This window comes from Rhipicephalus sanguineus, chromosome 3 (assembly GCF_013339695.2).
Source record: "Rhipicephalus sanguineus isolate Rsan-2018 chromosome 3, BIME_Rsan_1.4, whole genome shotgun sequence".
NCBI classification, from domain to species: Eukaryota; Metazoa; Arthropoda; class Arachnida; order Ixodida; family Ixodidae; genus Rhipicephalus; species Rhipicephalus sanguineus.
Window position 1 is genome coordinate 120,277,865 of NC_051178.1, and position 72,089 is coordinate 120,349,953.

The following is a 72,089-nucleotide window of genomic DNA, read 5'->3' on the forward strand; positions in this document are numbered from 1 at the left end:
CTGTGACATCGCGTCTTTGCCTTGGACACGACCAAGAACCAAGAGCCTTGCTTTCTTGAGAATGGCCCTTTTACATACCCATTCATGTGGAACGCTTTCTGCTGCCAATTTACCACTGAAAACAAGTGAAATTACTCAAATATCTGTTATACTTAGCAGGGACACTTAGTTCGAGGAAATGCCTAAAGATTTGAGAAAGCTGGAATTGATATAACTCAGCTTGAGAACAGATACCTTTAACCTATGTAACCTCCTGAATTCTTTGTGGAGTGTTGAGTTTTGTATACTACACATTAAGAGAGTCGAGCTTGAACTCCTTGAATGCAAGAAAGCCATCAAGTGATTCAGATGGTTTGGCGCATTAAGTGAGCCATCCGGAAATTAGCCACGCTTTTGATCTTTTTGGTTTAGTGAAATGGTATAACATTAGTATCGATGAACGAAAGAGAGCTAAAAAAAGGAGCGACAGATCAGTGATTACAGGCGTGCTATAGTTTCTGTTTCTTTTGTGCGCGTTTGCGCCAGTGAAATTAAAAAAAAGACATGGCTGATCCCTCCGTACAGGAATCGGTATAACACGAAAGTGAAACGTGTCTTGACAGAAGTAGTGCTTATTGTGTAGTGATATATGAGAGCTTGTACAATGTCTATTCGTGTTTGGCCGCTATAGCACCGTTTGACGTGGATGCACCCGTGTTGACGGCATGTCTCTGTCGCGACGACTAACGCCCGTGATCATGATTAAACCGTTGAGGTAGCTGACGTTGTGAACATATATTTGGACACAGCGAATCGTGAATCCCGCGTAAGGATGATATCAACAATCTCATAATCAACACTGGTACTCGGTATGCACTTCTTCAAAACGTCGTCAATTAAGGAGAGAAACGGCACGGGGTGCGCTTTCTAGCAATGGGTGACTGACGCCTGCGCTCATGCATGCACACCACACACTGCGCTTCAGCAACACGGGAGGTAGAGGTTCGTAGCCTGAGCCGCAAACGCGTGCGTCCCGCTGGCCTCTGTCTCGCAGGCGCTAGTCTCGCTCCACCAAGACACGACATTCGCCCGTCGAAATCGCGTCCTTTCTGCAACGCGCATTGCAGCAGTTTTGTTAGTCGGTGCTCTCACAATCGAAGCAGTCGGCGGCGGAGAAATCCCGTTGGTGCATGTGGAAGCTGCACTACTCCGATGAGCCGACGCACGCTAACACGAAGCGAAAGGCAAAGAACGAACTGCGTCAAGGGTGCCTCGGCGATGCCAGCGCACCGACGCACACCGAGACGTTTTAACCATGACCTCCGATATCGCGCGCAGTCTCGGAGTAAGCGCTAGTAAATGTCGATCGTGAACCACTACTTCTTTTCACTTCTCAGAGACGGCGGCACCACCCCGCTCCGCCACGCCTACCTACATCGCCAACAGAGATCGTGCGAAAGAGAGTGTGTGAAAGACATAAGGCGCGTTCGCGCCGTGTCCTTCATCTGCCGAGTTTGCTTAGTCGGTAGGGCGTCGGGCGCTGGCCGTCGCGGCCGCAAGGTCGTGGGTTCGATTCCCAGCGAGGGATCTTATTCTTGGTTTTTTCTTTCTCACTCGTTGACGTCCATTTTATCAACGTCATATCCGTGACGGATGTAGTTGGTGGACCCCGGCATAAAACACTTTCGTGTTAAAAAAACGAGCTGGCGTAATAATGCGCGTGTGCTTTGTATGTGTGCGCGAGAGAGCTATACCGTACCAATCGCCGTACTGCCCCAGATGACCCGCTGCCTCCTTCAGTCGGAAGTTCTCTCCATCTTTATAGTTCACTGACCCCTCGACGAGACGGGCACGCAGTCGGATACATCAGCCGGCGGCGGGAACATGCTCCGCAAGTGACGCGCGCAACACCGCTCAATCCAGGCGCCTGGACTTCGTTCCTTGCTCCGCTGCTTCCTTTTCCGTCCCGCGGCGCTCTCTTTCGGACTCGCCTGCTACTTAACTACGTGCCCATTCAGCCGTCACAGGCTGCTTCGTTTGGCACGGAGAGTCGACGGCTCTGCGGCCTTGCGTACGTGTATGCGTGCCGCCAAACATGTTTCGGCTCGTGTGGCTGCGGGCGCCCGCTGTTTTGCCGGCTCAGCACCGGCCGCTCGGAGTCGCGTGCCGCTGATGGACGTCATTTGTGGTCCCCGTTCTAACGGCCGTCGTAATCGCTGTTCTGCAATCGCTGCTGCTGCCTCTGGGATTACGCGCTTAATAACGGTGCTCCCCCGGCAAGCCCTCTTCACCTTCGATTTTTCTCGCCTCTGGTATACCACAACCACCTTCTTTCTTCCTTCTTTTCTTTTCTTTCGCGCCTTCCGTTCTCGTGATTACAGCTTGCTTGGAACGGATGTTTGAGCACCTGCGCGCGGGCACATGGCTCGTAAATAAACCGAGTGTCTTTCCTGCCAACCTAAGGCATGGTAAATATCGTTTATGTGCAGGTTTCCTTCTGTCATTCTCTGAAGTTGCCTTTCGTATCCTCCGGCATTTATGTCGCTCTTGTTTTAACTCGGCTCTCAGGCGTTCCCGTGTTAGTTTTGATGCATATATATATATATATATATATATATATATATATATATATATATATATATATATATATATATATATATATATATATATATATATATATATATATATATATATATATATATATATATATATATATATATATATCGCTACTGCTTCCCAGGTGCGTGGGCACGCGGGCGGCACATCTTCATTAAAGAGCTCGTCGTGTTACGACTTCTAAATGAATAACCAATGGCAGGACAAGCCTATTCTCCCTTCATTCTTGGTATCGTGATTAGTGAGGCTGGTTGCTACAGTCATGGTCAACCTCGATGTAGCTGGTCCCCCTATGCGTCCATATCGCTGCTCGAGAACTTGTTGCCTCATGGACATGAGGTTCGAAGGAGTGAGACCCACTTCCTATACGCACTGTCTTCAGTTACTCATTGTCCGAATTAAGCAATATTCTACTTCATTATCTGCAAACGAAAGGCTTTCTGCACTGATATCTGAAACCAAAAATGTTTGCTTTATTGTAAACGCGATTGAACGTCAGGCTACCTTTAATTTTAAGCCTCACGTCGTGTCATCAGAGATTTGTCTTTTTCAGGCTCCCCTAAGGCCGCCTTTTCTCCTATTTTATCAGTCTTGTTAGATAATCATCTGGGCTGTGACATCGCTGTCTTTACGGTGTTGAAGGACAACTCCCAATCACGCTATAGTTCCTTTTGTGCTCATGTGGTACATCAATACAAGGACACACGCCGGCATTAATATATGTGTTTCATTAATGAGCTTACCACTCTTTGATACCAGGCACGAGCTACACACTTATCCCACCGTATACCGAGCTCGGCGACCTAGTTAGGCGACTCCATATTTCCTGGCCTTTGTGTTGATCGATGCTTAGTTTCGCAATGGTGCAGCGCATTTGGACTGTATGCACCAGCGTTTCCTGGTGCATCTCAAGAAATATTTCAAGAAATAATATCACTTCTGGTTAATGTAACGACGACCATTACATTGCGTGGGGTACGTAGTCCTTTCATGTTGCAAGATTTTATTTTAACAAGAAAGTGTTTTATGCCGAAGTCTACCAAGACTTCATTGACGTATTTCCGTCACGGATATGACGTTAATAAAATGGACGCTAACGGATGAGAAAGAAAAAAATAATTAGAGAATGTTCCGCCGCCGAGAATTGAACCTACGACCTCTCGGTCCGCGACGATAAGCGCCCGGCACTCTATCGACTTAGCTATCGAGGCAGATGGGCTACACTCCACAAACGCGACTTATCTCTCACACATTCTCTCTCGCACGGTGCTCTCTGTTGGCGGGGCTAGGCGGGGCGGAGAGGTGCCGCCGTCTGGGAGCGGCGAAGCGAAGTAATGCGGCATGACACTTACAAGTCCGATAGAGAACGATTCGGCGACGGCGCAGTTCACGCGTGGCCTCCGAGAGTGCGCGCCGGCAGGAAACCTGCCTGCGCGCACTCTTGGAGGCCACGGTTAAGCGTCTCGATATCAGCGAAAAACACTGGCCGCGCAAGCATCGAGGAGTCACCCTAGACGCATTTACGTTCTTTGCCTTTCGCTAGCGTGTGACGTTTCGTTGTCGTAGTGCAGCTTCCACATGCACCAACGCCGGGTGTATCTCCGCCGCCGACTTCTTCCAGTGCGAAAGCACCTTTTTCTTACACCGTTGCACCGACTGATAAAACTGCTGCATTAAGCGCTGCAGGAAGGCAGTGATGTCGACGGGCGAATGATCTGCCTTGGTGGAGCGAGACAGAGGCCAGCGCGACATGGAACGCCTGCGCGCGTCGCGGCTCAAGCTACGAACCTCTGCCTCCCGTGTTGCTGAAGCATGTGGTAGTGTATGCATGAGTACAGGCGTAGGTTACCCTATTACTTGGAAGCGCACACCATGCCGTTTCTCTCCTTAATTGACGGCGCTTTGAAGAAGCGCATATCGAGTACCAATGTTTATTACGTGCTTGTTGATGTCATCTTTGCCCGGGATTCACTATACGCTGTGTCCTGGTATATGTTAACAACTTCAGCTACTACAACGGTTAAATAATGATCATGGTTCGTTAGTTATCGGGATGGAGATGTGCCCCTAGGCGCCAACCTGGGTGCATCCACGTCAAACTGTGCTATAGAGGCCAAACACCAATAGACATTGTACAAACTGTTATATATCGCTGCAAAATAAGCACTACTTCTGTGTAGACACGTTTCACTTTCGTCTTATACAGATTCCTATGACGGAGGGATCAGCCATGTTTTCTTTTTATTATTTTCCTGTCCCTTTTATCATTCCATAAGTCCAATCCTCCACCTTCTCTCTCTGGCTCCGGTTGCCCCAGAAACGTAAGAGTATTTACCTGGTCTAAGAAAAGTTTCTTTTTATGGCTTTGTCTAACCTGTCTTGTGGCCTTGATCAAATAGAAGGAAAGATGAGCCATTAGGACCGAGATTTAAGCACGACACTCTTGCTCGCGGGCTTGGATATAAGCAGGCAAGTGAGGGGAGCTGAGCGTGACACTTTATTGCTCATAGCGCAAAGTTATTCTGATTTTTTTATGGGTAACCGATTATTACTACGTCATCACTCTTAGTTTGCCAAGATCGACGACCGTCCTCTACGGAAAAGTTTTTCTTTCATTCGACATAACTTTTTTTGCATAAGTTCCCTCCACTTAAGAGGCCTATATCGAAAGTATTAAATTGTGGTATCTGTAGTCTTCAGCTCTGTAGATTAAGATCCTACACCGCCACACAGGACTGGCAGTTACTTACTTCCTCCTTTTGAACGATTTTTCTCAGTATTATTTTTAGTACACGATGTCTCGTGATCTTAGCAGGGCTGAATGATTGATTACTTTAATATACTGAAAGGAGCACGTGGGTTATGAAGCGTGACGAAGCGGAGTGCTCCAGTTTTATTCATTTCTACTTGGCGTTTTGAAAGCCATGTAGCGTAGATGCTCACAGAGTATTTCGGAACGCCGGAGAGGCGGCCGCTCGACGGCAGAGCGAGACAGCGGAACAACAGAGCCGTTGGTCTGCGCGTGCGCGGTCTCCCTAGAAAGCAATCCTCGCTCCATATGTGACATCTTGAATTGCGTTGTTTCGCGCCAAAAGGCTTGTGTCAGGTGCATCTTAGCGTTTTGACAGATGGGGTGGGTGGCAGGGGTTTATGACAATCTGTGTGTGTGCGCACGCGCGTTAGAGCATGCGTGCACGTGCGTGCGTGTTCGAGTGCTTGGGCGTTTTTTATCTTTTGTTTCTTCCTTCGTGACCTATCTTTTCGACATCGTCAGCGTGGTTGGACAGTGTATTTATAGTGCGCTGCTGTGACTAGCGTTGACGAAGTTCGGAGTTATGCGTAGTGCAAAGAAGCACCTAACGCTATTCTAGATGCACCAGGGAAGGAGGTTTGCTTGCTAGGAATGCCGCGCACGCGCAGAACCATGACACTTATTTTTTTTTTTTCACCAGCGCGTTCAGTCTGTGAGCGGCCGCCTGTCCGTTCTTCGAAATAATTCTATGAACACCTATAGACTGTTTTACAGATGGGCTTCGGTGCCGCCATATTGGGCTGTTAACCTTGGCGTTTTGTATTTTTAACAACTAAACAGACCGTGCGGTAGACGCATGCGCATGAAAACGGTTGCGTTGGTATACATTCGACGCTTCATGACCTTAATTCACGCTGCGATATACAAAAAGAAGAAAACATTCGTTTAAACAGCGCAAGGTGGTGGCGCCCATGTGCCTTACATAAAACTGTCTATACATGAGCACGTATGTATTTCAGCTCCGTTGGAATAACACCGACAAGCCCAGACGTTCACACCTAGCGGCCGGATGTCCTTGTACGACGTCGGCATCGCAGCTCCAAAGGCAGCGCCCGTAGCGACCGATCCGTCGCGTACCTGAGAAATTCAAGTGAAGCCAAACACACTCATTGCACCATATTCATTCTGGCGCCGCTTACAGCGACAACGGCACAAACTGTAAACACTGTGAGATGCCTGAAGCCTGGCGGGAAAGGACAACGTTGCACAGCGGAACCTTGGCCTTTGTTTGTCAGAATATCACGAACGAAAGCGTTTTAAAACACGGGACTTGAATGAATGGGCGCCGCGAACAAAAAAGATACGTCCCGTCGGTCGCGTCCTGTCTCTGTGTAGCGCTGTCGTTCCCGCGCTGTTCGTGTCCAGAAGTAACTGTAGTTCCGAGGAAAAGAATTGCTTAGTTTCACTTGAATAAGCAGCGCGAGAACGATGGAGACACGCAGAAAAAAAAGAAGTACACAGGACGGGCGCTGTCTAACAAATGTGCATCGATTCCAACTAGCCCACCTTTTGTACCTTACTGTATTTAGGCGTAAGGCGTTGTCCGCTTACCCTGGCTGACGCTTCGGAGCAGGGAATTATTTTCTCTCGAGAACGAGGTTTTCGCGCGTCTTCTCTCGCAAATGCCTCCATTCTACGGTGTACACCCGCTGCGCGACGACACCCTCAGATACACTGTTTTGCCCTTCTCGTCTGATCTCGTCGCCGTCGACTTCTTACTTTCGTCGCATTCTTTGTCGGATTCGTGCTAGAGGAATGTCGTCGCGGATCGGATGGCACCGAATCTTCTCGTTTTTTTTTTTCATTCGTGTTTTCTTTCTCTAAGCCTCCTTAGTCTCGCGACTCTTACTTACCCTTTCTCTTCTCTGTTTAGAACCTTCGTCGCTGGAAGGCGTTCCTCCTCTGTCTCTCCCTCTTTTACCCTCTACTGCCTCTCGATTCGCTTCACGGCGAAGAGGAAATGAATTTTCGGGGAAAAAAAAGATTCTTCTCTACACGGCGAGCGAGCGGACGGGCGTGAAATCTGGGCTCGAAGGAGACGGCTTTCTTCCCGTTCTTCTAAAAGAATGTTTTCTCTCGTCTTTTTTTCCGCTTCGCCGGGTTTTCCCGTACGGAGAGAGTTCAACTTCAGAGCGACGTCTGAAGGGGTTTCGTCGGTGAAGCGTTGCTTCGTCCCCCCCGTCGATTCGGGCACGGAGTCGGGGATATAAGCCAACTCGGAGAACGGAAAACGGAGAGAAACGTGCCCGACGTGAGCGACGAGGAAGGAGAAGCGTCCGCTTGTGATCGTGGTAGTCTTAGTAAATAATGTGTTCCCTTTTCACTGGGTACGGCACGGCGGTAATGCGAACGTTATAACACAGATTGCGCTCTGCTACGTTGAGTATACATACGTTTGTTTGTTGCAGTAGGAGTTCTATGTACATCATTTGGGAGAGGTCGAGACAGAGAGAGAGAGATAATACAACGAGAGAAAGGCAGGGAGGTTAACCAGAATTGTAGCATCCGGTTTGCTGCCCTACACTAACGGGAGGGGGAAAGCGAAAGAAAGATGGAAAGGAAAGCGGAGAGAAGAGCAGCCGCGCGATAAAATAAATATAAACAAACGGAAGCTGTAGAGCGGGAGTACTAAAGCCTATTCAACAGGCCACTGGCACGCAAAAAGTTCAGTAAGGTCTTAATTGATTTTCGCTGTGCAGACAGTTCGCGTCGGCATTCTAGCACTAACTGTTCCGACAGGGGTCTGTCGTCAAGGCGAGCCAACACAGCAGCTAGCGACAGTTGTGCGAGCTGTAGCAGAGTTGAGAGAGTGACAGCGAGGGCGAGCGGGGGGGGGGGGGGGGGGTTGATACAGAAAAGGCAGGGAGGTAAACTATACTATGTGCAGTTTGCTACCTTACACATGGGTAGGGTAATAAGAGGGTAGAGGAAAGCTAGAGAGGGAGAAAGAGAAAGACCATAATTTCATAACACACACGGACAGTGCATGGTATCACAGGATGTCGCTCAATTCGTTGCCTTCAAGAACTGCAGGAGGGCTCTTGTGGCTTTCTACTTTGGTGAGCTGTGAGGCCACGCTCCCACAGAGAAAGTTAAAAGAACACTAGGCACCAACCTCTCGTTAAATACATTTAATAAAAAAACACTTAGGAATAAACGCACGTAGGTGGCGATGTACTAGAATATTACACTTCTACATTCTTACTCTCACAGGACCTTTGGTGAGCCGGTGTAGACTCGTAAAGATGAAAGATTTCACAGGTTTCCCGAATAGTGCCGGTGTTCTTTCTTACAAACAAGCGCGAGAGCGGGAAAACAGGAAATAAGAACTCTCAGATTGTTTCTGCAAAACGAAGCATAGCTACAACGCTCACCTCAGAGCGTAATTTGGTACAAGTACAGTGAACTCCGTCATTACAATGGGAACAAAGAGTGCTAGACACGGGACGGGGATAGAAAGAGAAACGGGGCGCTGATAAACAGACAGGATGGTGACTAGAACTACAGACATCAGCGCCCTGTCTGTCATTACTTCACCACCGCGTGTCTAGCGCTGTTCCGGTCATAAGGACGTACCAACTAGCCCTGTTAGGTGCGCTACTACAGACCTACAATAAGCTAAGTCTTAAAGCTAACACGGTGGGCGCACAATCCGCCATAGATAGCAGACGCTTTGTTTTCCGCGTCTATGACGTTGTTCTTACCGGCGCTGCGTTTATTTCTTTCTATGCCCCAGCAGATGGCGGTGGCCGAGGCAGGAACAGCTTGCCCACCGGCCAGCAACCGGTTTCGCACGGCTCTCGGGGTCCCGGTAGGCTCTTGCTCCTTCCAGGAGGTAGCATGGCCCGTGGCCTGAGCCCTGCCGAGTACGACCATCTCCTGCGGAGCCCCAACGTACGGAACGTCACTACGCAGCTAGGACAGACCATGTATCTGCACTGCATCGTGGACTCGGCTTCGGACCGCATGGTGAGCGATTCGCGCCTCTACCTAGTCGATAATCTCTCGTTATATCACACGCTAACATTTCGCAAGAGTTCGCGACTTTCTAGTCAACTTTAGGAAGGATAATGTGGCTTTTGTGACCTTGAGCGCGTAAAAATGCGGAGGCCGAGGATTTTTACCTCCGAAAGTAGTCTTTCATCAAGGTGACGGACTTCATCACCTGAAGCACATCGTTGAGTGTGTTTGTTTTTGCACGCCTGCTCTTCTATCCACTCCTTTTAACACCTTTCTTTTCCTGTCCCCCTCCGCCTAATGTGAGGTATAGCAAACTAGATGTTCCAATTCTGGTCGGCCTCCCTGCCTTCGCGTCTTTTATCTCTCTCTTCGTCTCTATCACGTTTATTCTTACGGCTTTTTCTTCACACGTGCAGGGTAACCAACCGAGCACGTGCTTGGACAACTTTGCTGCCTCTTTTCTTCGTCTCTATCTCTTTCTTGTTAGACTCTTGGCTCCTACTTAGACGTGTCATCACAGCCATTCTACGAGAATAACGCTACACATTCCCGAACTGCAGCGCTCTTGGTGAGGTCACGCCACGTCGACGTCAGCGAAAAATTGCGGACCTTTTTTATGGCAATGAGTGACTTCCACCGAACTTTCCGTAAAGACGGTGGGGACCAAAAATTTTCTATTTACTTATACACGTTTCTAGCTCTTGTTGGAACCCTCATCAAATGCAGAGGAGCAGCTGAAAGGCGCAGATGTAACTTTGTTCTCCCTGCTTCTCTTTGCCTTCTTTCCATCCCCCTATCGTACTCTCCAGTGCAGGGTAGTGAATCGAAAACTCGCAGCTGGTTAACCTGTCAGCGTTTTATTTATTTAGTCAAATCGCCTCACAGGCGCCTACATCGTAGCGTTGTGTGAGGGAGATTTACATAAGGAAGAGTAATATCAGGAGCGTGAAAACATAGTTATACAATGCTTATTAACTGTTAGTAGCGAACATTGAAAAGTAAGAACATCGTTATACGGTAGTTAATAGCACATTGGTAACTAAAAAGGATGGCCGTTACCTAGGCCCTAAATGGCTGGATTACGAATATTAACGATAACGATGTGTTCCAGAAGACCATGGCTTGCGGTAACCTTAGGAAGTTGCCGCCGGCTTGCGTTCCCTCTCTCTTTCTCGTCCTTGCCCTCCACGTGTATACGGTCAGCACGTCCATAAACTTGTCGAAGGCTGTTTAAAATATAAAGAAGGAAAAAAATTACAGTTTCACCGCAAGGGCGAAGCAATGAATGCGACAGCAACAAATTGTAGTGTTACACGAAGTGAGGCTGGCAGCTAACTGTTTTGTATCCGATCTCGCATAACTACAAAACGCTGATGTAAGAGAATACGGCCGCTCCAGGGAGAGATGCTCTCCGCTTAGTCACTTCGCGTTGAGAGCGCAGCACGTAGGGTATACGAGCCGACCGCTGTGATGGCTGTCGAGATAGCGCGCGCGCCAGCGATCGCGACCCCGCGCCCTTAGATCCAAAGTTCAAAGTAGTGGCTGCAAACGTGTATTTCACAGTAACACGAGCTTTTTATTGTATAAACATGCTAACGACTCCTTATGCAATACCTCAGATGAGCTCTTTAAGGTATTAAAAGTGAAACGAAACGAAATAAACGCGAGTGCGAGAATAACAGAATCTGATTATGTACTAAAGAGAACACGTAGTCCACGTTAACAGTGTCTTATCGGTCTCATTCTTTTACCCCAAGATGTTTTATGCCGGGGTCCACCATGGCTCCACTGACGTATTTCCGTCACGGATATGGCGTAGTAAAATATAAAGACCAACAGATGGCAAAGAAAAAAACTAGCAGGAAAAGTTCCGTCACCGGGAGTCGAGCTTACGACCCCTCGCTCCGCAGCGCGTGGCGGGAAAGATTCGGCCACAGGCGGCACATTCTTCGCTATGCTAACGGCGAGCTATTTGTGTAAACAATTTGCCAGTGGTGGTACTCAGAGATCGGTGGTACATCAGCTTGTTTTCGTTATCACTAGCGAGATGGCGCGAAGGGCTCGAAGAGCGCGCTTTAAAAGTCGTCGCCCCACGCGCTCCGATGAGCGCCGCCTCTACAGGGCGTGTTGCGTTTGCGCAATCCTGTGTATGTTCTTTCCGTGCGTCCTTTGTGCTTGAGCAGCGCGTTCCAAGTTTCGAGCTGCTTGCCGTTCTTCGCGTGACATCGCAATTTGTAGCTACAGCACTCATTCATTTGCCCTTGGGGCGAAAGAAAGCACAACAAACGCTCAACTACGTCTGTGAAGACCCGTTTCACATTCCTGTTATACCGATTCTTATGACAGAGGGATCAGCCATGTTTTTGTTATGGGGACTTACGTATATTACAATAACGAAAAAAAGAAAACTGAAAGCTAGAGAGGAGACACAGAGAGAGAGAGAGAGAGAGAGGCAAGATTACCTGGTAAGAGCTTAGGCAATATTTGCAATATTGTCAGCAGTATTTGCTCGTCTCGACGACCAGCCGCTCTCTGAGCAGTCAATCTTGGAATGCCGGAAAGATCGAGCTTCACGCCAGAAAGCAACGAAGGCGCTGATGAAGTTTCTGCGAGCGACCCGCCTCGTTGAACGATTGTGACACTCCTGTGTGTGTGTGTGTGTGTGTGTGTGCTTCCCTCCCTCCCTATCCCATTCCTCTCTTTCTTACTTTCTGTCTCCCCTTACCCCTTCCCCAGTGCAGGGTAGCAAACCAGATATGTTTTCTGGTCAACCTCCCCGCCTTTCCGCATTACATTTCTCTCGCTCTCTCTCTTAACGAATGGATCACCCACGTCAACACTGATATCAACTGCTGCAATACCCATATTCGATAATATATACTGAAAAGCATATCCTAGCGATGGCGGTTAAATTGATCCATAGCGAGATTGATGTTTGACCGGTTTCTTAAATGAGTGAGAAAGTAGGTCGTAGGGTATAACGCTATCGCTAAGGTGCTCTTATTTGTTCGCTACGGCGGATAATGTACGCTTGCGTAATACGATTTAAGTTTTATGAACCTCGGAACGGTATAATAAAAACAGGAAACTGAGGGAAGTGCAAAACAACGTGGCAGATGTATGATAGCACGTCGTGTTGGCTTGGTAATACAGCGCCTGTGTCAACGGAGCCATATAGCGACTTGCGCTGAACAAGCTATAGATATGTAACTGCCGTATAGCTGGTGTTTTCTTTTTTCCATTCTGTCATTGTATGTACACTTTTGTCATCTGCGTAAGTTCGTTTTTTATGTATTGTGGAACACGTTTATTTGACCGTGTTCTCAGATACTGCAACATTAGTTATCTTAGGCTAGTACGCAGGCACGTGGCTTCAATTTTCTTGTATCAACAGACAGGCTGACTGGTACAAAGTTCATATCTGAATTAGCTGTTATGTATCTTATGTAAGCGTCCACATGCCTCAAACGAGGTATCGCCATAACAAGAACATTAAACTTAGAGAATTACATTAAAATGTGGCAGATATATGATAGCATGTCCAGTTCGCTTTGTAATGATATAATACGTTGTCTTTGTCAACGCGGCCATGTAGTAATTTGTACTGAACAAGCTATGGTACTGTTGTGTCTACACTTTTGTCGTCTGAACATTTCGAGTTTTATATTTTGCGACAAAATTTAATTCACCAGTGACCATGTTCTTGGATGTTGCAACAGCAGTTGTTTTGACCAGAATGGAGGCACGTGGCTTCAATTTTCCTCTCGTATCAACGTCCGGGTTGACCGGTACAAAGGATACATATCGATCAGCAGTTTTGTGTCTGATGTACGCATCCACGTGCGTCATACGGGGAATCGCCAATTAGCAAAAGTCTACATTGACAAATCGATATGCGTGATCCGCAGCAGATTCATGCGCCGAGCAACATACAGCACTAGGCTCCTGCTTAGCATCGGACAGGAGCTCGCGTTGGGAGCTTTCAGTTTTATTTTCGAACGTGAAATTTCGCAATGGAAATTTTTGAAACACAGCTTACAACAATTTGTCATTTACTGGGAGCGAGCAGGCATCATTTAAGAAGACCGGTGCGGCATATAACACGCCTTGTCAATGTCTGCCATTTGGCTTTCACCCTTTATTGAAATGAATGCGTGTCCCGAATTACCCATCGCAGGTACGTGTTTTACTATGTGACATTGTAATAGCCTGTACGAAGCAGTAGATTAAGATAGCCTCTTAATAAGCACTGGAAAGGTTTGTCTGGCGGTACGTCTAGCATGCTGCATCAGATGGTTATGTCGAAGTAATAAACAATGTTTGTTGTTACGCAAAGCACTGCGCTTTTGCAGTTATTACACACTATCTTTCAAAAGTTGCACAACCATTACGCAAGATTTGTGATCGCGCCAGCCTGCATATGTAGAGACGCGGTTTCATAGAAGCGTGGCAGCTTCACTACGTGAGTTAGTTGTTTACCTAAGCGCGTGCGATTATAGCAAAAGCCAAGAATAAGCGCGCACGCATGTTGAACTGACTATAGTCTCTTCCAGCATCTGATCAGACCTTACTCAGACGACTGAATAAACGAATATAGTATTCCGCTAACTCCTTATTTATGAATAACAACCTGATAAACAAAATCTTAGTGTTTATCAAGCAGCCCCATGCCAACAAAAGCGGGATCGGCTCAAAGAAAGTATTCACTCGTACTGTCTGCGCCTTCCTGTGTAATTTTTTTCTCTCTCATGCCTAATTTACTACAGGCCCCCTAAAGCAGTCGCAGGGACGGGGTTTCAAGCTGGGCTGTAGTTTGGATCCTAAGCTTGTATTTCTTTCTCTATATTTTTTTTCCGTTGCCTTGAAGCTCAAGCCACGAGAGGTTTCCCGGTAGTAGTTTGCGCTTCGTGGTTTCGCAACTCGCGCGAAGACAGTTGTGAATCGCAGCGTAAAAGAAAGAAAAAAAAAGAAAGAAAAGAAAGAAAAAAGAAGTAAAAGAGAGGACGCAACTAGGACTGTTTCTTTGCTTGACTCAACCCTTACACAGACGGGGGCGCACGCGTCAACTGTACAGCTAGCTATCAAGAACTCAGGTATTTAATTGCGCGCACCGCGTTTCTCTCGGAACGGGGGTATAGTAAACGAAGAAGACGAACAAAATAATGAAGCAACTTGAAGCGGCAGAGAGACGAGCGGTCGTCGACCGACACATGGGACGCACATGTTGAGCGATCTTCTCTCGTCGCATCGCGGGCGATGTCGACGCGCGCGCTGAAACAAAGCGCTGGAAGTGCAACGCGCGGACCACTTGCGTGGGAACAAGTGCGTGCACCGAGTCTTGTTTGCTCCGCTTTCCTTTTTCTTCCGCGTTGATTTTTCTCGCGTTTCTTTTTTCATTTTTTTGTTGACGCTACTCTTCTTCTCAGCGCACTTGTCGGTTTACCCGCCGCTGCGAGCGGATAGAAAGAGATAATGGTTCGGTATTCACAACGAGCGGTGTAGCATGATCGTTATACTGCCGGGGACTTCTCTATCTTCTCCCCAACACCCAGACCAGCCAGCGTGTCGCCCTTTTGGAAGTGCCGGCAGCGAAGATTCACCGCATGCGAGCGATGCTGCAGTAGTACACGCTCTGCTTATACGTTGGTATGCGTGCGGAGTACATGAAGGGGGGCCCTCTGTGAGGCCTGTCAAGAGGGCGAGGTGACGGCAGTTCGCACAGTGCATGGGTGCGCATAGTGCGAGTGCGCGCTTACAGATCGGAGCCGTTCCGTCTTGCCCACGGTGCCTGAGCCGTGATTAAGCCTTCTTTTTTTTTTCTCACGACGATCGAGTTTCGCTCGCGATCAAGAAGACCCTTCTAAATATCTTGCCTTGTCGAAGAAAACAACAAAACAATAAAGGATGTACAAGCGCAGTTCATTGATTCGAAGAGAGCATGTCTCAATTAACTTTCAGTCATTTCGCGATTCGTTGACGTTGCATTTCCGTGCGGCGTCTTAGGCGTTATAACGGAAACAAACTTGCTCGTTGACGCTGGCAACCGGTAGCTCTTAGATGTTGCGACTGTTCTTGCGTACTGTACATTCAACGTTGTTGCGCTCGTGCCCCGCCTCACCGTCCATGAAAGAAGCCCGCGGAGTATGGAGATATGCCGTCATCAGCAGGTGGACTAAGGCCTGATTACACAGCACCCCCCACCCCCCCTCCCCCAACTCCCTCCCCGTCCGGTGACGCCACGACGGCGTTTTCCCCCATAATTTATTCTCAAGAAATGTACGCTCGTAACGTTGGCACAAGGTTTGACAGTCGCCGGCATCCCATCTTTCATGACAAATCGACGAGAAAGCGCTGTATTAAGGCTGGCCTCTGTTACTTGGCGGTAGCTACAAATTCCCGCATTTATCTCCCGTTCATCGTAACAACGTAGGGTTCTCGTTCATTGATAGCAGACAACTTTCGATCCCCGTTGCCGTCTGTCGTCTTCGTGCTTTGCGTGCATAGTGAAAAAATCAATGCACCGCTGCCTGCGAGCCCTCTATCTGCACGCCTTGACAGCGTGCAGAAGTTTTCTTGGTCTTTTCTTGACGGTCGTTGTCTTCTGAACCTTAAATTTAGTAAACGGCGCTTTCGAACGAACTCCGGGCAATGATGCACTGCGAAGGTTCAGTCCGGCCAAAATATTTGAGATACTCCGTAATCTGCCCAGCCTGTGTTGTTGCGCCCCTGTTCTAATCATTGTTGCGGACATTACATATAAGGGTCCCATAGGGATGATTGTTTCCACAGAGGAAGCCATTAACCAATCAATATTTGAAATTGTAGTCGGTCGAAATGTAAACAGTGCTATCTTCTTGCTGTGCTGTGAAGCGGAACTTTTAACTGCTTTAGAGATAATGCAACTTATTTCCGCAAAACAATTCCCACCTTTTTTTGTTGTTTGTATCTTCGTTATAAAAGTTTGGTATGCAAGAGGACACGTCAGTAGACCAGAAGACAAACAAAAATCGTCGAATGTAGTCGTCAGAAATAAACTTGTTCTCATGAAACGGTCTGGGTGCGGCCATTAGTAAGAGATTGAAGAGCGCGTCCTTTAGAAGAAATGGTGGGTGTCCGACGGCTACGGGAATCGAACCCAGCAGCTGTCGCATTAAAGGTGGGACCTCTGCCACTTGACCACCGCTGTGCATGATTTACATATCCAGAATATCATCACATTCGTATATATCTCTCTCTTCTATGTAGCCAGTCCGGACGTGTTCATGCGAGCTTAAACGCTTCGAAAGAGAGAGGAAGAGTTAAATGTTAAATACACCTTGAGTAGAGGTAAAATCAAACCCGACTATATGAAACTCGGGTAAATCGAATTATTCTTTATATCGAAGTATTTTCGGACACGAAAAGGATTTAACGTTAGTGAATAAGTCAATCAACGGCTAACAAAAGTAGCTGCAACGCTTGGTACATCGATCATCGGGCAGGGCGAAACTCCCCAAGAAGTTGGCTTTTCCTCACGGACGCAGACATCCCCGCACGCATATGGGAGAGCGAGCGGTGTGATTAGGAGCCCGCCGCGCGGAGCTAGTAGAAACCACCGCTTGTCATCACATGTCTTCTCCCATGCTTCCTCGTCGACGTGCCCGTAGGCCCGTCGTGCGCTGTCGAGGTTCGCTTCCCCGCGATACTCCGGCTCCCTTGATTACGCGATGGTTGCCGTGAAGCGCAAGAACATGCTGTTCTCCAAAAAGCTGGCGATAATCAACACAGTCGAACGTGGCGAAATGAAGTCCGATGTCGCCGCTGCATGCGTACAGTAATCCACTCCATTTTCGCGTACAGCAATTCGATTGCAGCATTCCATTTTTGCGTACAGCACTCCACTCCAGCATTCCATTACCGGCGTACTATCAAGTCTTCTCTCGTTTTTCTTCCTCGTTCTCATTTGCGCCACAAATATTTCTTCAAGCAATGCACCAACTCGCACAACGTTACACTCTTCTGATACAGCATTTCAAGAAGTACGCTAAGTATGATATCGAAAAATAAGGCCGACATTAGGGCCAAAGCAGGCTAGACGCTTCCGGCGCCCGAACACACAGCTGCTTAAGAGGATGTTGAGGCACTGTTTACACCGATACCGTATTCTGTCGCCTATAACCTGCCACGGCATATAACCCACACCACCAACTACACACCATGGAAAAATATAAACTAAGACAAAAAATCTTGGTGTATTGCCGTGAAGCCGCCTTCCTTGCAATATAATAAATCAGTGCCATGAAGCCAACTTCTGCACCAAAATTCACACCCGAAGTACGGTAAATTCTTTAGAAGTTTTATATCGAACTGTACATTATAGCGAACTAATTCCCGTATTTTTGTGAGTTCGATATATGCAGGCTTGACTGTAATAGGTATATTTCTTTGTGAAGTGCGTTGGGATACACGTAAGCGAGATTTCAGATTAAAGAAAAAAAAGAAAAAAAAGCACTATCACGAGGTATCGTGCACCTCGTTATGGGTTTTAGAACACATATACACGAGCAAATCTTGAGCCTCTGCCTCATAGTTACACTTATTTCTCTCGTCGGTACGCTTCTAGCTTAGTGTATTCATTTTTTCACCGCTGTTACAGCGCAGGATCTCGTATACGAATTCTAAGATCGTAGGAGGTCGCCGCTCGCCCCCTTTTTTTTTCCTTCCACGAATTGCTGTAGCGCTCGTTAAAAGGCGATTTGGAATTTCTCGCGCGCTGGATTTGTAGCGTATAATGTGGGCTCGCTCGTGGGAGAATTCGCTATTTGAGGGGAAAGCAAAAAAAGAAAATAGAGAAAAAGAGGGCTGGATCCACCCTTCTTTCAGTTTCTTTTCGCTCTATTTACGTTCGTTTTCGTTCGTCTCGCATGTTCTCAGAAAGCCTCCGTCTTTCTTGATGAGCGTAGCTTAGGCGCTCAGGCCAAAGTGAGGGGAACTGAAGAAAAAATAAAAAATAACAACAAGAAGAAAAGCCAGGAGGGCAATCGCGTTTACCACTTCACTTGCTCTGTTTCGCGTGAAAACGTAAATGTATCACTTATACACTCCGCTGTCTTCTTTTTGTTATTGTTTTATATTATTTGGATAGCGTTTCATTTTGCATTCGCGTTCATTAGGCAGTGTCAGCACGATTATTATAAAAACAAAAAAAAAGAACCGAAAATGCAGCATGCGGTACAAGTGGGCGTTAAAGGCAAGTGCTGTGTGCCTGAGAATGCAAGAAGGCACAGAAAAGCCAAATGAACGCGGGGCGTGCAGTGAGTACGGTCGACTGCTTGGCTTCTTAAAATCCCGAGAACGAAATCCGATTTATAAGGCAGCTTTTCCCTCTATTCGTTCGACCGTGTATCGAGTCTACCGTGCCTGTTCAGTTCTACGTATTTCCGGCAGCAAGGTAAGACGTTGGGCTAGTTGGTTTTGCACAATTGTTAAACTGCGCTAAAGTTAGAGAGTATACACAATGTTAGCGAGGACACAAGCGACGAAAAGACACAACTACCGGGTCCTCCGTAACTTTTGACAATTGTGTAACAACTGTACATTTCCTTTTTGCAACGTTTTCTGACTCTAGTAGAGTCAGAAAGGAAACAAACTCGTACAGAAGCTTTGTCTGAGACCTATCTTTGAGCATGGAACAGCGTTACAGTGATACTGTGTATCACGATAAAGAGATGAAAAATTCGTGAACACGGGTATTTATCTTCGGGTTAATCTCCTTGCCTGAAATCTCTCTCCCTCCCTCTCTCTTGGTCTCTCTTGTTAGTGCATGCTTGTTGTGACTGGGTATAAGACATTCAGAGTAATCATGATACTTTGTGATGATCCACTGCACATGCACCAAGCATGTATGGGCTGTTGTATACTGAAGCACGATGATCCTACTCCTCTGGTGCAATACATGATAGAATGCGTCTCACGATAAGTAACGTCAAGTAAGATTCGAACGGGAGATGTCGGGAAGTACTAGAGTGCACATTGCAGAAAGCGGGACGGTTACACTCACTGGTCTATTTTAAGGGCGTTGCACTCCAAAGACAAACACTGCGACCAACGCTAGTTTAGTGTGTAGTTATAGGTTTGAGCAAGTGGCTGTTGATGTGTCGGTCTCAGCGAGTGTTCGCGTTAAAATACCACCAAGAGAGAGAGAGAAGAGAAGAAAACGGGAGAGAGGCAAGACAGGGATGTTAACCAGTTTGGCATAACCGGTATGCTACCCTGTACAGGGGGAAGGGATGGGGGAGATCGAAAGAAGAGTAAAGTAAGAGAGAAAGAGAGGGGAACACACACGCACACACATAACGTCACAGCGCAGAGCGGCAGTCTTGTGCGGTATGCGGCATCATTAAAAAGTCTACAGCCACTCGTGTAAGTCTGTTGTCCTTAGGAATTTGAGCAATGCCTTGGTTGCTTGAACTCTCGATGACTTCTCAGGATGACATTGGAGAATCGTGTCTAGTGTCAACGGTCTGTTGTGAAGATGAGCGAGAGCGAATACCAGGGATCGTCTCTGCGCAGTGTAGCGAGGACAGTCGCAGAAGATATGCTGCAAGGTCTCCTCGGTGCCGCAGGCGTCGCAAAGAGCGTTGTCGGCCATCCCTATTCGAAACGAATATGACTTCGTGAAAGCCACTCTTAGCCATAAGCGGCATAGCAGAGTGGCCTCTCTTCGGCGGAGTCCAGCTGGACTCCACCACCAAGATAGCACTGTCTTCAATATGGCATCCACTCTGGTAGGTTAGCGACTACGACCAGGTGACGCGGGTTGGAATCCTGGCCATGTTGGCCACATTTCGACTGGGGCGAAATGCGAAAACATTCGTATAGTTAAGGGGGTACACCATGTCAGGCGAATAGCCAGGCTAACATCCCCACCTTTTCATTAAAACATTTCTCTCTCTTCAAGAACCTTATGTGTATAAATTAATTTACAGTCCCCTGACTGAGGCGTGCTTCCTTTTGACATCATGGCGATCCAATCATAGCACCTGAAAGTCTAGAATTAATTTTTTCCCCTTTGATATGGCAGTATGCACGAACCTAACAAAGTCAGAAGCCAACGGCAGCGTAATCTTGCAGCCGTTGGGAAGCCGAACTTGGATAATATACAGGAGCTGCCGCTCAAACTTTTGAGCTTCAAATTACTTTAGACGGGTCACGAAAAGTTAGCAAAAATAATCGTGTTTAATGACAAAAATAAAGAGAAATGCTAACGACAGTATTACCGCTTGCCGCGTATAATTTATTTAGCGACGCGTCTCAATTGATGATTTCTTTGAAATAGAATACAGGAGTGTAATTATAAACATCCAAAGACTGATTTTAAAAAGAAGACTGGCCGAGCTCGTGACCACGAAAGGACGCGCCCTTAGAGCTTGCTCTTCGTCGTCATTCCCTTCGCTTGCGGGCTTTCGCGCCTAGATAACCGCGACCAGCAAAGTTTGCTACACTCTTGGAAGAGCACACATTACGCGTACTTAACGCTCCGTCGCGCCGCATATACTTTTCACTACCGCACACACACTCTTTTCAGACACCTGTCCACCCCGCTTCTTTTATGCATGCGTCTGTGTTCCCGTGCGTTCGTGTCAGTGGCCGCCTGCAGCAGCAACGCATCGTTTATTCATACGCGTCGCCAGCGCGACTCGAGGCCCGAAGGTACGCAGAGTCTGGCAAACAAAATGGCGCCGTCAACGTCCTTGGCAATGCCGTCTGCCGGGTCGGCTGAAAGCAGGCAGCCGTCGGGACTAGCGACGAACATGCATTATTCATGGAGCCTTTTTCACAGCCTCCCGCGCCTATTTGGATTCGTGGATATATAGGCTCGCGCGACGCGAAAGCCAAGACAGAAGCCGAGTCGAGCCGAGCTCTTCTGCCGACATCGGAAGCGCGACTCCCGGAATATTCGAGCAAATGATGGAGCTTTTTCTGTTCCTCGGCCCGAGGCTTGACGATCCCGCGTCGGAGACTTATGAGGAAAATCTGGGCGTACGAGAGAAGGAGCTTTGAAAGAAAAAAAAAGTAAGGAAAGGTCTCCCGGCTATCGCTGTATAACAGTTCAGAATGATTTAAGAGATCGCATATGCTTGACTTCCGTATCGAAGATGGGTGGGGGACAGGGGAAAAAAAAGTAAGAACTAGCGAAAGCGACGGCAGAGCTTGAAAAGAATATTTTGCAGCAATGACGAGGTAGTATAGCTCGTCGCCTATTCGCGATGTAGGGAGAGGGACGAATGAAAGTCGGAGAGAGAAGTAAAGAGATTTGTATGCCAAGGCGTAATGATCACTATTGCAGTAACCTGGAATGCCTAACCAAGATGAACATGTATACCAATTCTTTTATTTTTCCGGACAGTAAACCAACGGAACAATCCAACTAAAGAGCTAGGTCACCGAGGGAACGGAGAGGCATTGTTACCCCCCCCCCCCCCCCCCATTATTTACCGCCTTCGGGTGCTGCAGGGTAATCGTTAAATAAGAAGAGAGAGAGACAAACTTGCAGGGTTGGCGTCAGGTATATGTATTTCCAATCTCTCCAAATATTTTTCCTACGCCCATTGCGAGACCTCGCTTATTGTGGCATTCCGTAGGTGCAGAGGAGCTCGTGGGTTCCATAACGGGCCACATTCTGACGAAGGCTGAATCCAGAAATGCTCGTATACCGTGAATTTATTGTCCGTTAAGGAAGGAAATGCTTTGTAGGCATTCTGTAGCCACTGACTGCTGCATTTTAACGTTAAACAGCATCACGCTTAACATTACTGCTGCTACTCCCGTTCGACGTTCGTTTTCACTTGTAGACGGGCGCGTGATCTTCGGGTTATTTTGTATCCAACCGTATATAAGCGGGAACAACAAAAACTTCCGTGTGTTTTGTGTGTCAGCTTTGGCACGAATCACATCTGTAAAGCGGCAAAGTCTACACAATGAACTGAAACGAAAAAAAAAGTGAGAGTTTGGGAAAGTAATAAGTGCAAAAAGCAAGCATGGCACTGTTTAGATTAATTTGACGGTGATTCTAGGATACCATAGCTGGAACAGGGACTGACAGGGAGGATGTTCTTGAATTAAGGTCTCGCAGAGACCTTAATTGTTGTGTAAGATCGGCTAACGTCTTTGAATCAATAGCGCGAAGTAAACATGCAAAGTACGAAAACATTCAGACAACCCTTCGCTCTGTTCATTAAAAAATGTTAACCTACCAACTCGCCCAATCTCCCGTTTTAAAGCAAGTTTGGCTGTCCGCTATCACAGAGAGTCAATCATGTATCCGGAAACGCATCGGCGGTAACCTGCGGCCTCTGAAGCAACAACAACAACAACAACAACAACAACAACAACATATAGAGAGAGAACCACGGGAAAAGTAATCAAGTAATCCCCGCATCAAGGCATGAATAGCCACTGCTGAGAAGAATGAACGACAAGGCATACTTCGCAACTTGTACAAGCTTCTGCTTAGGTCGCGTAGTGTTGCACCTAATTACATAGGCAGGAAAGGGGGACTTCAGGCCCCCGTTTTGTACGAGAGCTTTCATATTACTTTGAGTTCCACGTTGTTTCTCGGCACGTGGGCGTCGTATAGCGGCTTTCTCTCTAAATAACATGCAGCCCGAAAAGCAGAAACTTAAGCGGTGGCGGGTAGATTGAAAGAAGGGAAGGCACATACGCGAAGAAAAAAAAGAAAGAAAGAAGGCGCGGTAGTCCATTTGTCCACGCTGCCCTAATGATGCCTCGTACCCACTTTCAATCAGCGTGCCATGCTCACATCTGGCTCCTACTCATCCACGAGCCACGAGAAAAAGCGACGAAAGTGAATGGACAAAAACCAACGGGGAAGCAAAAGCGAGGAATTGAACAGAGGAGCGCCTAATGACGCCTAATTGAGGCAGCTGTGCAGGACCGGCGGTGTAGTATGTACTACGTACGTGCACTTCTGCGTAGAAACGTATAAATAGAGCACTGCTAAAGACAGAGAAACGCACACAAAGGAAAAGTGCGCTAAAAAAAGGGGCAAGTGAAATCAAGCGTGGCCACAGACCGAATAGGCCGACGGGCCGTGGACTGGGGAAGTCAAAGGCAGAGGTGCATGACTTTGCAGGACCGCTGGAATAGCGCACGTTTGGATGAAGCGAGGTAACGCGAAAAATAGATGATTGGGTGACATTGTTATCGTGATTATCTTAAAGGTGTTGCGGCTACGCGGCCTGGCCGGCCTGGCTTGCGCGTGACAGGGCGTAGGCTGAAGAAGTGAACAAGTATCCCCCATGTGTGTGCCTTAGCTACTTCTAGAGAGGCCATATTTCAGGACAGTAAATGACGCAATTTAAACCTAGCATTTCTTATATGAAGTTCGCGGGACGTGGAATTATAACTAATTTAAAGTTAAATCTGCGAAGTTTCCATTTGCCCGCATCGCCAAAAAAAATTTATCCCTTTTCATCTTCATTGTTATAGGTTTGCGTTATCGACACGCTGCGGGATAATTTCCTCGATTTCTCAGAGCCAAGGTCTCAAGTCATATCCGTGGAAGTTTACCGGGTTCACAATTGTTCGCGCACGGCATTTGATGTTTTATCTGAGTAACGCTTTTAGTTTGGGCCACTTTTGAAATAACCGAAAAAGCGCTGTAGGTCTACCCTCAGAGCAATGCCAATAATGCGTATACTAATGGCTTTACTATGTTCGTCACGCAGGACATAGGCGGAAGCCAGATGGCAATGTATAATTTTTCTAAGATGTCAGTACTAACACCTAAATGATCTGTACATAAATGATCGGTACTAAGTTTATCCTTGTATGACTCAGACATTTTAACTGTTCCATGCTTCTCTCCAGGTCTACGGAAACATTTAGCACGAAAATCTTCAGTGTTGCGCATTGAGGGGTACATTTTTCACGCATCTGCGCAAAAATTGGATAGAGTTATGCCATTTAGGTTTGCTGGTGTGTACACTTGTCCACAATATTATTTTTCTCTAGGTAGATATTGCGTTTATTATGCAAATATCAGAGCCATATTTGCTCCGGCATCGCTATTAATTAGCCCTGTCGCCGCCCTCCCATCGTATGTATTTGCAAATACGACAGAGTGTGACATTTTTTGGGGGCTTTTCGGTTGCCCTAGCAAAATCCGGATGAAAAGTATGGCTAACGGCCTCTTCAAATTTGCTATGGCGAAGTCAGCAGCAGTGTACTATGCAACTCCATTACCGCGCCAAATGTTGCTCCTCAAATCCTCCGTTCGTGTGCATTGTCATTCCATTGTGTGAACGCAGAAACAGCGCTTTCTAAAATGGATTTTCTGCCTTGATTCTCTTTTCGTATTCAGCTGCATTGCATGGCAATTTCAGTATATACGAAAGCGGCGTGGTCTTTTATATCGAGCATGAATTCGCACTCTGGAGTAGGGGTTTAGTTTTAAAAAGGGAAGAAAGAAAGAAGGAGTAGAAAATGCAAGAATAGCCTTCTGAGAATCGTGTTTGATGGTGATGAGCTTTGAAAGCGTGGGCAGTGCACTAGTTTTCGTGATTCTGACTGACATTATCGGTAGCGCTAGCTCGTTTGCGCGATGCAATGTTCCTTCGGAGAACAACAAAATGAAATAGTCAAGATATTGGCAGAAAGATAGGTGCGCGTGTGGGATTTAACGTGGGCGCAGTGGAAACGGTATTGCACATTTATTTTCAACGTGATGATCTATGACGCTTCAGAAGCGCTTGCATTTGCTATCGCAAAAGTTTGGAACCTCCGAAAGCGCTGCAAAAAATTCAGAACCGCTCTATACACATGAAAGATGGCTGCGTAGTTGTGGTTAGATGACTTCTAATAAACTACTGAGATTATCCCGAAGTGATTACAGAACAAATGAATGGCCTTGATTGCGTTGCAACTATTTGTGTGCAACTATATGTGTGTGTGTGTGTGTGTACAGAAACTGCTGAAGCGCAGTTTCTGTACACACACACACACACACACACACACACACACACACACACACACACACACACACACACATATATATATATATATATATATATATATATATATATATATATATATATATATATATACATTTCTGCTCATTCATTCAACGTACTCATCCGCTCTGTGGTGTATGCTGTCAAAGTACAAAGAGCTTGCCTAGTTGGTTTTTCGTAGTTTTGCGGACTTGAAGCTAGAAAGCCCGTACTTCCAGTGAATCTGTTTTTGTTGGCGTTTAATTTTGTATGCTGATAGTACAACCTATTATTATAGCAACCTTCTCATTCATTTTTCTTTTGCCTTCATAAGAGCATTCTTTGGGAGGATGCCATCATTTATGAACCATCCGCTATGGCACGTGCACGCTTGGCTGTGAAGAGGAAGAGAACGTTTTTGCTGATCTGGTTCTGGGGAAGACGTCAACGCCTGGATTTCTGTCTTGGTTCGCCTGCGGCAATATTGATCAGCCACGCGTTATTTTGTTGGAAAGCGTCACGTGGCAGATTTGCACCCGTGTGCGAGGTGAAATTAGAAAATACGCTAATTATCTTGGCTGAGGGATCACATGCGAAAAGCCCTACCTTCTTATTCACTTTTTAACAACCGATCATTAACCCGACATGCAGTAAAGCTCTTCGCTCTGACGGAACAAGATCGTCAAATCAACAAAAAAATGACCAGCTTTTAGTGTGCAATAGAGATTGCTCTTACGCTTCATTAAGATCCTTACAAGAAGTACCGACTTTAATTAGCTATAGCTTTTTTTCTTTTTTTTAGTTTTGTACAGGTCGCCTGTAGCAACGAGGAAACGCGGCCAGAAATATGTCGGGCGCTTGACAACGACGGCGTTGTTTCTCGTAGGTGAATTTTTTCTGTCAAAACTTCTGCAGCGACGCTGTATACGACCAGGACATGTACAGCTTGTCACGTGTGATATTCTGCCATATGTGTAGCTCAAGACTTCTTACATGTGATTTCCTGACCGATATGTAGCTTGTGCATTCATCACGCGGCGCGTTACCTATAGAGCTGCGGGTGATGCGTGGTGTGCTAGTGCCTTCCCTACTGACGTCTCGTCCTATTTCAACCATACCTATGTGAAACTTATTGTATCAAGTCTCATACTTAGGTACATTAGACGCAGCGCCGAGTTACTAATATTAGCCGCTATATCTGAACCCACCACCTACGTCTAGACTCTATAGAGGCTGTTATTGTAAGCCCAGTATTAATGCCATGGCCCTTAAACTCGCAGCTGGGTGTGTCCAGATAAGATCGAACACGAGGTCCTGGTCACCATTCCGGATTTTGATGAAATTTGCTGTAGGTCTAGGCCTTACACCCAGAACAATCGTTTCCAAGTTAGTTTTGCGAAAAAAAAAATTTTATTCGCCAGAAAAAAATATATACAAATTTCGGCCGCAAAATACACTTTTCCGCCAATTTCGCGATTTCTGAATTTTGAGCGCGCCTAGGGAAAAAACGGTGCACTTCTCGGTCATAATATTTATTCCCCTCAAAGAACAAGTTAATTACAATCTTATGAGTCTATGATTTCCCTTGCTTGTCGAAGCACTTTTGAAGAAAAAAAATCACAAACTTGGCAAATAGCACAAAATACCTGTATTTGAGGAATTTATTGCTGCAAACAAGTTAAAGTGACGATAACAAAAATCAGTACATATTAACTTTGGTACTTTCGCTCTCTTTTAAAATATTTTCGTGGTTTTATCACGCGCCTATTTACTCCATAATTGGGCTGAAACGTAAGTGATTTACCAAAAACGCCGAACTTTGAAAACGGTTTTCTCGAAAAGGCCATTTTTAATTTTTTTTTAAAATCCCTCTGATTGAATTCAAGGACGTCATCTATCGTTCTGCATAAAAAAAACGTTGCATTATTTTGGTTGCTGACAAGTTATAATGCGTCAAATGTGACCAAGTCAGCCTAGCGGCCGCGTCGTTCGTTATGGGCTGAAACTCGGATATTAGTTGTTCAAAATACTTGTACGTGACATAATCACAAATAAGTAGCTCCACACCAACAAATGCGCTGCCAGGTGTCATGGTTCAGCAAGCTTTGGCTGTCGATCAGCCGCTTGACAAAACCGTAGTAGCGGCCGCTCGATGCTGCGGGCGCTCACATTACATGAGTGCCGCTTCGACTGCGGATGAGCTCCGCTTGTGGGCCAAACTACGCTCAGAGGACGAACGAGAGAAGGAATGCATCACTATGAAAGTTAAAGGCTCTTAAGTGCTAACAAGAGCCATATTATACAACGAAAACTCTGCCGGCAATTCCGCAGTGCGCGCCATCACTACAGCATGCATGTATTTTTTTCCCTCCTGTTATGCCCGCAGCCGCAAAATATCGTGAAAACGCTCGGCTTGCGTTGAAAATATCTGCGGACGCACAACAACATAATATTGTAAAAGCGGTGCTTTAATGAAGCAAAGGACTTGCACTCACTTCTTTTCACAGCCGGCTGACACAAGTGTTCTGGCACGAAATAGACAACAAATGCAATTTGAGTTGTTCGACCATCGGAAGCACGAATGAGACATTTCTTTAGATGTCAATGGCTTGCTTTTGTGTCATATATTGCTGATAGAGTGAACCCAATTATCTTTAGGCCATCAGAAGAGATAAAGCAACACATGAGCGCACTACTGGAGGCGCTCACTGCAAAATTACCGGCAGAGTTTTCGTTGTATAATATGGCTTTTGTTGGCACTTAACAGCCTTTAACTTTCGCAGTGATGCATTCCTTCTCTCGTTCGACCTCTGAGCGAAGTTTGGCGCGCAATCGCAGCTCATCCGCAGTCGAAGCGGCACTCATGTAATGTGAGCGCCCGCAGCATCGAGCAGCCGCTACTGCGGGTTTGTCAAGCGGCTGATCGCCAGACAAAGCTTGCTGAACCATGACACCTGGCCGCGCATTTGTTGTGTGGGGCTACTAATTTGTGATTATGTCACGTACAAGCATTTTGAACAACTAATATCCGAGTGTCAGCACATAACGAACGACGCGGCCGCTAGGCTGACTTGGTCACATTTGACGCATTATAACTTGTCAGCAACCAAAATAATGCAACGTTTTTTTAAGCAGAATGATAGATGACGTCCTTGACTTCAATCAGAGGGACTTAAAAAAATTAAAAATGGCCTTTTTGAGAAAACAGTTTTCAAATTTCGGCGTTTTTGGTAAATCACTTACGTGTCAGCCCAGTTATCGAATAAATTGGCGCGTGATAAAACCACGAAAACTATTTTAAAAGAGAGCGAAGGTATCAAAGTTAATATGTACTGATTTTTATTATCCTCACTTTAACATGTTTGCAGCAATAAATTCCTCAAATACAGGTATTTTGTGCGATTTGCCAAGTTTGTGATTTTTTTCTTCAAAGGTGCTTCAACAAGCAAGGAAAATAATAAACTCATAAGATTTTATTTAACTTGTTCTTTGAGGGGAATAAATATTGTGACCGAGAAGTGCACCGTATTTTTCCCTAGGTGCGCTCAAAATTCAGAAATCGCGAAATTGGCGGAAAAGTGTTTTTTGCGGCCAAAATTTGTATATTTTTTCTCAGGCGAACAAATTTTTTTTCGCAAAACTAACTTCGCAACCGTTGTTCTGGGTGTAGTGCCTAGACCTACAGCAAATTTCATCAATATCTGGAATGGTGACCGGGACCTCGTGTTCGATCTTATCTGGACACACCCAGCTTCTCTATGTTAACGCGCGGCTAAGAATCGGCATTTGCTTCGAAAGTTGCACAACTTTCGTCTACGGCTTGCCTCTTTTTGGATACGTTGATATTGTTGATATTCTTATTAGCCGAATTCGTTATACATGCTCATTTATTTTCATTCCTCCTCTGTTCTGTTTCCTTTGCAGAAGGCGCACCGACAAATTGTAAGTTACTTTCATTATGGTTTTGTTTCTCGCTTTTAACTCATGGTTGCTGGATACCTAATTTTTTAAATTTTTATTGAAGCTCATGAAAGAATTGTATTGCTTCGTCGTCGCATGTGCGGAGTTCTTTTTCCGTTTCACTGTGCGCTCACGAGTCCGTACTAACAGCGGGTCATGCTTCGTGCGGTGGAGGTTGTATGTTCTGCATGCTTTGTCCGCGTATTTCAAAACACTTTCCCTTGTTCCTAACCGTTTGCACGTCGCAAAAATTAATGTCTAAGCTTTCAGATCCCGTTCTGCTCATATATTGATCTCTTACGAAACCCCGACGTCCACGCTGCTTTGCCAGCATGTTTCGTAAATTTTATTTTGACAGTTGTGTTGAAGCGACCGAATGTAATGCGCAAAATATCATCAGGCACGGCTTGTGATTTTCGTTTATGATGAACAGGCATCTTCTTTCCGTTGCCGTTTTTTTTTTTCTTCCTGTGTGATATATTCAGTGATGAAATGAATAGATAGAGATAAGAAATAACGCAGGCGTCTTATCGGCTAACGCTGCAGTTCTGTGCACCGGTACCGGTACATGTAAAGTCCACCCTCTGATCCCGGCCGCGGCGGTCGCATTTCGACTCCGTCGAAATGCTACAGGCCCGTGTACTGTGCGATGTCAGTGCACGTTAAAGAACGTGAGATGGTCGAAATGTCCGGAGCCCTCCTCATACGGCGTGCCTCACAACCATATAGTGGTTTTGGCACGTAAAAACCCAGATATTATTAACAGAGAGAGAGAGAGATGCTCTTTATTAGAAATACAGAGATTTTTGCCGGCGTCAGTATACCGCTGGCATGCTACTCTGTGTAGGGATGGGGAATGGGATTGACAGATTAGAGAGAGGGGAGGAAATAATAATAGAAAGAAAGAATATAAAAAAATGAAATAAGCAAGTGAACCTGATAGAAATATTTACAAGGAGGGTGTCAGGTAAGATAAGGCTTTGCTATGTGAAATAGCCAACCATTAAAGCTTTTCGACTAGGCCGATTTTTGATAGGTAATTAAACAGTGCCTGTAAAACCCGTCGCTGCTTTGAAGGGCTGGTCACTGGCCCTAATAAGTTGTGTAATGTTAACTGATCGTGACAGATCATGTCCATTTGTCGCTCAAGCAACTGTCTCTCATCGCGGTACGCGGAACATTCCAGTAATATGTGCTCCACAGTCTCTATGCTGCCACAGTTATCACAGCAGGGACTAGTGGTGTGCCCTATGCGGTACAAATAACAGTTCGTGTACGCCACATTCAGTCGAAGACGATGGTACAGCGTCTCAAGTTGGCGAGGAAGTGTTGGGGAAATTTTCACTCTCACTTCTGGGTCAATGCATCGCAGACAGTTATCTTGGTGGAGCGGCAGATTCCAGAGGCGGTCTTTTTCTTGACAGGCATATTTTCTTGCGAACTTCGAGGCGTCGACTTTAGTAAAAAATATCCTTCTGAAATTCCGGTAGTGGAGTCCTTTTCGGGCTGCTTCATCCGCTTTTTCGTTTCCTGAAATACCAGCATGGCCAGGTATCCATTGGAACTTAATGTAATGTCCTGCAATCTTAGCCTTGTGATGAAGATAGGCGATATCATATGCTACACTTTGGTGATTACCATGCTTATACCTGTTCCACATACTTTGTAGGGCTGCTTTAGAGTCTGTAAATATCACCCATTTTTTTGGCAGCTGCTGTCGTAGTATAAACATAAGAGCCTCCTTAATGCCATATAGCTCAGCTGACGTAGATGATGTCGCTCTCTCAAGACGATACGAGAGGGATTGTCCTGTAGAGGGCACATAAATTCCGTACGACGATCTACGTTGGGTTGTAGAACCGTCTGTGAATATGTGTGTTTCGGTTGCGTATTCTTTATACATATACTCCAGCGCTATCTGATGAGTTGCTGCTTGGGGCATTTTCCTTTTTGCACTGATTCCGGGGATATATGGCACAATTTCTAGCGGTGCCAGTGTCCAGGGTGAGATGTTCTTTGGCATAATAGGTGACGACTGAGCAGGGATCGAAATACGTGCGTATATGCTTCCGACGGCCTGCCCGAAGCTAGATGCGGCATTGGCTGTAGAAATATTCTTTAAAAAGTGGGTCTTGTTGTGAATAACGTGTCTGAGGTGAATCCGAAGTGTCTCCTGTGAAGATATCACTTCAAGAGGCAGGCATCCGGCTTCTGCTACAGTTGCTAATCGAGACGATCCCTTTGGAAGGCCAAGACATATTCGAAGACAGTTGTTGCGTGCTGCCTCAAGTTTTCTCTTGCTTGTATACGACATATTATGCAGTATGGGCATGTAATAACGCAAGGTCCCGTCGACGTAGGCCTTTTGGAGGAGCACCATTGATCGGCAGTTGCTGCCCCACTGTGACCCGGCTAAAAATCGGAATACGTGCGATGCCGACGAAATCTTCTCAGTCAGTTTCTTCACTTGGGGAGACCATGTGAGATTCCTATCAATCGTAACCCCAAGAAACCTTGTGTCTTCACGTATGGAATGGTGCGACCACTCAACACTAGTGGATATTTTTCCATTCTCCTCCTCGAGAAAGCCATAGCAACGCTTTTGTCAGGAGACAGTTTGAGACCTCTTGAATTTAGGTAGGCCGATATGTTTGCCAGCGCTCTCTGGAGACGTTGTTGGGTGATTCTGCGGGAACGTGCCGCACTCCAAATGCAGATATCGTCCGCATACAGTGTGATGCTGACGCCACGGGGCAGGTTTCTTTTCAGATGTATAAGTACTAGATTAAATAATACTGGGCTCAACACAGCTCCTTGCGGTACTCCCTTTTCTACGGCATGAAACGTTGTAGGGCCCTCCGGTGTACACATGAAAAGTTGGCGCCCTTGAAGATAGTCTGCAATCCATGCGTAAAGCCGTCCTCCAAGACCAAGGGTTTCCAAAGCGTCGAGTATTGATTTATGATAGACGGAATCATACGCGGCCTTAATGTCTAAAAATAATGCAGTAGGTGTGTTTCCACAAGCCAATTCTTCTTCAACTGATGCGATCAAGGCAATGACATTGTCAATGGCAGACCTATTTTGACGGAAGCCATTCATTTCCTCCGGGTAAATTTTCTTAGTCTCCAGAAACCAATTGAGTCGTTTGTGAATCATTTTTTCGAATAGCTTCCCTACGCAACTAAGTAGAGATATGGGTCTGAAGGAAGCGTAATTTGTTGGCTGCTTTCCTGGCTTCAATATAGGAATAACTTTGGCTAGTTTCCATTCCTTCGGAACCTCCCCACTTATCCACGAGGCGTTATAGTACTCCAAAAGACGTAGGCGAGATGTGGGGCTTAAATTTGCGAGGGCTGCATAACTCACTCCGTCATGGCCAGGAGTTGATCTCTTGTTCGTGTCGCCGATTGCTGCATTGAGCTCTTCAATTGTGAAAAGTTCCTCTAAGTCAGAAAAGGTCGCTCGAGGAGTACGAGTCTGATGATTTGCAATGTTCAGAGATGGTGTTGTCCCGCTGGAAAGGAGCCTACAGTACTGCTCTGCTACCTCTTTCAGCGAAGCGCGCTCATGCAATGACAGCGCGAGGAAAGGGTAAAGCTGTTGCGGCTCTTTGCGAATGCCTCTGATGACTCGCCAGATTTTGCTGAGCGGTTTTCGTATATCTAGCGTACCACAAAAATCTTTCCACCTTTTTCGGTTCAGTTTGCTTAAGTACCGTCGTATGTGCCTTTGTGCCCGTCGGCAAGCTCTGAGGTCTTCAATATTTTTGTACGTAGAGCCTTCCTTTCGGCACGCCTTCGAATGGCACATAATCGTTCGAATTCTTCGTCGTTCGTTGGCAGATTACAACGTTTAACGACAGAGCGGGTGCTTTTTTTGAGGCAATGAGCTATTGTCGGTATTAATTCTGCATTCGTTGTCGAGGCTGTGATCCCTTCGTCTACCACTGCTGTGTAAGCGTCCCAGTCTACCAACTTCAGTGCCACTTTCCTGGGCGACGTCCGAAGATTACGGGCAGCGATTAGGATAGGGTAGTGATCGCTTCCTCGAGTCTCGAAGTCTGTACACCATCCAAACATTGGGACCACTTGACTTGATACGAATGTGACATCAATGCAGCTGACAGTCTTCGGATTTTTCAGGTAAGTTATGCTGCCATCATTTAAGGGCTCTATATTGTATTTTGCAAGAAGTTTGGCCAGCTTAGCACCACGAGCACATGTATATGAACTGCCCCAGATCTCGTTATGTGCGTTGAAATCGCCACAAATAATATGTGGAGACTGAGTGCTTGTCAACAAGTTTTCGAGTCTTGATACATCGAACGGTGATCCTGGTTCCAAGTAAACTCCGATTAGGGTAAACACTTCAGATCCAATCATTGTGGTTGCGCAAACGTACTCATTCTTGTCATGCGGTCCTACGTCAATCACAGATGCAGGCACATCGTTGCGAAATCCAATGAGGAGTCGGCTAATTCCGTTTTGTCGCCTGGAATGATGAAAATAATAACCTTTTAACCTAAACTGCTCGTCGACGCGAGACTCAGAAATGACCATGAACGGGAAATGGTACACTCGCGCAAGATACTTAATGTCTGGTAACTTTGACCGCAAACCGCGAGCATTCCACTGGAAAATAGTACATGTGCGAAGGTGCTTGTTGGTGGACACCGCTGGCGAGTCAATTGGTAGCGAATCCATGGTTGTTACTCAGAAGAATCACGGCGTTGCGCCGTGAAAGAAGTCGTCACTAGTGGTTCAAAAGCCAGGACTGCCTGTACCTCTGGGATGTCTTTCAACGATGGGTTGGCACATAGGAGAGCCTTGATTGCCGCGAACATCATGGGGATCAGCATTCCTGATATTTCCTGTACGGTGCTGCCACCCAACAGCTTTCCTTGGCTCTTCCTGCTCTGCTGCGACCTTGGGGACATTTGTTGTTCACTTGCATCTGGATCACTTAAGGACTTTTCTTGGCTCTTTGCAGATGATGATCTGTTCTGGTTTCCTTTCACGATTGATGCAAAAGACTTTTCGAGGTTGTGTCGCTGCGCTGTACTGTATCTTGTTGCTTTTGATTTGTAGATGTGAATATCACATCCGGATTCGGTGGTGGTTCTCGTCGTTTCCGCGCTTTTCCCTGGAATTGCTCCATTGTCCGTGCTAGGGTAGCTGCTTTCTTTTTGGGGCACCCGCCATATGATGCTGCATGGTCAGCTCCACAGTTTGCACATCGAGGCTGAGAACGTGACGTACACTCCTTATGCGTATGTGCTCCAGCGCATATCTTGCAGCGGATGGGGCCGTTGCAATATTTCGCTATATGTCCATGCCTTTGACATCTGAAACACTGAGTAGCGGATCCTATATATTCCGTTACAGGATAGCTGCAGAATCCAAATGACACTCGGTTTGGTAAAGGGGCGTCTTTAGAGAATTCGAGGATGACCGAGCGTCTTCGGGTCTCTGTTACAGCACCATCTTCGTTTGGAATGTAAGCAACTTGCCTTTTAGCAGATATGACTCCTTGTTCACTCAAATACTCCTTGAGGTCGTCATCCGAGTACTCAACTGGGACGTCCTGTATCCTCCCGTACGTGGCAGAGTAGGAGTATGGAACTCGTGCTTCTACAGCAATACCCGCCAGGTCTGTCACAGCGAGGAGGCGATTAGCTGCAGGAACTGAAGACGTTGTCACCATGAGGCTGCCATCCTTGTTGAGACGATGGCTGAGTACCTTTTCTTGGGCTGTTGTCACGACTGCAGAAGCCAGTAGATTTGGGTTGACTTTCCAGAAGTTTCGGTCAGGTTGAGTTGGCTTGAATATGACAGGAACACCTGCGGCTCTTTTCTTTTTGTAGGAGACAACAGTGAAGGCTGTCTGGTCCATCTGTTCGTTGTCTTCTGTAGAAGCCCTTGACTGAGCGTCGTCTTCACGCAGCCTTTTCCTTGCTTGTTCATCTTCTTTGTGGTCTACAGAATGAACCTGCTGACCTGATGCCTGATTACTTGCGGTGGATGCCATTAGAACATCGCGAAGGACGGGCGACAACGGAGGGCCGCCGCGCTGCTGCTTCTGGCCGACCCGTTTCGGGAGTCGGTGGCTGTACTTGCTTCGCAGTACGGTCACCCCCAGACCGTCGTTCGTTGAGGTCGAGGCACAGAAATTAAAAGATGAACTCTACTCTCGCTAAAAAAGACTGAAAATTACAGACGGGCGTTGGGAAGCCAGCCTTTTGTACGTCGTCGTCTTCTTTCTCCAGATATTAACACTTGCGCATTGACCTGCATTCGTATAACCACAGCGATGATATTTCAATGTCGGCGACATGTAAAAATCCTCTTAGCTGCTATCATTTGCGTTTGCATGAAATATTCGCGAATGATCAAAATTATTACGGGGCAGACTGCTACGGTGTTTGTCATAAACAACTGCGCGATTTCATAACGGTAAACAGCGCAATTTAACTATTCATTAAGTTATCGTCGGGGTGCCCGCCTTGATGATCTGTTGTTTTCGGATAAGCAACGCTCCGTGACAGAAGTTCTCTTCTACCAGAGCTAGATAGGAGATTGCACACTCCAGTCAGTGCGCGAGTAGTAAGTTCCATAGGAGGTTGCTGAAATAGTAAGACGTAAGCCATTATTACATTGAATGGTCTCTGTTTCATTACACGATATACCTGAACAGATCCTGAACAGAACGTGTACTTATGTGACATGATTATTCAAAGCCCAACAAATGCGTTTCTGACGACCATAGAGTAAACAACTGCCCCCGAGCGTCCCCTGTAATCGTGATAGGCTCTGTACGCAAGGGAACTGTACGTACATAGGCAAATAATTGGGCAACCTTGAACATGGTTAATGTTGCATTGTCATTAGCCGTGCAGGACACTTTGCAACAGGACACTGAGTTAGCTAAACGAAGTAAACAAGGCAGGTAGTGGAGTAAACCGGAACAGAAAGCCCACGCTTTTACTGAGGTACAGGGGCTGTGTTTATGCATACGTAACTAGCTTACCACCAACAGTAAACACGTACCTGCACGCACAAGCCGGCAAGCTCACTCATGAGTCGACTCACTCAGACTCACTCAGACTCAGATCGGGGCGTGGGTCTGGGTCTGAGGGAGTCCGGGTGAGTAATATATTGGTGAGTTTGAGTACGAGAGAGTCAGGTAGAGGAAAATTTGGGTGAGTATGAGTCCGAGTGAGCCCTATGCGCAAACTGTATATCTTGAGTGAGTCTGAGTGGGCACCACATTTTTTGCCGACCTATGCTCCTGTCTACTCAACTTTAGCGTTATTATCATAACGGTAAAGTTGAGTAGTCGGATCACGTTTATACTCACCTTATGTCGGATCACGTTTATACTCACGTCTACTCACGCACACTTCAACGCACTAGGATTCATACACCAGCTCAATATTTATTGATGAAGGTGGAAGTTACTGGCGGGCAAAGTGTCTTGACCTCCTCCCCGCAATTTCTTTCACAGGAAGTTCCTGATAAAAATATTTCTGAGTCCATTCTTTCAATAAAAATATCGCTACTAGATTGCAGCCACTGATAACTCGTATCTGAAGGTACGAGATCAAAAGGCGCCAAGTAGAGTACTGATTATACGAATTATAGGTGTTAAAGAGCACTGACACCATAGCTGAAAATGCTAAGTATACACTAACGGACCCATGAGCCGACACACTCAGACTCAGATCGTGCCGTGAGTCTGAGTGAGTCCGAGTCAGTAATATTTTGATTAGTTTGAGTCCGAGTGAGTCCCGTTGAAAAACATTTTAGTGAGTCCGAGTCCGAGTAAGTCTGGCAGAAAAAAAACTTTGGTGAGTGTGAGACCGAGTGAGCCCTAAGGGCAAGATATATTTCATGATTGAGTCTAAGTGAGCTTCACATTTTTTGCCGACCTATGCCTGCACGGCAGAACTACGACACTGCCACACGAACTTACATGGCAGTATGCTAAGGTCGCCGCGTTTTCTTAAGGCATCTTCTGTCTCGACGACTGTTTGTTATCGATTAACGTCACACGATTAACCGCACCCAGCATACGGATTTTGTTGAATTGTGCATGCATGAATGAATGATGAACGAAGCCCGGTAATGCGAACTGATGCCACTATACTGATCTCCTATGTTTATTAAAACGCGTTCTAGCTTGGTAGCATTAATGTGTTGGTTGGCATCGGGCTTGGAACAGGAAGGAAGATGAGATGAGATGATTAACCAGTATTATTCAGTTCAGTTACAGATCTGTTTTGCAGTGACCTGCTGCGGAAGACAAAACAAACAAACAAACATACAAACACAAAAAGCAGTTCCATTGAGAGTGTGCATGTCTATTAACATGCCCTACTTAAGTATAAATGTACAGACGGCCGGTGTCTTTCTGCAAACTGTTTAGCTTATGAAGTGGAATACCGCAGAGAGAGAGAGAGAGAAGGAATGTAGGAAAGGCAGGGAGGTTAACTAGACAATGCGTCCAGTTTGCTACCCTACACATGGGGAGGGGGAATAGGGGAGTAAAAGAGAGAGAGAGAAGGATAGACACAAGTTACATCACACACACAGTGCCGAGTTTCACAGGCGGTCGCTCAATATGGTTCAATTTTTAAGTAGGACAAGGCAAAGATAGTTCAATCTAAGGATTACATCATACTTGGTGTTACTCTTGGGGATATTCATAGGCGTGTGCACAAGGGCTGGGCGTCTCCCTAGTCGCTTAAGAAAGGGCGCGAAGTCTGCCCCATATTGTTGCTCAGTCACACCTGTCCTGTCATTGCTTGAACAGCAGGGTTATGGCGACGCAGGAGGTTTTTGGTGATAATGGTGACCAAAGACCTTTGATGTTGCATTCAAAGAACTGTTTACTTCGCATCTTTACTTCTGGAAAGCCAGGGACCAAAGGAAGGCCGTTGTCAGAAGCACGATTTCTTCATCCTTGTGGAGAATGTCGTTTGGGCTCGACCAAGCGCGTCCAAAAACCACAATTTGATTATGAGGAACGTCGTATAGCGGCAGACACCGGAATTATATGATCCACTTGGAGTTCTTCAATATCAGCTTAACTCGTAGATACATTTGCCTTTTCGCGTATCACCCACATCGAAATGCGGCCGTCGCGCCGGGGAATCGAACCCGCATTCTGGCGTTTAGCAGCGCAACGTCATGGCTTCTAAGATACCAGGGTGGGTCAAGCCAGAGTTTAAGTATGAAAAAAAAAGTTTTTTAGCTCAAGAACTTATCCAAGCATTTCTGTGTTTGTATGTATACCCACGGCCGCTGCATGAAAAAGCGCACCGTGCGCTTTTTCATCCAGCGGCCGTGGTATTGGCCTCGAGGACATCGCGTGGCGCCACCTACGTTCTGACGTCACTCATAGGATGCCGGGTTGTGTCGTCTGCTGGAACACCGCATTTTCTGCGCTTTTGCCACGCGTTTTTGTTGTGGGCAACGCGCATATGCTTCCCCCTTGTTTTGCAGCTCATTACTTAAAGAAGCGGTATGAACTGATAATCAGGGCAACCAAACCAGGTACAACTCGGTGCCCCCGGTGGCATCCGCGCGTCTAATTAGCATGCTACAATCATGACGTAAAGTAGTTACAGCTGGCGTCATGAAGGACGATGCAATGTGATGTCGCGAAAGCTAAGCTGCTAATGCATTATGAAATACTTTCCCTGTAGGAATTCTCAGACTTTGTATAAAACGAACGAGTGAAGTTGCAACAACGAGGGAAAACGTGCCACTGAACATTAATGCCACCGCGCGTGCGGTGCACATGTACTACTGTCAACGAGCACGTGGGTATGGTGAGCGGTGTGCATCGCCACGCATGCTGCTTCTGGAATCTGCAAAGCAATGGGCCGATTTCCCCTCCACTGCTCCTTTTAGTTGTACTCCGATTCGATTGAGGATCATTACCGTTTCGTTTTTTTTTTTTTACTAATGATACGTTTACTTTTCTCCTTGGCTTACATTTGTCGGCAACGTATCGATGTTAGTTTTGAACGCCTTCGATGCGGGTTTAAACGTGACGAAATGTTTACGTTTCGTAAGGAACTCGCCGTAAGAGGTATTCGAGACGCGGGCGCTTTTCTTTTTACTTATTTTCTTAATTTACAGTGAGCCTGTAGTTCACCAGCATCAATAAATTCAACTACAAACGCCAGCCATAAGCTGCCGGGAGCGCTCGCGAGCACAAGTCAGCTGTTGCCGAACATCTTAGCTGCGGCGGCGTACACGAAATCCTCGTCACAAAAGTGCTTGCTGCAGACCCGCGAATTAGCGTTGGCGTCTTTTCCCACTTTCGGCTTTACCAGTCAAGCGTCGCGCTTTTTTTCTCTCTGTTTTTTTTTCTCTCTTTTCACATTTGGGGTAATCATGAAAACTTAGAGCGGGATCTGTCGCATACGTCTGCCACTGCGGCGCCGAACAGTACACCAACAAGCTGAAGCTGCTTGCACGGAACTTAGCACAGCTTACACGGTGATAATATCTCCAGCTGGCCTAATTAAGCTTCACACATTGAGAATTGATCCCAGCGCACCGCAAATTCACCCAATCGTCGCGTTTCACAACAACTACGCAGCAAGGCGATCAGGAGCATCCTATCTGTGACGTCAAAGCGATCGCAGCGCCGGCCTCTCCAGTGGAGGACCTCGCGGCCAATACCACTGACGTGTCTAGGTAGTTCTTTTCTTCCTTCTCAGTGTTCAGAGGACATGCTCCTTGTTCTCGGCAGGTGTCGTGGATCCGACTTCGAGACTTTCATCTGCTGACCGTGGGACTGACGCGGTACACGTCGGACGAGCGGTTCCAGACGGTGCACATGCAGTTCTCGAACAACTGGGCGCTGCAAATACGCGACGCGCAGCTCAGGGACGCCGGCCTTTACGAGTGCTTGGTCAACTCGGACCCGCCACTTCGACAGGTCGTCTCGCTGCGTGTTGTCAGTGAGTAACTGGCTTCTGCTCAAATGTCTTTTGTCAACGCTTACTGCACAGGGTGCGGTTTTAACCACTGACTGTTCCATGTGGCACAAAACATCATCTGTACTACAATCGCATATTTCTCAATTATAACGCTAGGTCTTCAAATAACAGGAAATAATGCAGCTGATATTTTTTATCACAAAAACTCTGCCCATGACCTTGCATCCACGACTATAACGCTCCAATGACGTCGCAGTACCCAAGGCCAGCATCCTAGGCGGCCCTGACTTGCACGTCGAAGCTGGCTCGGCGCTCAATCTGACGTGCAGCATCAGCGAGAGCCCCGAGGCGCCGGCGTTCGTCTTCTGGTACCACCAGGGACGCCTGATCAACTTCGAGCGCGGCGGCCGCGTCAGCGTGGCCAAGGGTCCCAACGGCACGGCCGTGTCGCGCCTCCTGCTGCCAGCCGTGGACGCCGTGGACTCGGGCAACTACACTTGCAAGCCCGCCAACGCCAACGCCACCTGGGTGCTCGTTCACGTTCTCGAGAGCCACCGGCGGCTGGCCGCCGTGCAGAACGACGCCGGCGGCATGGCGCTCACGGCGGCCGCGACGCCGCACTGCGCAGCCGCCTGCTCGCTGCTGCCACTGCTCGTGTCGCTGCTTGTGCAGTGGCTGCTGGCGTGCGCCCACCACTGCGGTTCCAGGTGACCAGCCGCGGTGGAGACGCAGACTCTGTGAGTGTACCGTCATTCTTTTCAGTCACTGCAGCGCTCTAAGAAAAAAAAAAGAGTATGTGTTAAGGCTCGTTCACACGTGCGACTAGCACCGGTGGCGCGACCAAGTTAGTCGCAAAGCGATAAGTCACATATGGCCGCCTTGGTCGCAAAGCGGCCAAAGCGGCTATATGCTTCTTCGAGGCTGCAGCCTTGAAGAAGACAGGTCCACTTCTCGAAACGTTAACTCCAACGACACTTCGTATTTCAAGGATTTTCCATCGCTTCAAGTTTCTATCTTCGCGTGAGCTCCTACCTTATTTCCATTGAAAGAGACACGTTAACTCTTTTGTAGCTCACACGACTCTCAAAAGAGAGTATTATGATCTCCAAATAGAGTTCACGTGTCTCTTTAAAGAGGCTCATATACGCGGCAAGTCAGAACTCACAAAAAAAAAAGTCAATGGGATCTTTTCTTTTTAAGAGAGTGGGGCTTGTAGCTGGGTTTCAATTTACGGGAAACGAAAAACGAAAATTCGCTTATGTGGAAATTATTTCCTCGAAAGTGAAGCCGGTTTCCCGCAATCTTACTAGTGGCACGATAAAACATCAGCTTATGCACTGCAAAAAAAAAAGAAAGAGTATGTGTTTCTATGCTATAGATTACGCGTTCTTTCCGCGCCCTTCAATTCTTTAATTTTTTTTTTCAAGTTTTTCCGGAGGGATGCAATATTACGATATACGAAGACATATAACTGAAGTGAAGCTGTTTCAGTAAACATCAAAGAAAGCCTCGCTTGTCAATGATTTTCCACATGGTTGATCAATTTCTCTTTTGCTTAATTTATTCTCTAATTGTTGTGCCCTGCATTGCGAGCGTTAGACAGTACATATTTCTTGTTGGCAGTTCCGATTTATCGACACTTTCAATTTCATTACCTCTGTGTGTGCGTGTGCGTGCGTGTGTGTGTGTTTGTGTGAGAGAGAGAATCTCATAACTCAATTTTACACGCTCTTCTCCGCAGGTAAATAACGCGGTTCACGGCATACCACGCCCGGTTCCCGCTCGTCAACAGTAAGTATCCTACCTTTCTTCACAAGCTTGATTGCCAACGACTCTCACTGTATATGTCTAAGCGGAACTGTGCTCTCGTGACGAAGGCTGCGAAGCCTGGCAGGATTGCGATAACGGCCTACTAAATTGCCTGCCTCGCATCTAACACGCACTTCACATTTCACTGCAGCCCGTTTCCGCATGCGTCCGGAAATCTGCGTCATGGTCCACTGCGCTCGCGGAGTGCTGTTAACAAGGTCTCGCTAACGAGGCCGTTGGCGTGGTCAGTTAGGAACTCCCACATGTGGCTAACTGCTCCGGTTCACGATGAGCGCGCTCAGGTGGGTCTACAGGCCAACCACGAAGTCGCAAAAAGTATAACAAAGGAACAAGTAGACTCTCTATAACAGAGCGAGATTCCTGTTTAGATTATCTGCAGACTTGTTAACCGTGCTGGGAAGAGCAATCTAAGAGAATGAATACAGCAACAAACTAACACGCTGAAAGTAAAGTAGAAACATGGGCTGAATAATGAGACTGTGAGTACAAGAGAGCATCGCGTAGAAAGGAAACAATCATAGAACACTATACACGTGCGCTAAAGAGCTACCGTTGACCGAGGTGCGAAAGGAGCGGATAGGATAATGGAGAAAAAGCGTTGGCTCCTGCTAATTTACGTCGTTGCAACTGTGCATTTCAACGCGATAGCGTTAAGCCCGTATCGTAGGAAATGCGCTGTCGGCGTCGGTGGCGTTGTACATGGGCAAAAAATGCGGATGGATGCAAGGAATAAAAAGTCAGAGTTCGAGCCGGAATCGAACCCAACGTGGGCCACAGCTACCATTGACGGCGGGGTAATTCAGTGCTGCCACCCACCACCCCGTTCGGCATTCTGTGCTCTCTTTATAGCGCAGATGTTTCGGGTGTGTGTGCTTGTGAGTCGTATAGGCCCGATAACGATATCGCGTTACACTCTAACCGGTGTACTGACACCAAAATTTTACATCTTATCTTTTTTTCTGCTGCAATAAGTAGCCGACGACCCACTTTTCATGGCTAAAACCTCGTTTGCTCGAGCGCGCGATGGTTAATTATTTGGAGACATTTTTACAGCGCCCAGTCACAGTTTCGGTTTCAGAGAGCGCCGAGAGAGGCGGGACCAGATCAATGGTTTTGCGTGAACACAACTCGCTACACGAGTAAGCAGCGTGGAGAGTTGGGCGAGTTGGTACGAGTTCATTGTGGTCGAAACTGCGCAATAGGACGGGACACGAAGAAAGGCAAGACAAACGAGCGCAGACTAACAACTAAGTTTATTGAACGATGAAACCAGCCTTTTTTAACAGCCTCAGACCATATGACGCGTCCCCCTAGGGGCTAAGACAGGAACCGCTAAAAGCCATGAAAATAAGCACGTTAGGGAGTTATCAATGAAACAGCTGAACAGCTATCATACAGACACGTGACAGGCTATAAAGCCATGACAAACAACATGAAAAAACATGAAAAACTCAGTGCAAGAGAACGATTGTGCGCACATGAAAACAACCGTTTTGTGTGCTCGCTACACGAGCACACAAAACGCTGAGCATCGCGTTAACAGTTTTCATCGAAGGCTCCCTGGGTGCCGCCGTAACCCTCACTCGGCTGTTGTAAATATGCATGACCCCTAAAAGTGCACTTCCGAGGCAACGACTTCAAACTTAGTACTCCCGTGCACGTCCATAAGGAGGTGCACCCTCTCTCTTTTGAAATGGCAGAGAGCGCTCGCAAGGAGCACGGCGTGCATTTGCGCAACACGAACTTTAATGTTGATTTTAAATATGTTCTAGGCTTTATTGGCCGTTGCTATTTTGTAGATGATGCCCGTGTGTCCGCACAAATCTATCCCACAAGTTTCCCGCCTTCAATATGTTGTGCTAGTACTCCTTTAAAGGCAAAGCTTAAGCGTCATGCTCCAAGTTTTTTATAGCTGCTTTGCGTGCGTACCAAACTTTGCGATCTGTATGAGGCGCTTTGTCAAGCGCAAGTGTACGAATGCATTCACACTGGATGCTGCGTTACCACGTGGTTGACATGTCTACCAGTACGAAAGTTACCACTGTTTTTCTTTCTTTTTTTTGCATCCACTTTCTACTCCTAGGCGCTTAAAGCTTTTAAAAGCAGAGAGTGAAACAAGCGCGTACATCTTTACAACATAAATGTAAACATTTCGACTAAATCTTTAGAACACATTGGTCAGCGCTCCTAAGCGTTGTAGCTTTGCAGTGTACATACAAAATCGCCGTTGACAGTGTACTTAATGGCTTGCCGCTTCGTTCTATTGTTTTTTGGTCCAGGATTCCGGTCCTTCTAGCAGGCTGGAACCGAGGGGCTGGTTCTTCACAGTCGCACCTGAACCCAAGAGTGGAGAGAGAAATACAAGGACAGTCACTGAACGGGCTGGAAACCACCTACGCGGACCATAGACAGGCTGTCAACACCTAGCGCTTCGTCGTGTTACCCGTGTCTCAAAAAAAAAAGAAAAAAAAAAGAACTTGGCGTTGCGATCACCAAGAGCTGCGCTATCGCAGCGGCAGTAGCAGCGCCCTATACCAAATGAAGCTATCGACGAACGCTGCGGAGATGTCGCCGGCCTGCCTCAGTCAGCACGGTCCACCGACGAGCATGACCGCACTCCTCTTGTCAACCCCCTCGTGTGCGTTGTGTGTTTGTGTTGTTTCGCTTCGTTTTGGCATTGTTCTCATTTCGTTCATAACTACGTACGCTTGTGTCAACGGGTGTTGTGAACGCGCACAATCGCTCAGGCGCAAGAACATTTGCGTCCTCACTACTCAGGCACCGTCGATCACGTGCGACAGACGCCAGGAACTGTGTACATACTGCCGTGTGCTTCGATCCTCGCGAGCCCCCGCAGTGGAGCAAGATGGACATCAAACATAGAGAGAGGCACTTCGATGTACACACCTTCGCGTTGTACATATTGTAGAGATCACGACTATCTTGTTGTTGCTGCTACCGCTCTCAAATGATCTGTTCTCGTGCGCTTATCATGCGTTTTGTTGACAGCTGCTGAGTGTTCGCGGGAAGTAATAGAGCATATAGGATGTGTGGCCTAATGTTGTTCAGCGTGTACTTTGTGCCCGGCCAACGGGATTCTGTGAGAGTGTGTGCATTGGTGGCGCATCATTTCGTGTTGTTCCGAATGCGCTCGCGATGTTTCCGTTGTTCGGCTGTATATTTGTGTTTGCGTGATTCGGAAGATCATCGTCGAGCTGGTTGAATATACACCTGGAACTGAAGTGTGGTGCTACGTGCACACGATGTAATGCTAGGCGTCACTGTGGCATCGTTTCAGATTTTAGTGCTATCTTTAGCGACGCGTGACGCGCCGTTGGAGGAAAAGAGAAGACTTGTCGTGCCGTGTTGACAGACACTTGTGATAGTGAAGATGGCATGCAATTCGACTAATATTTCGATGGCGGGCGACGCTAAGTTTCGTTAAGTATAGCGAACGTCGCAGTTGCGTTGCTCGGTGACGCTTTGCCGGAAGGCGTAACGGCGAAAGGTCGTTCGCACAAAAATGGCCGGCGCTTATATGGGCCGTATAATGCTTTCAAGCTACGATTATTTTTCTATTAAGTACACTACTTGGCTAGAGACATGATCAAAGTTGAATTACTGCTTTCTGCAAGTATGCTGGAATAAGGTGACTCTCGCTGACCGCAGTACGCTGTACTATCAGAGTACGCTGGAGCATTATTTTGCTAGTACTACTACCTCCTTATTTCACCGTGCGACTCTGAGCTGAAGCGTCATTGGTGAGGTATTCACCTATCAAGAGCGACCCGGTATACATTCGCTACAGGCCAAAAGAATAGTCGTATTTGACATTCGAGCGCTGTTTTGGTGCTCTCAAACGTGCGTATAGTATTGTAGAACCTTCTTGACCCGTTATCGGTAAAGGCAAAATCTAAGAAACAAAAAACGGGGGGGGGGGATAGGGGGGTTAGATTAATTATGGGACAAGTAAAGAAAAATTGCATTTGGATGGAAACGACATCGTTTTTAACTCGCTCCGAATCTTTTCCTTGATACGCTACTCAACTTGTCCCAAATCATTTTAATGCTAAACCGAATTCTCACTAGTCTAGTCTTTGTAAGGAACTCCGATGTGAACCTGTCAAAGCGAGGAATCTTGTGCGAAATATGATTGAGCAGAGTAAGCAATGACTAGTATCACCAGGTATCTCCCGTTATTGGAAATCAATATGCAGGCTTCACAACTAGGTCTATGAGGTTTAGTGGTCGGAGGCGTGCTACGTGTTGAATTTGTCAATTTTAGTTCTAGCTCTCAATTTGAGCACATCTGCATGCAACGTAAATCACAGCCAGTTTGGAAACATTCTTTTCGATGTTATCGACGTGGTCTGTGGTCACGCATAACGTATTTGTTGCATTTCGCTATTTCTGGTCCTTTTTTTTGCTGAGCCTTTACAAGGCTCCCAGATGTGCACGAAGCCAAGCACTTTGATTTTATTTTGACGACTTGATGGTTGTTACAACTGTACACGCATATTGTTTTAACTTTTAACGTGGTGGCCTGCCAGCGAGGTAGTAATTCCTTATTTTCAGGCTTCTAAGACAGGTGCCAGAATGAAATATACGTGTATTTTTTGTTGTTTCCGGGAGCATTACTTCAGTCGCATTTCGTTAAAGTTGTGCGTCGTAGCCGCTAATCTCTCAGTGCACAAGGTTTGTCGTGAATGCTAAGTGCAAGTGAAATGAACGCAAAGTGTGTTTGAGTCAGGCGCTGAGAAAGAGCTTCCAAAATGTGGAGTTATGAACTAAATAACCGAAAATGAGTTGAAGCGTCTTGTCTACTTGTATCATGTCTCAAGACTGAATTATGGAGTCAAAAAGAAAAATTCCAACGGGGTCTGTGTTCACGCATGATTCCTAAGCCTTTAAGGTTATAACTATAGGCGAGCGTACTTAAATTCCGCATGAAAGCTTCAGCCGACTCATTGGTACAAAAGTATGCTCGGGGTCGTGAACACTGTTAGCTGCTTTACTGTTTCATCACCAGAGTAATCGAAAACACTATTTCGGTAAACATTTAAAAGTATGGTTACGCGAGAAATCATCGTAGGTTTTTATCGACATATATGGTGGACATTCGCTTAATTTCTATTTCTCAAAATTATTAGACCTTCTAATCCGACTGCTGCGTGCGGAAGGATATAGTTGCAGTGCGCGAAAAAATGCAAACGCTACAGCACCACTAGTTCGCTCTTTGAGCATTGTTTGAAAACTTTTTTTTTGTGAGCCTCTTGGAAGTCATCTGCATTAAGGATAATGTCCTTACCGTAGCCTAAGAGTCATGCTATCTTCCGTAAATCTGGTTTTACCGCAAAAATTTGATTTACCCTAAAGGTATGTGGCGCAGACCACTTTCCGCCACCGGTGTTTCCGCTTGTGCAGCTTACACGGCACGCCTTGTGCACTTAGCGTTGTCTCGGTAATGTACGGGTAAGCCAGCGACGTTCGGGTCATGGTTTCTAGTCCACGATTTGTGTTTTGTTTGTTTTTTTATAGCAATTTTTGTTAACCGTTCGCGTCCGCCTCTTTCTGCTAGCCGGAACATGTGTTTGTCGTCAACGGCGTCACCGAAAAATTGTATTGTTTGAGTCAGGGGATTTGTTCCTAGTGTTGTCTTCTTCAAGTCCATCGTAGTCCGTTGTTGGTATTTTTTACGTCCTTCATTCACATATGATATTTTCATTTTCCGCATCTTCGTGCGGGTCACGTAAGCTAGTCGTTTACTTTTTCTTGCCTGTGGAGTGTTTTTTTTTACCCTGTTTAATTTTTATCGTCCTTTGCAATATTGTTACCGAAGCGACGTGATTTTCAGTTATAAGCCAAAGTTTGGTATCTGCAAACATCCCGAACTCTGTAAAATGTTGTCATGATAGGTTCATGTCAGTTGGAAGTAGGTAAACGTCTATCTACGGGCCATTCATTCTTTAGTATAACATATTTCTTTTTGTCGAAAAAAAAAGTTCTAAGAAGGAGTGAGTGTCGTTACTGTTTTGCGTGTTCTGCATTCTTATACTTCGCATCTACTTAGCATTTCGTTCCTACTTCGCGACTGTGTTTTGTGTACGTCTCAAGTTATTCATTTGATCACTATTTATAGAACATTTTACTTCACTCGCGCTATCTAAACATCGTCACCTCTGGTGCGGGGGCGCAGGTCATGCGTGAAACATCACTAAAGGGACGCTAGGGAGAAGTACGAAGTCCAAACTGTTAAGTTTTTTTTAAAGCATTGTTTTAGTCACACGACCGAAAATTGTTGATAGATGTAACAGAATATGAAGGCAAAACCTTGTTTACTGCAATTTCGCGCAATTGCAAACCTTGGTGTCTATCAGTGAACGTTTCGTCACGGATTTCAGAGTATCTTCTCGTATCCTGGCCAGCTTGGACTTTTGAAATGTTCTAGAAACTTGCTAAAATGAATGTTTTGTTCTATTGGTCCCCCTTCACTGGTAAGCAGTTAAGCTGACTGGCGCTGTTTAAAATCCGAAACGTCATGCGGCCTCGGTGCGGTAAATATACCCTGCGTCACTGCCATAAGCGTTTTGGTTTGTGTGGAAAAACGTAATTTATTAGCACATTTGAACTTAACAATATACTTTAGTGCCCCTCTAAGGAAGCTCACGTGACGACCCGCACTCGTTTATCACGTGTTCATGTTTGCCATGTAGCGGGCCTAATGCTCGCTCATTGGTTTTTGAACGAACTCGCGTAGCCTTTGGCAGCAACAAAATAACCCCAAAGCCATTTTGAGTTGATTGTTGGATTCTATTTTATCTCTGAAACATTTCAGCGTGCACCTGCCAAAATTTCTTATGTAACAATTTGTCTTGACAAGCGGCCACCCTGATGCATCAAATATTGCTTGTTTTCGTGAAATGTTTAAGAATTTAGCTATTTTTGAAATAAAAATAAAAGGCTATCGTAATCAAGCACGTGCTCAAACGCGAGGTGTTACAGAAGAAAGAAGCATGTAACGCTTATTACGATTTAAGTGTTGGTAATGCAGATGCATGATGCGCGACATGTGATTATTAAGACGATTGCGATTTACAGGCAGGTGAGCACCGCATCAATAATTCATGCTGTGGTTGGCACGAGATTCGTGCGTCGTATTAGCCTAGCGAACGGTCAGACGCTTATTTAAAACAAAAAAAAAACAAAAAAAACAAAAAAAAAACAAAAAACGTGGCTCTCACTTGTAATCGACGTATTATGGCCGTGAAGAAGAAGCTCTCAAGAATTATATTTTTTTTATCGTTCAGTATTTATTTACGTGTGGGAACGCCCTTGAAATCTGATGTCTTTCCGTTTCCATGGACGCGTCCGCCCGGAAGAATCTGCCGTGGGTGTCGCCGTGTATTGCCTCTGAGACTGGCACCCACAGGTGGCTGAATGTCGGAGGCCACGTTGCCCACGGCCGCGTGGTGGGTCACATTACGGATCTACTCAGGTGGCTGCGTCAAAAGAAGGAAAAGCCAGATGACCTGCGGTGGAGCAGGTGAACTAAAGCACCAATAAAAAAAAATGAAGTAATCTAAATGCGCTGGCACTGGTTTCAGTACTTTGCTCTTGCACGTCACTTTGTAAAGAAAAAAAAATTGAAGAAACATGAAGGAAGCATGTTCACGGCTTGCCACTCCACTCGTATAAGTGCTTGCTGTCATGCTTTGATGCGGTGCTACCTGCCACAAATTTTTAATACTCATTGTCAGGAACCGAACAAGAGGGCCACGACGCCGCGTGGTGGTCCACATTCACACACTTCCGTGCTACGACGGTGGTCATGTTGTTTGTACAAAGAAAACAAAAAGAGTGCGAGAGGCGGCGTGTGCTAAACGGCCTTTGTGTAATACGACGCCGTGCACCAGAGATGAAATAAATGTCTTATCTGCATTGAGCCTTTGTCCTGGTTGTCCTATACCTTTCTTGATAATGTTTTTTTCTAAGTATTGTTGATATTTCAGAGTTAAGCAACATCACCATTTGCTAACGATATATAAAAAGAGGCAAGTATTGTTACCTTGAAAGTATTCGCATCCAAGAGCAACACTGAGCTGACTATGCAGAAATAGCGCGTAGATATAAAAGCAGGGTAAAATAACGGTGAAGAGTGGCGGCAGATAATGTTGCCTAGGGAGACAAGATGACGTTTCTTGGCACATGTAAGCACAATCAGGGGCCTAATTGCCTATATATGTCACGGGGTTGTTTGAATATGTGCACTATTTATTTACAGAGCAGAATAGTAAAAAGCGTCAAGATGGCTCACGAACGCAGTAGCGCACCAGCCAGCTTCCCCGGCTCTTCATCTTTATTGACTTCATCACTCCGTAGTAGGACTTCCTGGCGTTGAAGCGCCGTTTCGGCTCATGTCTGGCGAAGAAGTGCGAGAGAAGCAGGTTTCATCTGCGAAACATGCACAGTGCCAATAGGTGGCGGGCGATGACGAATCGAAGTGAAACGGCGCAATCTCGTAGTTCACGTCACTAACTTGAGGTAAGACTTGGTGAGGTCCTGCGTATACGCTGCCGCATTCATTATCTCAGTATAGCGGGACAGGAGTTTCTTGGAGAGGAACCCCTTTCATCAAGCTATAGGGCAAAGCTCAAGCGTGGACTTCTTAGTGCTAGAGTGTGCGTGCGGGCGATTTCAGAGGCATTTATTGCACTTTCGCAGCACGACCGCGTCCATGGTCGAGTGGAATAGAGCGTGGATTAAAAGCGATAAAAACATGACAGGTACATACTTCACAATAACAGCAAACTGAACAGGACAATGTGCTAAGGAATCATCACATACATAATAAGTAGGCGTCCACATATACTGAGAGAGACATTATGGGAGAGATAATGCGACAATAACTCCGTGTCGGTTCGCCGTCGCTGCGCTGGTCTAGAGAAACCACAGCTAAAGCGGGATATGGTACCCAAAGAATTCGTTAGCAAGTTAGCATGAGGTAACGATTTCATGCGAAAACCAAATAAAATTACACTCCCTGTTTTGTCATTTGTTTGCCACAGCCGGTGGAAGCCTTAATTCAATATCGATTATAGTTAGCCTCAAATCTGCCAACAAGTCCTCACATTAAGAAGTCACCAAATTCTTATAGGGCAGGTAAAGCGCACAAAAATATGGGTAATGAAAAGAAGAAAAGAACACACTCTGTGTTTAACTTTTCACTGGCGGTGTTTTTGTGCGTGTTATCTACCTTAAGATGTTAACGTACCGACTTGGACCCAAGCCCTAGATCTTATAGGGAGTCCCGCTGAGTTGAGATCTATTTCGTCCTTGCCAGTGGACCACGATTGCAGGTGATTGACAACAGGACCAGAGTTTAAAGTCACCAGAAACCAGCCAGTATTTTTGATGTGAAAATATGCCCCGTTCTCAATTGCTCGGCTGCTTTTGCGTAGTTTTGATGTAGAAACAGTGGCCTATAAAGTTTTCATGGACCCCGAGAAACATTTCCTGACCATAAACGGTCTTGCAGTCGGGCAGCCTTCGGGGATAGGATGCAGAATAGAGGTGCCGCCGTAGTCACCGGCATGGTGTGCCAATGACAAGCTCATTCTCGTGTAAGTACTCACACGACACTCATGGGACCTGAACGTTCGGAAGAAAGGTCATCGGACCACCGGCCAGAATATGCAGGCATGCCACATAAGAAACTGTTGAAATGGAATCAGCATCATCACATCCTTCTTTTGATTGATTGATTGATTGATTGAAGCCTATCACTTTTGGCACATACCCACTTTGGAGGATTGGCCAAGAAAAATTATTGTAGCCTATGGATGATAGCTATATTAATTTTTACCTCCCTATTACTAAAGCGAAAAAAAAACTCGAAGATAAAGAGCAATCAAATTACAAAAAGGTATTATAGCCTATGGAGGATAATTACATTAATTACAATTTTGAGCAGACCAGACAGCTGAGTTTACCTGACCCGACCAAATTCTGACCTCTATGCTTACCTTTTAATCACATTTTATAAATTATGTCGCGAGTATTTTCCAGTATTTCTTAAAGTACGACCCTTACGTTGGAATACGTTTTAGTTGCTTACAATGAAATTACAACACAGCATCAAAAATTTTTCTATTACGCAATGGTCCCAAAACGATCGGCACCGAAATTTAGAACATTTTCTGCAGTTAAACCAATCGTCGAAAAGGGAATAAACGAGAAGTCTTTTCCTAATTATTGAATGGTTACGGCATGATATAAAATAATGTTCAATAGATTTTGTTTCTTCGCAAAATGGGCAAAGGGGTGATATCGCCAAACCAGCTCTGTGTAAATATAAGTTTATTGGGGGGACACGGCATCGAAATTTGAAAATAATAACTTCAAACTTTCTAGATTGACTCCACTTAGGTTTCCATGGAAATTTAAGGTGTTGATATTCTGTCCATTTATTTATAGTTTCCATCATATCTGTACAAATTGCTAATTTTCTATATCTGATCGCTGCTATGTATTCTACTTCTGGGAGTACTGAAATTATTGGTCCATCGAGGGAAGCCCGGGCTAAAGAATCGGCCAATTCATTTAATTGTATCCCGCAGTGACCTGGTACCCACAATATTTTCAGGAGTTTCAGCTGTGGTGGTACTAATGTGCGCAAAGTCATTAGGGCTCGTGATTGCTCTGAAGCTGTAAGTGCTGTACATACCGAAAGCGAATCTGTTATGATGATTGCACTGATTTCGGTTGAAGGCAGTTTTCGAAGCGCCAAAATAATAGCCATGAGCTCAGCCTCAAAAACAGGAGTAAAATCTGGCAGCCTCACTGATAATGACCAGCCAAGCAAATCGGAAGCAATTCCTACGCCTGCCTTTTGATTATTCACAGAAGCATCTGTGGCTATTATGTTTTTTGTTTCTGCATGAACCAAGTAATCTTTCAATCTGTTATTCAAAAATCTGAGATTGGAACTTGGATTTGGGGGGGAAATTTCATCATATTCCATCGTAATATCACTATGTGAGCCATTAGTTTGAATTATCGTCCTAATGTCCACCTTACAGGGCTCCTCACCAGGTGACATAACGAATTTTAGTTAGACATTGGAAGTTGTTGCGAGCCCAATAAAGAGCATTATGCCACAAGAATTTTTCTAATCGGTCCGTTAGAAGCTGAGAAAAACAATAATTTGTAGCGGCGCGAAACCATGATGCGAGGAGGCAAGCTGCAAACCCTTGCCGCTCGCCCCGTGTAGCCTTCGCAAGCCAAATCCTTTCCCTGCCCTCTTCGGCACGCGAGCGGGAGGATCACATAACGCATACGCAAGAACACGTCATGCGCACACAATGCCACGAGCGCATAACGTGCCCGAACAGCGCCCTCTAGAATATTTTTTTCTAGGTGGCATTGGCCCGAACCACGGTGTAAGATATATACACTTTAGGTGAGGACACTCGCCAGACGCCATCGACCAGGGGTGCAATCGCGGAACGATGCTATTCCCGATTCCAATGCCATATTCTATGCTATTCTTATCATCCACCACTCGCGGCTGGCTGATCGCGTTGATAACGCGGACGGACCGTCGTTCTGACCAATGGCCAAGCGCGAAAAGCACGAAAAGCATTGGAATAAAAAATAGAATCGTTCCGCGATAGCACCCCAGATAAAGTAACAACGCTGAGCACCCGTCGGTCCGCTGACGGCAGCGGATACCTATCGGCGGGATGACGCAACTTCAACACAAAAACGCGTTCCCGTAGCAACTGGCGCTTCGCGGGAAATCTGAATTTCCTAGTCAGCGAACGCGGCCATGGCACGCCAGCAAGTAAAGTTAGAAACGCATACTGCGTTTTTCGCGAGCAAAAAACGACACATGCGGCGGACGCCGGCGTTGCCGCCGACCACGTTGGTTGCTATAGCAACGGGCAGAAAGCATTTTTTCTCCTTAAGTTGCGTCTTCCCGCCGATAGATACCCGCTGCGGTCACCGGACCGACAGACGCGCGCCGTTGTTACTTTATCTGGTCGAACGCGCTCTGCATGCAAGCCGAGGAGTGTCCCCACCTAAAGCGTATATATCTTGCACCGTGGCCCGAACCAGCCCGAGCCCCCGAGACGCGAGCGGTGTCGTGGCGGCGTTCTTTGCGCTTCATCTCTGCAAGTTGTGCCGAATGCGCCCTCGCCGATCACTTGGCTTTCAACCTATTAATGAGCACGAAAGCTGCGACATTTGTACGGACGCGAGTCTAGTGGTGTACCGCATGAACATCTAGTTAAACACGGGAGGATAAATGAGCCTAATGAGCTCTGGAACGCGGTAGAAAATTAGTTTCGTTGTTAAGGGTGGCGTCTGCACGATGCGCAAAGCGCGAGAACACGAACGCGTGCGAAACGGGTGTAGATTAGTCTCGAAACTCGCTGCGATTCGCAGAAAGAAAGAAAAAAGAAAACGCAGACATTCCGTTTGTGTGTTTTATTATTGCTCTCAAGTTTTATTCATCCGTTCAAACAACAAATCACACAAACTACACGTCGTGACAAATAATTATCGCAGTGTCACGTGCTACTGTTGGCGACGTCAGAACACAGTCGTCTACGTAGAGGAGCGACGTCACAGCACTACCATCAGGCTAGTGAAAGAAACCCACGTGACCGGTATGGCAAATTGAGGCGCCATCTGTTGACTGGGATCAGAGTTAAAATCTGCGTTCCGTCTCTTTCCTCCCAACTCTCTTCAACCCCCTCTCTGGCGGGATCAACTCCCTTTCCTGCGGGAGGCGCGCTTTCCGCCGCCTTGCTGGCGCCGCCGACTTTGAAATCCGTTAGAAAGTTTCGTGTCTGGCGTTGGTAAGGCGTGCCAGGCGTGCGTTAGCCGTCGTCGCTCGTCCGTTTCATGGTGCTCGCTCGCTGTGTGCTTGTGCGACGCGATGTTTTACGACTCGCGCTGTTCGTGCATAGTGCTTTGTTGCTTGAATACTTCCAGAACAAGTCCCGGAATATATGTGCCGGCCCCCAAAAGAACGACAGGTGAGCGTGCCCTTTGACAGACAGACAACGAACTTTGAGTCGCGGTTTTCATTGTGTCAATTTGAATTCACGTCCATACCGAGTAGCTGTTCTCTGCAGTGGGGCTACAGTTACTGTTTTCAAAAATGACTGATTTGAAAAGGGCAGGATGCTGCGTTTAAATCGTTATACGAACAAGCAGCGGTCATGAAGCCCGTGCGAAGTAACTATAGTTACAGGTTTACAACTCTCCCAGAACCGCGTGCCCGAGTGTGTGCTTTGCATTTGTCTCCGGTTAATTACTCCCCATCGCCTATAACCACGTTTGTGAGACATTAGGTAGATGTATGAAAACTTATGCTGCTCTGAGACGAACAAACGAGTTCACTTTAGCACGAATCGACGGCGCTCTTTATCTGATTGAAACTTGCCCTTTTCTTTAGGGTGTATTTCGGAACGCAACACAGCTGATCGGTGCGCCCAGAGAAAAGCTGAAGAATTGCAGAATCGGCGCACTTCAAGAAGAGATGCCATGAATCATCCGATATCAGCCGTTCATTTTCTCCGCGTTTATCATCACTAGTTATATGAAAATCAACGTTTTTGGAAATGTAGTCAATAAAGTGCGGCCAATATTAGTTGTGTTATATGTGGAGTTCATTTGACATCTTTAAAATGGTCGTTACATTATTATTCTACTTTTAGGTATTTCAACTGCTTTCATTGTTTTTGCATTTCAGGAATGTTCAATTTTGTTAGTTATAATTTTGTGCAATATCGTGCGCATATATCAGAAGCTGTTTTGCACTTTTGTCAGTCTAAATATTGTGTTTTTGAATATGTGCCCTAGTGTTATGTTCTGTTTTTTTTCCACTGTTCTATAAATTCTTAACATTGCCGAGAACTTTCGTGTTGTTTAGTGATCATGAACACGTGTATGTTAATATCCTGAGCCTGTATCGCACCACATTTGATAGAATGTTGACTTTCGGAAACGAGGAGAATAAAAAGAGACCAAAGATATTTTGTGTTGTGAGTGCAATTCATTCTTTTGCGTTCTGGCACATGCTGCACGACTGCAGTGTTTGCAGAATGCCTGATTGCAAATTGCGCACATTCAAACGCGCAACGAACGCGCGGCGCAGTACGCGCAGCGGATGCAAAAAAAAAAAAAAAAAGCGCCCGGCGCGCTGCACGGCGCAGCACGCGGAGGAGGGGCGAGGGGGTCATAAAAGAAAGGGAGAAGCCCGCGCACGCAAACAAAACAAAAAGAGAAAAACCCGGCGCGCGCGAGGGTGCTGGGAGAGGAGGCGCGACTGGTGTTAGTGTTGCCATGACGACGCATACCGTGTGCGCCGCCATTCTGCCGTTCGAGTCTCTGAATCCCAGCCGCCAGGATATTAACTGAAGGGACGTTTGGCGCTGCCAGCGCTGACGTCATGAATTAAGGCATCCTATGGGAGGTATACGGAGTAACCTCCCCCTGCTACCATCTACGTAGGGCCATTCCGCCATGTACGTCATCCCCTCATTCTCTCGGCGCGCGGCCGCGAGAAGAAGGGCAAGCAGCGTTCAGCCTGAAATTTGACCCTTTTGCGCGGCGCGTAGCGTTTCAAAATTTGGCAGACGTAATCGTGAACGCCCAGTGCATGCATTGCGCTCGTCAGCTCAAAATTGTCAAACCTGGTGAGGGCCCTTTAATGCTGTCTAGTTTCTTTTGAACAAAAATTATTTGGGGTGCCTTGTTCTTCTGCTTCTTCTTCTTCTTCTTCTTCTTCTTCTTCTTATTATTATTATTATTATTATTATTATTATTAGTAGTAGTAGTAGTAGTAGTAGTAGTAGTAGTAATACTAGTAATAGTAGAAGTAGTAGTAGTAGTACGCAACTCAAATTGAAAACATCTAGTATTGGCAAATATTAGGCGCGCAATACGGGGTGCCGGAACCTACGGCTTTAGAGCATAATTCTACGTTTTATGATTGAAGAGCAACCATTCCTGCAAAAATTCTCTAAATGATTAAATGACATTCATTGTGTCTTTCTTTAGTTCTTAGAAGAGACATTTGTAACATACAGACAGACAGACAGACAGACAGACAGACAGACAGACAGACAGACAGACAGACAGACAGACAGAGGAACATTATTGTGTCCTGGGACGAGGGTTCCTAAAAACCCGCGGAGGGCATCGCCCGCGAAGGGGTCGGGAGCCAAAGGTTCCCGATCGCTTCACATGTAAGCATACTTTTCTTTTCTTTCATCGGTGTCCACGTCCTCACAAGAACATAAATTTTAACTTTATGACATGAACACTTGAAAAATAAGCAGTCATTAGAATTATACGCCATATTCCTCCCTATAGTTCTCAGAAAACGAACGCCATCAGCTGATGATGTTATAAGATCACTGCTGTTAAAATCGCTTGCCCTTATCACGTTTCTTGTCTGGTTTTGTGTTTGTTATCTTTCCATCCTTAGCCCGACCCTCTCTCACGTAGCATCACCGCTGCAAAGACTACTGCGTAAATTTTTAATAGCTTCCGTGGATGGGGCGCAAGGTCAGGGCGGGTACCTCGTGAATATTCATTGGCACTAATTACTCCGACCTACCGGGCATCGTAGGAATGGCGTGCAGAGTGGCCTCGATGTCAGCACTCGACGTTAGTCAAAGCGAAGGACGTGTCTAAGTCGCTTGTCGGTGAGAAGCTTTGAGGATCTAGCAGGGATGCAAATACGCGTTCGATAATTCAGTGGCATGCTCGAGATGCAATGGCGCTACAAACTCTGCCTCTGTTGCAGTTTTTGTTGCTGCATTGGGTATGTATGTTGTGCTGGGTGACCCGACGACTTGTAATACTCATGATATGTGCGACACAGCATCGAAGTTGTCGCTGGTTTAAGAAATATTCTGGAACAAGGAGAATTCTTAAAACTTAGTTTTTCTCGCCTACTGATCGCGAACTCTGACGTCAGTCGTTTTCCTTGACGGATGTGTTCTTGGACACATATACAGAGGTCACCTGACTTGAGCCAGTTCACATGAGCAAGTTGGGATGGTGCAAGTGGTTTTGTGCCCATTATTGACCAATGCCTTGGATTAGGCCTGTATCCGAAAAAACAAAACGGGCAAGAGGTGACCACTGGACAAGTCGCCAACCAAAAATTAAGTTGAAGACAGAAAAGTGCATGCGTGAAAGTACGTTTCATTTGCGCCATCTTGTACAATTTCAATCATTTGCTTTTAATTTCTCATAACATTTACGTGTAACATTTGTGCGAACACCAGTACTAGTTTGCACATAAACATAGCATATGCCGATTGTTTTCATTTTGCAGATCACTGGATCGCTTAACAGAAAAGTGAAAAAATGTCCGTGTATCCGTACGATTATCGCGCTTGTACTGGGCAGATGTGAAAGACATTGGCACTTGCATGCAGTAATATGGCTTGCCGCTTAAGTCTACAGTGCCCAAGCTTGTTTGAAAAGCAACTAGCGAAACCAGAAGTGTTCCTCGCCGCCGTCGTTGTTTCTTTTTTTTTACTTTGTTATACGTACAGCAAAGCGAACAACTGGGCCAGTAGGCATCCATTCAACTTCGATATTTATTAAGTGCAACAAGAGACTCGACATTTCCTCTTTCGTTTTATGTGCGCCGCATTTGGTTATGCTTAATGATTTTTGAAGATGTTATGCTTCTTACCACAGAGCATCGACGCAGGTATCTAGAAAAAAGAGAGAGAAAAAAGATGAACAAATATTCCGTACATGTGAACTCCCGTTAGATCGCTGTCGAGTAAACAACATCTGTATCACTTGTATAAACAAAGGCAAATTCTCGCCCTGCGTTTCATGTATATAATTAAATTTGCTGTGGTGCTAGTCTTCGTCAGTCGTCCGGACGCCGGCCCACAGCCTTGATAAAGGCGTCCAATTATGAGATAAATGTATTCCATAATGATAACGAGCGTTAATAATGATCAGCAGGCACGATGGTGGAATTGAAATGAATAGTGAAACACTAAATATACTTTTACAGAATATGCCGATAGTTTTGGAACTGGATTGGTGTTTTCAATAACCCGGAACGTATTACTGTGTCTGGAGAACCATAATATTTTCATGCCCGACGATCACACTTGTAACAATTTCCTGAGTTAGTGGTGCTCAAAACTTAGTTGTGGCAAAAATAAGCAAACCACGTTATCAACCTTGCACAAGGTTCCAGACAAACACGCAGGCCTCATATAAACAGATAAAGGATAATAAAGAAGTTGCCAAATATTTATTTTCCGGTCTCAAGCGCTCAATTCCTTTTGTTTGAAGATAAGGATAAAGACTCAAACTCTGGCAAAATCATTAGAGCTTTGCAAATAGACTCACAGAAAAAAATCAATATTGAGGCCAGCGAACTTCAATAAAGACCCATGTGCAGGTCAGTCCTTTCTTTTATGAGCTTGCAGTCCGAGCGAATATGCGGAAGAAGCCTGGATGTCACTATGCTTTCAGTCGTAAGCAGGAGTTTTCTGGGTGAAGCGCTGTTCCCGCGGTATACGTCAGAGCTTAAAAAATTAGACTACGACGTTGTCTGCTCCAATTTATGTGAGTTTGTTGAGCAAAGGTCTCCATGAAAAAAACCTCTTGACGTAGTAGGTTGAAAAAATCCAGTCAGTTCCATGCCGTGAAGACTATAGGAAAGCAAAACTGTCGCCCCTTTCGTCAGGCATCACATCTCCCACCTAAGTTTCGGTGAAGTTTTCACTAAGCATTTATATATATACACCCTAACTGGCTCGTGATAAGGGTCTCTCATCGTGAGGTCGTGTTGGCACCAGCGAAACGACCGTCTCGTCGCTAGCGCTCGGCGCCTCGAGCGCTATTACGGCCGCTCCACAAACATGACAACGTCGAAGCAAAAATGACACCCGCCAGAGGCGCGCGCGATTCGCTGCGAAAGGGGAGGGGCGAGTGGCCCACGTGACCACTCCCCTCTCGAACTCATATGTTTCCCTTGAATTCATGTTCTGCGCATGTGGGTGCATAGCCCAGTAGTTATGACGCTTGCCTTCGAACCGTGAGAAAACGCGTTCAAACTGCGCCTCGTCAAGAAAATTTGTTTTTGTTTCTTTTTATTAACGCCCCACTTTCAGTTAGACCTCCTCTCCGCGGTCGATCACGTAAGCTCCTTCCATTTCCCTGCTCTCACGAGGCTGATTGTCTTGCCAATTGCTTGTTTTTAAATCCTCGGTACAAAGAATTCATATGCTTCCCATAAATTCAAGGTCTTGCGAGCGTGGGTGTATGCAATTTTCTGGGCTGACACCGATTCGGGAGAATCTACTTGCATCTCAACAGCTCGGGGTCACGTGACCTGAGCAGAAATGTCACGTGTGACGTCATTGGCCGAGCGGCACGTCGCTGTCGACCCTGGCAGTGGCAGCAGGAATGTTTTCAAAATAGTGAGAACCACGAAGTCGCACAGTGAAAGTTACTACCACCCACCTGACACAGGCGAACCACTGGCACTGGAAAAACAGCAATACTTATGCAAGGCCAGGCAGAACCTTTCCCTTCATTATCATTGTACGATGGTGGCATGGCGTGATACATGACGTTTGTGTTCAGGTCACAGCCTTTGGAAATGGTGTATAATTGTGTAGTTCAGAGATCCATCCAGTTGTATATAAAATTGATAGGGGGTGAATTTTTTACCATAAAGGGAAATGATGTATTATTCTGATTTTAAAAGATTGATTCGATTATAATAAAATTTATCGGGGGTGCATTTTTGACCCATAAGGGCCTTTGGAAATGGTGTATTATACTGATTTTAAAAGAGTCATCAAATTTTAATAAAATTGATCGTGGGTGCATTTTTTACCAAAAATGTAAGCCTATAGCCTTTGGAAATGGTGCATTATTCTGAATTTCAAAGATTCATCCAATTTTAATGAACTTGATCTTTGGTGAATTTGTGACCAGAAAGGATTCTCGATTTATGGATGTTTCGTCACAGTTTTATACATTTGGTTCTGGGTACGTTTCCATCGAACAAGATGAGCCTTCGGAAAGCTTCTGTCTTTCAGATTTCGAATATTTCTTAATATTTTAATAAGATTAGGGTGTTTTATGAGTGACTGCAATACCACGCTGCCTACGCTACGGTATTGCTGTTTGGTTTTAAATGCACCACGATCCGAAAACAAATTAGCTGCGGGAGTTGCTCGATGCACGTGGTGACACCAGCTTGAAAATGCGAGCTCCCGACCACGACGGTGTATGGTGTTTCCGTACTTATCGTACGGTAAACCGGCACTGCTAAAACACCCTCACGACTGCGGGGGCATTTCTGCCGAAATAGTGTAACTGCATATGTCTACAAAACCTTGGTAAGTCTCACATATTTCGGTTTCGGAATGTGTTATCGCGTTTTAAAAAAAATTAGGTGTTGCTGTATTTTTATCATGAATGGTAAGCCTATTGCCGATCGGAAGCCTAGCATCCCAGACAGCACAGTTTGGGCATACGGCCATATGACGGCCAACGCCTGCACGTAATTTGGCCGCTACCTGCGTTATCAAAGACCCTACATTGGCTCACGACTTGTTGCGCCGGTATTGGCATGTGGCCACCGCCGCCGTTAATATCCATTTAACGTGCCCCCTTCCCAATCGCAGCGTGATCGTCTTCTAAATGATAATTACATCTGCTTCGGAGCAGCAATGTCAATGTTCAAATAACATTTCAAAAAGCAACACAAAAAATAACAAACCCGCGATTCGCACAAACGTCATCGCTGCGGCGAACGGTCGCTGCACGGGGCGTTAGCCCGCTGTGCCCCAAAACCCGAGCGGTGGGTGTGTCTATTAACTACATTTCCTACACCAGCTACATGTCCTTCGTTTTATTGCCTCAGGCTACATTTATTATATGTGTAAGTACTTCTACTCTGACTAAACGATAAAATTGTTTGTCCGACTGTCCGTGCCACTGTCATATCAGTCGAACCGCTGTAAAAATGTACAAAACAATATAAAATTTCTTCTTGGTGCTGGGTCTCGAACCTACGACCACATGCCCAGACGGCGAGTGTTCTACCGACTAAACTATACAAACCCACCCTATTAGGAAGTGAACATATATGAACCATATGAATGCGTGGTACCGGTGGTACAAAAAAAAAAATCGGCAGATCCCACGCAGTGTGGGAATCGAGGTAATGCGAAGCAGCCAGCAAAGAGCTGCATACATCGTCTTCTTTGTCAATGAGGCTTATGAAGTCATTCATTCATGTGGTGACATCTAGTTCGCTATATATCGCGACATTGCCATACATGCATGCGTGTATAATCTGGTATATGCCATGCTAATGAAACATATATTCTGCTACATATATTCGATGCGTGACATGCTATTTATGTTCGTCACGCACTCTTGTCACGTCATACCAATTTAGGCATATATCCAGTAAACAATATGGCCGGGAGTGCACCATGAGCGTGGCATCTAAATCATACCCTACATGACATGCATGTCATGATTTTCGTGTTACCACCTGTTATTTGTGTTCGCCACACAGTCACGTCGCGCGATACCAATTTTGGTGTATATCAAGCCAGCGTAACGGCCGCCTGCGCGCCATGAGCGTGGCACGTAAGTCATACTGTACATGACATGCGTGTCATGATTTTCCTGTTACCACCTGTTATTTGTGTTCGCCACACAGTCACGTCGCGCGACACCAATTTTGGTGTATATCAAGCTAGCGAAACGGCCGCCAGCGCGCCATGAGCGTGGCACGTAAGTCATACTGTGCATGACATGCGTGTCATGATTTTCATGTTACCACCTGTTATTTGTGGTCGTCACACAGTCACGTCGCGCGATACCAATTTTGGTGTATATCAACCTTGAGAAACGGCCGCCAGCGCGCCATGGGCGTGGCACGTAAGTCATACTGTGCATGACATGCGTGTCATGATTTTCATGTTACCACCTGTTATTTGTGTTCGCCACACAGTCACGTCGCGCGATACCAATTTTGGTGTATATCAAGCCAGCGAAACGGCCGCCAGCGCGCCATGAGCGTGGCACGTAAGTCATACTGTGCATGACATGCGTGTCATGATTTTCATGTTACCACCTGTTACTTGTGTTCGCCACACAGTCACGTCGCGCGATACCAATTTTGGTGTATATCAAGCTAGCGAAACGGCCGCGAATGCACCATGAGCGCAGAATGTAAATCATGCTGTACATGATATGCGTGTCATGATTTGCACGTTAGGACCTGTCACTTGTGTTCGTCATACACTATTGTCACGCCATACCAATTTTAGTATATATCGAACTAACGAAACGGCCGCAAGAGCACCAAAACAGTGGCATGTAAATCATGTCGTTCATGACATGGATATCATGATTGTCATGTTATAACCTGTCATTTATGTTCGTCATGGAGAGCCCAAAGTCGTAGGCGGCTAGATAGATAGATAGATAGATAGATAGATAGATAGATAGATAGATAGATAGATAGATAGATAGATAGATAGATAGATAGATAGATAGATAGATAGATAGATAGATAGATAGATACGGTCAAACTCGCAGAATTTCGCTAAGAAATGCTTCGCATTTAAAATGTAGATGGAAAACGTTCTCACCGAAAGCTTTGCTGAATAATCTCTTGATTCTAAATATGCCACTGTGATTGCTTTCTGACGACACTAACGCACGTATGCGCCAGCGTTGTATCTTGTTGGCTCCGCAGTAAGCAACAATTGGCGAAGCTTCCAACTACGCCGCGCAAGGCTATAGAAACTGCACGATTCTGAAAACTAATCTGGTTGCTTCTGGGTCGTTGCTAGGCTTTAGCTTGGTGATGCTAGGATGTTTTTACCTTGATTCTCAGCACAGAGAGGTTCGAGTTAAACCACAGACAGTCACAGACAGGACACACATAAGCGTCAGCAGGGTTCCCATTGCAAAGTTTCATAGTAGCATCTCGAGGGATGAATAGGGATGACGCTCGTTTGTGCGCTTCCATCGATTATTCAAGGCGCGCTGCAGTAAATCGGCTGGTAAGCTAGCGGTGTGTACGCAGATTGCTAGGCAACCCTGTAATCAACGGCACGGCTCGGCGCCATCCACTGCCTTCGTGCGAAACGTTGCGTTCACGCATCCTCAAGTACATTGTGTGCTTCTCTCATTTCGATGCCATGTTAGTCAACGCACAATGAGATTCAGTCGGCAAATATTTGGGGTAAATATGTGAGTTCTGGTTAGCACGTATACTCAGAGGTAAGAACCGCTAATATGTTAGACGGAGGCTGCGTTTGGAGCGGCGAAGCGGAGTGGCCCGACGTCATGGATTGCTTTGACGGGAGGTGCAATAAGTTAGCGACAAAATCCTTTAAACTTAAACAGTTATATTTCGTGTTCGAAATAGTGCTAGTCGTCGCTAATCAGCCAATGGGATGTCCTGTCGTTTTATTTCTCAGCCGAGGCGTGGGCACGTTGCCGAAGTTTGAGCATAAACGGCTCGCGTAGTACGCACCCCAAGATTCGTAGCAAGAACTCTAGTGCTGCGCCTTCGAGTGGCTGATTATCGATAAACCACAACGTTGTTATTGGCTGGCGAGGCCAAGTGCAGGCTCGAATTCGAGATGACTGCACGTAAGCCTTGGTACCTGTATGTGTATACCTTAACATATATAGGCTTGAAGCAAGGTACGTAGTGCGTGATGTTTCTACTGTAACTGTCGGACATTTTCTCTATTCCAGGTAAATGTTTTATTATTTTAGTATCACTCTGCTATCTACGGCAGATTCTCACAAGTGCAGTGACTATGGCCCAGTCGACGTCTCCGGACTATAGTATATTGTCGTCTAACCTGGATAACAAACTATTAAGCCTGCTCCTCGGCAGCTTGCTAAGGCGGTCTTGGATGGCATTTTTTTTTCTTTCAAAAACACACAATGACATGTTCCATGCACGAACTTATAGACGTTCAGAAGCTTGCTCAAAACAACTGACGGGAGAACGAAAAATGCGACGAAGCCGAGGCCAAACTCGCCTCACAATTACTGCAAGAAATTCATTTCTTGCAGTAATTGCAGCAATGGGTACGAATTGCTTGTTATGCCTGAAGTGAACAGCTTGGAATAGATTCATGCGACGGCCAACAAGGAATAGGGAAATGGAGAACAAGTTGTGTTGCGAAACGATACTGCAGCACGCAGTATCGAAAAGCGGCTGTTCGATGAGCGCTTCTTTTGATGACGATATCCAATTACCTAACGCCCACACAGTACACGCAGCGAGTAGATTTACGCCTGATAAGGGTGGACTTTTTCTTTTTTAGGTTCTCTGTTCTCGTGATTGTTGCGTATGATAGATTGAAACCAGGGTTTTTCTTTTAGAAGGAGAAAACGTGAACTTTCCTAACGAAGGATCGTTGCACGATATAGGCGAAAAGGGTGCGTTTGCATGACGAAGCCTTTGTGGGAATAGCGCCAGGAGTATATTCCTGTTATATTCCTCTTTGTGTTTCGTCATCGGCATTCGTCGTGCTTTGCCCGTTGTCACTAGCGTGGGTCGGTAGTGAATGGTGGGGGGATAAAGAACGAAATTGAGTGGATCGTAAGAAATCCTATTATTGTACACGTTCTTTACGAAAGTTGTCTCTGCGTTCTGTCTGATCCATACAAGTGCAGGCAGTATGTATGGGTGAACATTACCATTTTCTTTTTACAGCGAACAGCGCTGCGAGAAATGACGTCCCTGCTTCAACGTCATGCTTAAAGGAACTGTGATTTGCCGTTCACTTTGGTAAACAAAGTGAACGGTCAATTCTGGCGAGCCAACCTAAATAACAACGCCACCTCCGTCATACCTGCTTTTGCTCTGAGAATTGGAGTCTGCCACTTTTATCAATCAGAGTACATTAGAATTTTAACGTGCTAACATTTAGCAAATTGTTTGATACCTTCAGTTCCCACCATAAAAGGGGGGGGGGGTAGAGTTAATTCACAGGAAGGGGATCGAAGTAAAGGATGCTTGTAGGGTCACCTTACGAGAGGAAGAATAAACATGAAACCAGGACACTGATCATGGATCCTAAGTTCGCTCAGGGTTACAACATTCGCAAGCTGTCTGTAGTTTTGTTCCGTCATGTTCACAGTTATTTCCGGTCTTCTCGTTCTCCTCAATGCGCTTGTCGAGCGAACAGATCCGAACAATAGACAGTTTTAATGCTGGGGACCCCTAGCCGTTGGTTCGCATGTTCTTGCGTCCTATTGTACGTCTACGCTTCCTTCTGTTCGACAGCCACGCCCAAAAATAGCCCAGAAGAACGCAAGGACTTGCGTACACAGGCATCTTGGGGGCCCGGCACTAGAACTCTCTAATAGCGAGTTTTAGCACTGTGTGCGTAGCGTCCGTAACGGCGTTGCGTACGTGAGAACACTGCATTTCGCAAGTGCGTATGAGCAGAAGTTCTGCGCACGCGCTCTATGCCAAACGTGGCGGTCTTACATACGCAGCGCCATTACAGACGCAACGTAGGCGGTGCTAATACTTCCTAAAGCCACGGTCTTGCGATGCTTGCTGCATTACTCACAGCCAAGCAAGCTACTAGCTCGATTTGCCACCACCGCGGTGGCTCAGTCGCTAAGGTGCTCGGCTGCTGACTCGATCAATACGGGTTCGAACCCGGCCGCGACGGCCGCATTTCGACGGAGGCCAAATACTAGAGGCCCACGTACAGTGCGATGTCAGTGCACCCTAAAAAACCTAGTTGGTCGAAATTACCCGGAGCTCTCCACCACGGCGGCTCTAATAGCCCACCAACCTACTTGCACGTGCCGAGTTTTTGTCGCGTATTGACAATGTATGCTTTTAGTGTACTCCAGGTAAGTCAGAGAGTCGACTTACAGGCGCTTTAGTGTGTAACGATGGTGTTAGTAACGACGATTATATTGCTCCAGACGCGGTTAGCATACCCCGCCTAGCAGGCAGTTGCTTCGCCTGGGCGTCTCTTTCTGTTCAGCACGGTTCGCCACGTGCCACTTAAATGGCCCTCTCTCAGAAAAGTCAAAAGAATGCGAGACACTACATTGCTCACTATACAACATAGTCCTCCTGGGAAGATTTTTTTTTTTCGACACACACATGGGAAAAGCCTCTTTTCCTCAAACTGTCCAGCAGCCTACTCCTGTCGTGACGAAAGCGCTCGCATGGCGAGATTAATGTTCTATATCGCCCAATTTATCACGCTCAGTGAACGATGGGCAAGCGTCCCCTCCGACTGAACATTCATGGAAAAGTGCAGGCCGATCCTTTTATTATTCCGGAGAGCGGCGTCTCTACGGGTAAGCTGTGCAGTGCGTGGAATTAGAAAACTGCAATGTTTCGAGCCGCGAAACCCTGCAAGCTATTTCTTGTGTTGATTTTTTTTCATGCCCTCATGAAAAAAACAGGTGAAGGTTTCCGTCAATGCGGAGCAACGCAGGGTCGGTACTCACGCCGCGTGTCGTACTGGGCTGTCATTATCTTAGCAGTCAATTTCCCGGTCGGATGGTCCGCACAGTCGTCGGGAAGTATTAGGACTGAGGTAGTGAGCGTACACACGCGAAATCGTATCTGCCACGTGGCGATCGTGGCATCGATCCCAAAGGACGTAACGATCGCTCTGGACAATCGTTACGATGTTCAGCGAGGGCACATTTCAGTGTTAACAGTAAATAAAACTCACCAGCAGATTGGCTCATTATTCGCAGTTACTGAACCAAGCTTCAAGAATGTTTCGTGCCATGTATAAACTTTGCTGTTCCCTCAGATGACGATATTGGCGTGCAGAACTATGGAAGTATTCCGAATGTTAGAATCGTAATTTTCTATGATGATCAGGCTTCAGCAGCAGATACAACTTAAGCGTAAAATGTTTATGCGGTGAACATTATTTGAATAGTTCCGTTACTCTTTGGCCTGCCGGTGTGTAACTTCTGTCATGACGCTCTTCAAGTAGAGATACAGAAAGCCGAGTTAGGTGGCAAAGATTCACAGTCAAGAAAGAGCAGGTGTACAGACACAGAGGCAAGACAAAAGAACCAGACTACACAAACGCAGGCGTTCTTTTGTCTTGTGGCCGTGTCTTCTTTGCCTTCTTTGATGATGATGACTCTTCACTCGCTGCGAGCTCACTCCGTTGATGCATGCACCAGTGTGAAAAGGAGCCGCTCTTCTAGCTGATGGCGAATAAAATTTCCTAAAACGCGTTCTTGGGCTAGTTGTTGCATGGTCTGACAAAAATTTGGAGGCACAAAGGAACAAGGACAAGAAATGACAGGACTGGTGCCAAACTAACAACTGTTTTATTGGAAAGAACATTGCATTCCAGGTAGCTTCACGCGCATGCGCGAGTCACATTGACAATCACAGTAACAGAATGACAACCTACTTTGAGTTATCAAAACTTGTCTAAAAAGTGCAATTCGTTGCGATATAAATTCAAGGAAGGCACGCGCATGCGCGTGAAGCTACCTGGAATGCAATGTTCTTTCCAATAAAACAGTTGTTAGTTTGGCACCAGTCCTGTCATTTCTTGTCCTTGTTCCTTTGTGCCTCCAAATTTTTGTCAGAATAAAATTTCTACGCCTGAAACAGAAGCCTATATAGTTGTGTCGTACTTCTGTCGTAGGCGGATGTGCTGAAGCCTGATTCTGCAGTGTGAGCGGGACAATTGTGGCAGATGCCGCGTTTAGTGATTTTTGGATCACAGAAGGGCTCATTCAATGAAAAAGCCGGCGTATGTTCCAGCGAAATAGCACCTAAATTAGCATTCGCTGGAGCGCAACGTCATTACGAATGCTTCGGGAGAGCAAAGCGTGGGGACTTATGCTGACGCACTGGCACACCAGGTGTTCTGTGAGGAGACAGGACATCTCCGTTACGCCGCGCCCCCCCTAGTTCAGGCTTTGTTATCTGTCTACTCCTCGTCCGCACAAGCTCTCGCTTACGTTCTAACCTCGTTTAGGTAGCAACTTATGTAAAAAATCGGTGCATAAAAGAGAATAAATTCGAAAGGAAAAACGCTGGTGGCTGTCAGTTCCGAAACACCACGCACACAAGCTGAGTGTCTTAGGCACTGGGCTAATCCAAACAATTCCCACGTAGCAGGCTTGTGCACACTGCTTGACGAAATCAGGCTATTTATACTGTAATTTTGACGTCACCTTTTCCTCACGCCAGGCTTCACATTTCGTTCCAAGTAGCATAATGTAATCAAGCAGAGCCCACAGGCTTGATGTCTTGGAGGCGTTGCGCGCGGCCGTCTCTCTCATCCACACTACATTTAGCAGGAGCGCGCGCTAGCCGAACTTGATCTCCCGTCGGTCTCGCTCTCCCGTCGCGCAGGACGTCGGCGAGACTACTCGCAGAGCAAAGCTAGAAGGGCTGCTAAGCAATGTTCAATTCAACTATAATTCTTCCGCATTCACATCTCCTAACAAGCGCTTAGGTCTCCTCAACGTGAGTAAAAAAGTCACAGTTTCGCCGCAAGGGCGAAGCAATGAATGCGATAGCAAGAAAAAAATCACAGCATATCCACGGGGTGAATGATGATGAGTGGGGCGAAGCTACGGAGGGAATCATCTGTAAACCGTGAAACTCTTCCGTGAAATGCGCCCAGTACATAATATAAAGAGTGTGAAACATCGTGTATATATTAAACATCAAACTTTTATTGTACTGTTGGTTTACGTGGTCCCTTCATTATCACTTGTGATCGGTGAAATGCAAGGAAGAAGTCCGCTCCCGAGCGAAAGAGCGCCAAGAGCGACCGCATTCCCCGCTCGCCCTGTGCGAATTAAAGGCAAGGCTAGAGGGAAGACAGGACGCGCGTTCCACGACGCGAGGTCGGTAGCATGCCCAACGAAAGCCAACGGAACGCGATCGTGCAAGTGCTCCGGCTTCGCATCGTCTCATGGTTCCATTTAGCGTCCCAAAACCAAACATATTGCTCAAGGTGTGCCTTGCGTTTTTCGTAGAAATAATTTCTTTATCATGTACATTAAGACGAAAAGTTGAAAGCTCACTAGAGTGTATCGCCCGCAAAGTATGTCTTTTAGTGTGATTTAACTCTCGTACGGCAGGGTCCTCGCGCCGTTGCCGGTCCACCTCGCCCGTTGACGAACGGGCGAGTTGGCTACATACAAGTACTCCTACTACACTTTAAGAAAAACATCTGGCGTTCTTTCGTTCTGCTTTTACAAAACATCTGGCGTCTTTCGTTGGTTTATTTAATCAATCAACGGCGTTTTGAACAAAATTTTTATTGTTTAATCACGCACAGGAGAAATCTCACCAGGCACTACCTTGGAGGTAAACAATGGCTGCTAATGGCAATGAGAGACAGAAGAAGTCGGCTTTTAGCTAACACTTACACTTCTACTTCTACTAACGTTTCCTACTGGAACATGCCAATGGCTGCTAATGGGGAATGAGAGACAGAAGAATTCGGCTTTTAGTTAACGCACACGCTGCGAATTTTTTATTGTTCAACAACGCACAGGAGAAATCTCCCACCGGCACCACCTTGGAGGTCAAAGCGTAAGACTTGTTACTCACTACTACGAACACGACGACTACGAGGGACGAACGGGTGCCGCCTTAAGGAGCTTCGCCCCTAAAAGCGGCCCGTGATGGACGCGCTGCTGCGCTGCATAAACATCTGCCCCCCCGGCAGCAACTATACTCGCGAACAACTTTTCTTGGCAATGAAGCGAAGGCTACAGAGCCACAATGCACGTATCCTACCGCTAATGAATGTAGTCCCACAATTGCGTCCGTATTTTATACTCCTTCATTTTCTACATGTAGCTTTTTGAGACGGAACGCAGAGCACACAAGCAAGGTATTTGAATTTCTTTTACTTTATACGTCGTCACTTTGCGTTTTTGCGTGCGTGATAAAGTCGCGCCTCTTACCCGTACCTTAGACGCTAAGCAGCGTTTGCGTCGAAGTGCAACGCTAGCCATCACTTTCCACGGCGTTACGAGACGCGCGCCAAACCGGACTACTTCGCGTAGCAGTACATGTGCAGACGCTCCGCCCCGTAGCTTTCCCTTCATTGCCAAGAAAAGTTGTCCGCGAGTATACCGCGCGAGCAGACAGCGGAAGGGAAATGTTCTCCCTGCGCAAATATTAGAAGAAGCGAGCGAGCTGGCCGACGACTTTTAAATGCGGCCGTTTAGGGAGCCTTCATGTGCGCGCCTTCGTGCCTCCGTCGGAGGCACGGAGGCGCGCACATGAAGGCTCCCGACGCCCGTTGCGCTCCTCGCGCCATCTCGCTGGTGATGAAGAAGCGCTTATAAGCGCCTGCCGTCTCTGAGTACTGCCAGCGGTAAAGGGTGTGTATATAACGATCGCCGTTAGCTCCGTGAAGGGTCTGCTCTTTGTGGCGTAATGGCTAGCGCCACGCACTGCGGAGCGAGAGGTTGCTGGTTCGATTCCGCGCTTCGGAAGCATTTTAACACGAAAGTGTTTTATGCCGGGGTTCACCAGGACTTCAGTGACGTGTATTTCCGTCACGGAAATGACGTCGAAAAAATTTACACGATCAGATGGCAAAGAAAATTATTTCCGTCAACGGGCATCGAACCCACGACCGCTCGGTCCGCAACAACAGATGCCGGGCACACTATCCACTCCGCCACGGTCACAGACTCTAGAGGCTTTACAAACGCGCCTTTTATATCTACCACTCTTCCGGTCGGCGGGGTTGCCCTCTGGGAGCGGTAAAGCAAAGTATTTCGTCATTACAGTGGCCTCCGCGATTAACACCTGCAACGCGTTACACGTCCGTCCCATTCGGCGCGTTTTCAATACAAGTTCAATTTTGTCAATGCCTTAACACACCGCGAGGTGGCGAGCTTAGCCCAGGCGTCCTAAAAGCGTCGG

General features: G+C 46.3%; 1 protein-coding gene across 2 annotated transcripts; it reads left to right on the top strand.

The window, feature by feature from the left end:
• Nucleotides 1-9,145: 9,145 nt before the first annotated feature.
• Nucleotides 9,146-42,069, top strand: LOC119387027 (kin of IRRE-like protein 3). 2 transcript variants are annotated; one of them, XM_049413336.1, is made up of 5 exons: nucleotides 9,146-9,376; nucleotides 29,284-29,301; nucleotides 40,087-40,297; nucleotides 40,533-41,013; nucleotides 42,018-42,069. In XM_049413336.1, the coding sequence occupies exons 1-4, from the start codon at nucleotides 9,248-9,250 to the stop codon at nucleotides 40,985-40,987; spliced, it is 813 nt and encodes a 270-aa protein (XP_049269293.1). In that variant the 5' UTR covers nucleotides 9,146-9,247; the 3' UTR covers nucleotides 40,988-41,013; nucleotides 42,018-42,069. The 2 variants fall into 2 exon arrangements, with proteins under 2 accessions (XP_049269293.1, XP_049269294.1); XM_049413337.1 differs by lacking the exon at nucleotides 29,284-29,301.
• Nucleotides 42,070-72,089: the final 30,020 nt, after the last annotated feature.

Coding starts and splice junctions, on each gene's coding strand:
- LOC119387027 (XM_049413336.1), top strand. CDS start 9,248: ATGGCCCGTGGCCTGAGCCCTGCCGAGTACGACCATCTCCTGCGGAGC. Junction 40,298..40,532: donor CGTCTCGCTGCGTGTTGTCA/GTGAGTAACTGG, acceptor ATGACGTCGCAG/TACCCAAGGCCAGCATCCTA.